This window comes from Calypte anna, chromosome 12 (assembly GCF_003957555.1).
Source record: "Calypte anna isolate BGI_N300 chromosome 12, bCalAnn1_v1.p, whole genome shotgun sequence".
In the NCBI taxonomy this organism is placed as follows: Eukaryota; Metazoa; Chordata; class Aves; order Apodiformes; family Trochilidae; genus Calypte; species Calypte anna.
The window spans coordinates 8,875,714-8,937,673 of record NC_044258.1 but is presented as its reverse complement, the minus strand read 5'-3'; the positions used below and the strand labels follow the sequence as shown (position 1 = coordinate 8,937,673).

The following is a 61,960-nucleotide window of genomic DNA, read 5'->3' as shown; positions in this document are numbered from 1 at the left end:
ATCTTGCAAGAATGAGGATAGAAAGAGAGCCTATGAAAACTTCTTAAAGTGCTTATAAGCAGTCCTCAAGAGCTGATGGGAAAAGAAATGGAATTTTGAGTTCCTCCTGGTGTTTTCAATTGGAACGAGCCTTTCAAGTGAGTTTAATGAAACTATGAAACCTGTGGTTCATGCCAAACGTAAAAGTGCTTTTACAGCCAGATTGACTCTGAGACATCTCAGGCTTAGAATGAGTCCTGATTATTTTTAAACTAAAGAAGATTCTTCTTAGAAGATAATGATGTTTTCTGTGGGTGGAATGTACATAACAATTAAATGTTATGGACATATTTTAAAATCTGACATAAATGCTTAGTAAGAGCAATACCATGGTGTCTCTTATAGCAGTCTGGAAACAGTTTTTGTTATTACAGTAGCAACTGTAAAACAAGGTCTCCATTTTGCTAGATATCATGTAAACATTATAATAAATGTTTTTTCTCTAAAGAATGTACTTAAACGTTTCTTAAATAATACTAAATTAATTTCTCAAGGTAAATTCTGACTTCTTGAAGCTCTTAAATTCCCCTCATGACAGATTTCCTAATTCCTGAGTTCTGCAACATGTCTTGAAATGGGATACTAAATATAACAGAATTTATATTAAGCACTCCATATAATATGATCCTAACATGATTTGAGATAATATTCTAACACTCTGTAAATCACACATTTAAAAATATTTATTACACTGGTTTTGATTCAGAAATTGTACACTGGTGCTGTCTCTCTGCATTGCAGTTATATGTAAAGCTTTTCAGATAGAGTTAAAATTAGCATCCTTAAAAAACTCCTAATACACAAGGAGAAAACAGTTTCAATCTGTCTCTGTGCTGGCAGGCTCTCCAACAAGATTTTGAAAGTCTTTTTCAAGAACTATTCCAAGTTTTCAGTGGTTCACAACCTTAAATATCCTTTAAAGAAGTAGCCTAAGTTTCAATAATCACTATGTCCTCTCAGAAACTTCCAGTCCAAAGCAAATCAGTAGCCTTGTGGAAAAGTCATAAAATGAGAGCAGTTACATCTGTTTTCCCAGATTAGATTGCATGCCCTGACTGGCAGCATACTTGAAGATGGGAGAAGGGAATCACAGAGCTTTCTGAGGGTGCTCGGTTGTGCAGTGATCGGTGCAGTTTGGTGTGACACTTGCTTCAGGGCTACCACAGTCATATAAGTAATACAAGAATTATTCTCTTCTCAATGTCTTCAGAAATGTGTGGCAATCTTTCACATTCTGGGAAGCATCATCTTATAGCTCTCCAAAGCATTACCACTGGGGTAGATGACAAATTCAATGTAGTTTGTACTATGGGAGATAGGATGGGCAAATGTGGAAGACTTGCAGAACATTTGCTACCAGTGAGCACCTCTCCCAGCTCTTAAAAGAAGTGAGGTCAAGCCTCTGGATCTCTCCTTGGTTATAACCATGGAATTGGGAACTGTCACGGCCAGACCAGCTCTTAACACATGCTAGTTAGGTGGAGGTCAGTGTTCAAGCCTGTGAAGCAGGATGCAGTTGCTTAAGTCTTGCCTATCGAGATTGCTGAAGGATCAGAAGTTTTTTTCATCAGTTATATTGAACTGCCAGGGGTAGAATCAAACTTTGCACTTTCTTGACACATTTTGGCACGCAAAACTTGGGCGCTCGACCTAGCTCACTTTTGGGCGTTGACTCTGGGCTCATCCTAAAACATTCTGTGCTGAGTTCTTGCCATTATGCCTCAACTGAAGAACTCTGATTTAGCACATCTTATAATTTCTAAAGTACCGTTTTTCTGTGAACTAAATATTTAAAAGTTCTACCTTGGGGCTACCCACAGTTTTCTGGTATCTACATTGGGAGATAGTTGTCCACCTTTGAGTTTAAAGCCTATTGCTGCTGGCCAAGACTGAGGCTTACACAGGGAGAAGATGGACTGTGTTTCAGTCAGTCACAAAGCCCCCCAAACCTACCTGTTACTTTAAAAACACATTAATGATGTCTTTACCACATAGGTGTCATTCACTTCTTAGCAATTTTCCAAGCAACTTTCCATGTTTAAAATAGTATTTGAAGCAATCCCTGAGGAAAAGCCACAAAGGAGATAGGACAACACATATCACTCAGTTTCTGACATTTGCAGTACACTGCATGACAGGAAGTGAGAGCAAAGTGAGAGGCTGCGTGGGGAGGAGTTCCTGCCGAAAAGGAGAGACAGAAGGACTACTTTTGTAGCAAAGACTTTTCTCTGTCACGCTGAAGATAATAAACCTCCTAAAATCTGAGTACAGTACAAATTACCTCATGGTGTGGTGTTGCCTTTTTGTGCATCATCAGGTAAGTGTAAATTTGTGATTGCCTTTTTGTTGTTTGTGTGGGTGGCACTGTAGCAAGTTGAAATTGCATAGATACTGCTCTCAAGCATGACAGGATTTAAAACTGGGTATTAATGGAATGAAAATGTTGCACAGTGAGGAATGTTTCCGTCTCTAAGGCAAGAAATTGATTGAAGAGTTTAGATAATACATCTTGTATTAGATAATACACTCTGATGTTCCCAATGGGATGGATGACAGTTTACTTTCCTCTCTATGTTGTCCGTTCATTGCTGCAGGATTGTGGGTTTGTTTTTGTTTTTGGTTTTTAATCCTGCATGTAGAAATATCTCTGCTTCTGATTCCTAATGTGAAAATTAGGATTCTGACTGATGCTGAGGTTTAAATGAGAACATTAACAGCTACATGCATAAGTCTGTCCATTGTCAAGGTGAAAGCTGTGACAACCTTTTTACAGTGTATTTACAGTGCATAATGGTTCTGTTCTGCAGTGTGTTTATGTGCTATCACCTGAAAAACAGAGTGAAGTTTTAGACATTGCAGCTTGGGGAGATTTGGATGGAAAAGTAGAAAGATTGATAACATATAAATAAAATAAAGCCTATGAAGAAAGTTTAAAAAACATAGTCCGTGTTGTGTGTAGAAAAAGAAGACTTTATATGAGCTGTAAGTCTGTGAGAGCCATTATGAAGCTACTTGTTCTCTGTGTTTGCCAAGGGCAGTACAGGAATAAGTGAGTTTATTTCATAGCTAGGGAGAATCAGGTTAAATGTTTTGTGGGCGAATATGTACTGGTTATAATGTTAATTAAGCAGTAGAACAGAGTCAGAACAGAACATACAATTATAGGAGAAAGGTCGTAGTGTTAAATTGGTGTAGTTGTTTTGGATGTACTTAATACACATACCTGCTATGCTATTTTAGAAATAATTCACTTGAAAATGTATAGCAAAATAAATTAATAAATGCCCCTGATTTCATGGGACACCAGGGAGATGCATGTTCATGATGTAAAATCACACAGACATTTAGTGTCTACTCGTGCTGCTGACATCACATTGATATGTTTTGAGTTGTGTGCAAATTCTGTCTCCTTTTCCATATACTTTGTCCAAAATGACTGAAGTTTTTATCCCTTTGTCAGTTTTGGTTGAAACTAGGAAACAACTTTTATGACAAGAATAAAGAGTCACAGGGATATCCACCAATATCCCATAAACCTTGTTTCCTGAGAAATGGAGCTGAAGCATACACACACACACACACATATATATATATAACTGAAAAATAGATACAGCAACATGTAATTTTAGTGAAAGCAGTATTTTATCTGCAGAAAGATACATTTTGGGTGCAGCCATTTTATCTATTCTATGTAATGCTGAAGAAGGGCACTTGAGGCACCTAGATCAAAGCCAGGAACCTGTCCCTGGTTTTAAAAGTACAACAGCATAATGATGCTGAATTCTGGAGCCTGAGGAAAGCATACTAACAGTAGGGTATTAGAACAATTAGGGATTAGTCCAATTTATGCAAATATAAAACAACTGAATGCCATGGAGAGATCTAGTTTATGGGAATAGTTTAATTTTGTTTTCTGTGGTTCCCTTGCTGTGCACAGCATCAGAAATTGAAGCTCTGTTTTACAATAAGAAGCTCTGTTAGATTCCTAACAGTCTGAAAAACAATAAAACGTTCAGATTATTATTATTATTATAATATAATATCCTAACCCAGTTTTCAAGTGAGAAAATGTAATTGTGATTTTTTTTTTTCAAAGGAAAAAGTCTTACCTCTCATATATACAGATGTATCAGTTTTGGAACCAGATGTGGTGGCTGACAGCTGTGACTAAATGGTCAGCTGCAGCAGGTACAGGTCACTGCTGCCCAGTGAGAGGAAGTCCCCATGCCTTCAAGTGCACAAAACCTTTAAGGGTAGAGTTAGAGCATTAATGTAGCCCAGCTTTGACTCTTCTTGCTTTTACAAGACCTATAATAAACTCCCTCAACAGAAACATACAAGGCTAGGAAGTGCAGCTTCATCACATCAGCTTGTCAAAAGCAGAGAAATGCAGGGATTATTAGCATGCTGACTGATTATGTTTCTTGGGAGCACAAAGAATTGGATCTGGCAGATCCCAGCTGAAAACTGTTGGTGATCTCAACAGTGCAAATAGTTTTTTAAATGGCATCTTATTTTAACCTGTGTGCTAGATGATTTTAGAACCCATAGATATTGATTGTGTTAATTAAAAGCATAATTTATGTAGGAGTCTTCACATTCTGACAAGAAAGGATCATATAATAGAGATTGCTTTTCAGTCATGTAACAAAGAACTACTACGGAGAAAGAAACAACAGTATAATTTATCTGATTTTGATTTAGTCTTTGTAATAAAATGTGAAAAAGTTTCAGAGCATACTTTCAGCATTCTAATGACTGATACTTTCCTTGTCTTCTGAAAAGGGGAAGGAAGAAGGTTAAATAAAGATAGAATAAATACCAGTACTCAAACAAAGCTCTGCTGATCCTTGTCCTTACAGCATCCCGTACATGCACACCCATTTCCTGTTGTTAATGTTAAACACATTGAATATAACTTTCATTTCATTGTTCACTTCAGTGTTCATTTTATATTACATAGACCGGAAAATCTCGAGTCCATCACAATAAGCACTGCAGAATTTAAGCTTGATCTCTGTGTTCAGAGGAAGGTGAAAAGGAGCTGACATTTTGTTTGGCAGAGATGTGAGACTCCTCAGAAGTGCTCAGATACCCGAGTTTCAGTGGCAAGGTCTTAAGTGCCATAAAGGACCTTGATTCCATTTCAGAATTTTCTGCTGTGCTGTAACAAACTTAGAGCAGAGTCTGTTTTTCCGTTTCTTTGTTTTGCTTGTGACATTAAGAAAACCCAACTTGTGTTGCTAACAGCAATGTACTAAGAGCCTGCCAGCTGAACACGTGCAGACTGGGAAGCAGAATCAGCAAAGCTTTGTACCAGATGCTGTGCAAAGTGTACAGTCTCTGACTGTTTCTCACTGAAAGGGAATAAAGCTTTTGTTTAAATTGAGTCACTCTTGAGAAAAAGAAACCTGTGACATCGTTGTTATTCTGAACAGTAGAGGGCAGCGGAAATCAGTTTTGTTGTAAAACTCAGGAATTTAGAGTTTTCTTCAGGTCCTAGCGAGTTCTTTCTGCTAATGTAACATGAAGAAGTGATAGTAGAGTGCAGGGTAACAAGTTCTGTTATTTTTTTTTAATTTCATACTAGAGTTCTGTATTCTGAAGTTATGTTCCCAAATGTATGAAGCATCATTTAGCTAAAAAAAAAGAAAAAAACCACCATACTTCTGAAAAATTCTTTGAGTCTGTTGTCTTCCCATGCCTTCCAGCTCTTAGAATTGTCAGTGGAACAACTATAGAAGTGGAAGAGAAGCAGGGAGGAGCACTGGCACTAACATGAAAGTGGGTGGTAGGCTATGGTCAAGTGGAAAGAGGCCTGGCCTTAAAAGATGACAGAATATTAATCCTACTCTGAATTAGATTAAACTAGAGGTTGATTTATCACTGGGTTGTGAGACTTGAATTTGTTAGCTCTGAATCAAATATAGGAGGAATGCCATATTCAGCAGGGAATTTCAGATGTTTTTCACTGGTTATTGCAGGCAGAGATGCTGATGTGATTAGTATGACATGGTCTCCTTCTGTATGGACTTCTTTCTAGAACTGTGCATTGTATCAGCCAGGCCAAAGTTCTGTTTTATCTTAGATACTTGAATGTCAGTGCAGCACTAGTGTGATAAGATGGAAAATGGGTAACCCTGTGTGAGTCTTTTTCTTGTTTCAGTACCACGAGCATTCAGGTTTGAGGCAGGGTAATGTGACACTGCTGCTTCCTCTTCACTTCTGAAGCCTGCTCTGCAATGTTATATCCCACCACCTGTGGCAGGAAATGTTAAATTAGAGATAATTCAGCTAACCTTAAGATAGAAGGTTATTAATCTTTTGCCTAGTAATTTTACATGCACTTCAAGCTGGATCCAAGGCATATTTTGTTAACTGAGTGATAGCAACAGGTGAGAAAAATCCTGAAGTGTTCAGTCAGAATTTCCTCCTGTTGGATTAGAAAGACCCAACTGAAGTACTTTAAATTTTCTGTTTCCTGGCTATGTCATCTTTGAAACTTTGGGAAACATTTTAAGTTAGTCTGGAGTTTTGAATTATTGCCTACTTCCCCCTAGTCAGTTTGTCATTATTACTTTCCTCCTACCTCCCTTCTGGCATACCTTTTTAACATCTGTTTTGTACTGTTTGTGCCTCATGACTGGACTCTGTCCTGACTCTGAATCCTCCATACTCTGTGATCTAACTGGGAGCTTGATACTTTGCTTGGTGCCTTTGCCTTTACCTGAATGTGACCTGAAATGGAAACAATGAAAACTTGAAGGAGAATTTGGAAGTAAAAACAGGTGGAGGTTTTGGAGTCATTAAAGGAATAAATTTGGTCCTGGCAAGTGGTATTTTTCAGGGCATTTAATGGAGTGATCAACATGTTATTGTTAAGTACAGAACTACTGATAAGCTGCAAAGGAAAAAATTGTCGTGTCTCAATATTGGTTTGAATTTACCAACTCTTGTACATGTTAACTATTTAAGAATTAGAAGGGTGCTTAGAATTGCTACTATATTCGAATGTGGACATGGGAGTTTTGCTGATAAAAATTATTTTTATATAGTGAGAATTTATAAGCTAAACGGATGTTTTGAAGGATTGTTGTATAAAAACACTGGGTAGAAATTCACATGAAAGTCTGGGTTATTTTGGGACTTGATGTCTCAATTGACATTTATTCTGCTTTGTTCCCAGCTGCTTAAACAGTGACTACAATTCCTAGTGCAGAGGTTCATCATCAGTCTTTTGGTGCAAAGGTTCCATGTAGACTGAGTGAGCTCTCAGCTGGCTAAAGAGATACTGATTGTTTTATAAAAATAAAAAAACCCAACATGTAGTAGAAGTGTTTTTCTTGCAGACATACTCTGCCCTTCAGACCGTGGTTTGAACCTTTTTTTGGCTATGGTGTTTGACATTTTGTTAAGTATTTGGGCTGGTTTATCCTCTCCTTGGCTGTACCTCATCTCCTCATAGTCTTTTCCCTTGGTTGCTGTTGTTTTTTAACTCAGTCTGATAGAAATACATGTAAGGTGTGTTGTTATAGATAAGTGTGCATTTCTGCCTACTTATATTTATTCAAATCATAGTAGAACTCTTTTGTAAAGTTACTTTTTCCAATTAGCAGTGTTTCAGTGTACCCAGATATATATTCTGGAAAGACTAAGTTTTAAGCTATTTTAATATGAAAACAAATTGAAATACAGAATGACTAAATGGTTTTATAATTTTTCTGAATTTTTTTTTTTTTTTTGGTCTGGGGGCGTGGAGCCTATTTTGGTAAAATGAATGGATTCTTATTTGTTATATGGATTTCTGTATGAAAAAAGGGCTAAAAAATAAGTTGTTTTGTGCTTGCTTTTGAAAGAAGTCTGTCTATGACTTAGAAAGTTTAAGATATGTGCCTGTGCAAAACCATTATTTTGAACTACTATTTGTTTTCATGCCAGTCTGTGTGCAGGCCCATTTCTAAGCAATTAGAATGGATAGATAATTTAGCAAAAGTCAGCGATTTTTCTGAAAAGCATTTCCTTCCCTGTGCACAAGAAGTTTTTCTTAAATCAAGCTATTTTTGTGCATCTTTGCATTTCATCTCCCTGGTTGTAAAGCATAAGTCTCTGGTATTGATAACTGTAATGATCATAGAGAGAGGATGCTAAACCATTGCTCTAATTCTTTTAATTAAATCACAGTTTTAATATATAATTGGATATCTGACTTTCTCATCTCCTGTGACATGATAATTATTGAGAACAACTCTTTCCTGTTGTATTAAGACCAGGAAGTGTTCTGTCTCTATGGATGTAATCACCTCTTTTTAGACAACAGTATCACAAACAGGGATCAAGTTTCAGACTTGTTACACACCCAGTCATTGTGGTCTAGGGGCTTGTATTTTTCATTATGATTGCTGTTGTTGTTATTATTATTTTTTTTAATTAAAAATAAAAAAAATCCTTAAAGACCTTTTGTGAAAGAAATACACAGAAAACCACTGAGGACTTTGTATTACTTGATGTGCCATGTGCTTTAAAGTTTGGAATGGAAAGTAACACTTAAGGGGTGATTTTCTGGAGCATAAGAGATTCAGAGTTCACCTGAATTGTGCTGTGGAAGCCGAGTCAGGACTTTTAACTCCTTTGGGAAAAAGATCCTTGAGAAGAGAAGGAATTAATTTAATGAACATCTTATGCTCCCTGCACAATATCCACTGCAACCTTTGTTTCTAATCCACTTATTATGGGCAAAGAAATTTATCTGGTAGCTCAGTTATTGGATTTTTTTTTTTTTTTTTGCCATGGTGTTTCCCCTCCTCTCCTCATTTATACATTGATAATAATCCTTGAAACTCTTTGAAAATCTAAACATTAATCTTGCCTGCAGTAGTTGACGATATTTGTATGAAATTATTTAGCATAGCTGCTGAGACACTTGCAGAGAACACAAGCAGTATAATATTTGCAAACTTCCATTTAACAAGAGTAGTATAGTATACATGCTGATAGATTTTGTATGTGTTACTTTTCAGAATGTAGAACATCTAAAATAAAGTGAAGAGTGATCCTTTGATTAGCACAGTAAGGCAGAGCAAGGGAACTACTTTGCAAAGGCTGTCCCAGACTCATTCAGTATGTGTTTGCTTTTCTTACAATTTATCTGTCTTTTCACCACTTTTGCTTTGTACATCACTGGTGATTCTAATTTGTTCCTAAAGCATTGAGAGTTAATTAAATCAGCGAAGAGGTTGTCTCTAAATAAGAAAGGAGCATGTTAGTATTTACTACTTGCTACATTTTATGCTGTGCTTTACCTTGCCTTGGGCACTGGTCCTTATGGGTGCTGGTTTGTCATTGGTACCTCTGTGTTTTGGACCCACGGACCCCCACTGAAATGGAGTAGTCAGAAGCCCACATGTAGCTGCTGCTGTTGTGTAACTTTTCTTCTACAGTAACAGGATGTCCCGTCTCCTTCCAATTCACTTTAATCCTGTAGCCTTGCTAGCATGATTGTACTTCATATTATGTAATTTACAGTCTCATTCCCCTTTCATTAGAGTTGGCCTGTGTTGGAAATGCCACATTCTGTGTTAATCTGTAGCCATGTGACCACCAGTAAGAGTCTTTCAATCAAGTTACTTAATGAAGGAGTTACCTGTTTGTTGTGTGTGTTCATTTGTCACAGTCCATTAACAATGACATTGCATCTATTCCAGTATAGAAAAAATTTGCTATAGTTCCAAAACGCATAGTATTTATTTCATAGAGAGACTTTTTTTTTAATTTGATTTGTATATAGAGTTTATTGGGAACCCAGACTGTTGTCAAGCACCTAACTTAACCTTTTCTTTTTGTGATGACCTTTTGTTGTATTATTCTTTTGGAATTTGCTCTTTTTTTCTAATATTTTGCAGATTGAGCCTTAGCCTTACACTATTTTTGTACTTGTTCTGTTATGTCATTTTATAAATCACAGAATGGTTTGGGTTGGAAGGGACTAGTTCCAACCTTTCAGCATGGGCAGGGACACCTCCCACAAGACCAGAGGTGTGGCAAACACAGCTTGCCTGGACAACCTCCACTCTCACACTAAAGAATTTCCTAATACTTAATCGATATCTGCCCTCTTCCAGCTTGAAACCATTGCCCCTACTCCCCATACCCTTGTGGAAAGTCTCTCCTCAGCTTTCCTGTGGGCCCCCTTCAGATACTGGAAGGTGGTCCTACTATAAGGTCTCCCTGGAGCCTTCTCTTCTCCAGGCTGAGCAACCCCAACTCTCTCAGAAGGGCTCCATAGGAGAGGTGCTTCAGCCATCTGGTCATCTTCATGGCCCTGCTCTGGACTCACTCCAACAGCTCAATGTTCTTCTTATGTTGGGGATTCCAGAAATAGACACAGTATTCCAGGTGGGGTCTCACAAGGGTGGAATAGAGGGGGAGAATCAACTCTCTCAACCTGCTGCCCAACTTTCTTTTGATGCAGCACAGGATATGGTTGGCTTTCTGGGCTGAAGCACACATTGCTGGCTCATGTTGAGCTTCTCATCAGTCAGCAGCCCCAAGTCCTTCTCTTCAGGGATTTTCTAAATCCATTCTCTGCCCAGCTTCTAGCCCATTTTTAGCCTTTGTGGCTAAAAAGCTGTACTGTAATAGTAAGAAGGATTTGATTGAGGGCAAAGAATTCCTTTTCAAAAAAGGCTTCACATTGTGTAATGTGAAGAACTCATGATCCAGCTTCTGCTTCTTAATAATAATGATGTTAAAATGCAGCTGTTCTTGACTTTAGAATTATCAGTAGGAAAAATGTCAGCTGAGTTACTTCTTAAAAAATAACAAAAAAACACCAGTCATAGGTCTGCTGAAAACTAATGAGGAATAACAATGAGTTTCAACACCTAAAGCTTAATTTTAAGACTGCATTAAATAAAACCTTCTGGGTGTTATGTTTAATATTCTTTATCTTTGTTCATCAAGGAAAGTTCTGAGTTGAAGCATGTATGCTTAACCTAGGAGATGCAATGGTTATTTTACTGTCTTGATGGAATAATACCTCCTGGATTCAAAAGAGCAAGGGGCATGGGTACTAGGAAGGGGAACACAGTTTTTATACTTATGTAGTTATTAATAATTAAAAAATTCTGACACTTTGTCCTGCTTCTGCAGTTTAGCTGAACTTTTGTCATCTCATAAGTCAGGAGCTCTGTATGGCATCTGCATGAGGTTTTCTTGTTTAAGTTGCTCATCTTTAACTTCTGTAGACTGAATTCCAGCTTTTATTATCAGTGAATGCTTATCTCTAGTTGACAGTAGAAGACAACACAGCTGAATAAATAAGGATCATGTAATCTGTGACTTGTTTCCTAAATCTTCCTGTCCTGGTAGTAAAGGTAGAGCTCTGTTAAATGAAATTTCATACCTCTTTTTTGAAAGACATTAAGATTAATCTTGTGGTGAACCTGTGAAATTACATGAAGGATGATTTACGATTTTCCAAGACAAAACTTGAATATAGAGAATTAAACCACTGACATGGATATTGAAATCCAAATATGTTAAGTAATTCTTGCAGTGCATTTCACCTATTATCCTTGCTATGTAATATTGACTGTCTGGGAATAGTACTTGATTCCTGAATGCATGTTTTGAAAAATCTAAGCAAACTTCAACACAAAATATGATTTACTTCTTCTAACAGTCTCATTGACATGACAAAAGTTCATATCAAGTGCCAAGGTATTCAATAATTGATAATATTCAATAATTTATATTCAGTAATTACATATGATAATAGATAGAAATAAGTTTCTTAATTGAAGTGAACCTGACTATCTTTGAGCAGAAAAAGGAACAGCATATGATTTATTAATATGCTAGTATTAAAGTAGCTTTTCAACTTGTGAAAAAAGAGTTTATAGTGTGAAAAAATAGTTCACTATCTACATATACGTATTTATATGACTTCAAGGTCAAGTAGGTGGTGGTTAGTAGTGCTCAACAAAACTGAGCTTTTCTTTTTTTATTTACAGAAAAAACGAAAACAGAGCACTCAAGATGAAGATACAATCAGTATCTGCAGCCTGGATACAAGTGTGAGTAGTTTAATTTTCCTTTTTGCCTTTCCTCTTCACCTCTTTGAACTAAAGTATGGCTATTATGGGCACTCTGAAACTAACATTCATCTTTACAGTTGTACTGTTTTTGTACATAGCATGAATAACTTGTTATGCTTATTACTAGAAAATTAAAATGCAGTAAAATGTTTAAAGAGAAAATTTAAAAGTCAGAGTCACAGTCTATTGTGATTCACAGAATCTCCTATTAGTAAGTAATTATCAGACTTAAATGGCATTGTGAATGCAGCACTTAGAACCTGACCCTTTATCCCACTGCACAGCTGTATGAGAAATTTTATGTTAGTTATGGCAGTGGTGGTTAGTGCTGGTGTTGTGAAACTGTGTAGTATGATATTAATACAAGTGAGTAATCTATGTTTGTCCCTGCTGAAGTGATACCCACATCTCGTACAGCTGTGCTACTCTGTCATACACTTCAGATGTGAAGACAACATGAGAAAACAGGTTTTATAAAAGCTGCACAATTTACTATGAGTGTACAAATGTCCTGTAAAAAGACTGGTTTTGACTTGTGAATTTTTAATTGTTCTTGTAAGTAAAGTTGAGACAACTTGTTTGATTATTTTTAAAAAAATGAATACAGTAACTGATGTCTGCTTACTTGAAAAAATAATTTGCAAGGAGCAAACTCTTTCTGTTCATTTTGGTGGATGTTGAATCACGAAGTATTAATAAGTGTAATTATGAAGAAAAATGCAATGCATGCTGTTTTTTATGTAAAGTTGTGACATAAATGTACACTTGCATTTATCATTTCAAATCCATGAAAACATTTTTTCCAGAATGCAGTGGCTAAGAATATAAAAATTTGAACACGTGTTCCCTATTATAGATTTAGATTCTTACAGGGGGTAATTACATATTATTAAATTTTTACAGATAATAAATCTCCTCAGGGTCTGTAATAAAATTTGTTTTCTTTTATTAGAGTATGTATTTAACAAATAAGTGTATGAGACTTTCCTGTTCAGCATACTTCCTGGTTTACATAATTAGATGAATGACTCCGGCTCTTCCAGCTCACTCAGCTGCTGATGTGCAAGCTGCAGTAGCTGCTGCTCTGGCTTCACAGGCATCACCTCAGGGATGTGTCCCTTCTTTGTACTTGCCAACAGAAAGATCTGGCTGTCTTCTACTCTGAAGTTTCCCATTCATGTAAATGTGTCTGCTCACCACCTTTGTCAAGGAGAGGCTGGGGGTTGGCAAAGAAAGAGTATATTAACTATTTAAAGACTGGATACATTGGAAAGTACATACATATAGATCTCCCACCAATTAACATCATAATTCCTACAGTCTTTTTATAAACAAGAGACTTTAATTTTTTTTATGACTGACCATTGCACAAACACACCTGTCTATCCTAGGGGAGTCATAAAGACAGAATTTTCTTTCACAGGAAATGTTGGTTGGAGCTCTGCTGATTCAGGACAAGGATTGGTAACCTAAGCATGCTAAATGATGTTTTCTATTTGCTTAGTGATCTGGACTGATGCTTCAGGAGTTGATAAACTGGCTTATTAAACTTAGCTGATCCACCTTGGCTAATTTTATTGCCATCTTAAAGAAATGGATTTGTAAATCCCCTCAGTGTCAAATAATTTGTGATAACTTGTGACAGATGTGGCCAGCAGACTGTGAAGGAATGAATATATGAGGCCACTGGAGTCTGTATTTAAAGGAAAATGCACTGCTTAACTAACGTGTATGTTCATTTTGGTCCCCAGCAGAAGGGTTGCCTTGTATTCAGTCTATAGGGTTATCTCAGCCTGTAGTGTGCTTCATGCTTGTGCTTTTGAAATGGTATCTTATAGACTGATTTGCATATGCATGTTGATTCACAGAAATTATGCAATGAACATGGCTTAGACAAACTTCAGATTTTATATATTTTCTCTTATAGTTTGGAGAACTGTAGCAAAGCATCAGAGACAGATTGCAGTATCTTACAGGGCTAAGTACTTTTTTGGTGTTTAAAACACCCACTATAGCTCTATACTTCTTTGTAGTCCTCCTTATGCAGACACTATGTCTCTCCTTACCTCAATTCTGAGCTCTTTACTAAACTATTTTCTGCCTGTGCTTTCATTCCTTATTGCTGCTGCCACTTTTGTCTTTTCTGGTATTTAAACTTTGAAGCTTGGGTCTCCCATCTGTGCAACCTTCTTCTGAGCTTGGTGGAGTGCAGGAGAAGGGCAATGGCTTGTGCTCCTCAGCCAGGCTCAGGAGGCCAGTTCTTTAGCTGTGTTTGGGCCTTTTTTGGAAACAGGCTTTTCATTTAGTATCTGTAGGCCAAGTGCTCTTTGAGAATGTTGGGTTGTTAAACATAGTACTAAGCAAGGTGGTGATGGACACTGTTACCTGGAGATTTTTCTGTGCAGCACTCAGCAACATAGGTAAAAGCAACATATTTTTAATGGCTATTGCAAAATAGGTAACTATAAAGTAGTTGAAATCTTGTAATGGTGATGCATGATACCATGTGCCTCATGAGTCTTATCAAATCGTAAGAAACTCATAAGATATCCAGAGCAAAAAGCTGACAAGACCTAATATAAAACTTGCACTTTTCAGAATGAAATTACATGTACGTAAGCAAAATCCTGTTCAGAAGAGGAAACAAGGCACTGATGTGCAGTTCTCAGCAGTCAGTTGTTTGCAAAATTTGTTCCAAAGTCATAGAAGTTGCTTTTTTTTTCTTTTTATATTTAGGAGAAGGAACAGACAACAAATACATGATTAGCTAGAAACACTTCATAAAGAAGATAAAATTCCATATGCAAAGCCTCAGAAGAGTTATTTGGCTTTGGTATCTAGTTGTTACTGCTGAAAATAAAGGTTTCCAAATGGTCATTTACCAGTGCATTCTAAACTGGAGAAGCCTTACTGCTCATCTGTCTACTTTCAAGTTAATAAAATACAAACAAAAAGTTACTCAGACTTAAGCTACATTTGCATACACTAGATCAGAGTTCATTAATTTTGATTACTTTTAGTGCTGAGTGAACATTTGTTATGTATTTGAGAGTCAATATAACCAAAACATTCTCTGACCTAATTAAACTTCATTATAAACTCAATAATATTTGATTACTAAGGTATGGCAAGCTAGCTTTGAAAAGCTTAGAGAGGATTACTTCAACATCAGCTTATCAGAGTTGAGATAATGAAAATATATATTGTATCTGGGTCTTTTTATTTCTATAAACTGTGGTCTGTTGCATGTTCATAGTATAAAAAGCTGCCTGCTTGCCCAGTAAAATTGTATACACTATGTTTGAATTATGCATGACTTTTAATGCCACTCTGTCCCATAGACAGTCAGTGCTCCATCTGGATTCAGACTTCATTATAAAGTGACTGTTCTTAATCCATTATTAATCCATCATAGCATTGTTATAGATCAGACACTGTCTGCTGTTGAGTATTATTGGAAGTAGTACAATGTCACTTACCTTAAGGCTATGTTTCATAATTCTCTTCCTATTTTTCATTGAACAAGGCCTACAAGTGCTCTATTGGAAAAATGTATTACTGGTGGTTCTACTACGTTCTCCCCCCTCACATTCTGGAATGATCTTGGACTTCCTGTGTAGTGGAGCAGCACAATTACTCTTTATTTCCTTGAACATATTCTCAGAATTTGGCTAAATGCTTCCAATTACTCTGGTGAAGATGTCCAAATTCATTATGTATTTGCTATCTTCATCATAAATCTGTCTAAGGAAACTGTCTTAAAATAGTCATGCAGCTGAGAACTGAGGAAAAAAATGTATGAATTCACTCTGCTATTAGAAATTAAAGCTGATCTATAGATACTTTAAATGAAGTACAGTTGTTAAAACCAACTTTTTTTAAGGTTTATCTCAAATTATAAAAATATTTAGCTGTGACTCCCTTACTGTGACTGTTTGTCTGCTCCTATTTAAATTCCTGTGCAAGACAGAATGGGAATACTGTATCCTTTCTTACAGTAGAATAGGGAAGTTGTTGCTTTTAATGTTTTTACAGAAACCTCAAGCAGAAGGGAAGACCTTAAAGGGTTTCCTTTATCAAGGTAGCTAAGCCTATAGTTTGGCTGACTTTTCAAGTGTTTGAATAATGTCATCTGGAATAACTGCTGGAAGTCAGAGGAACTACTTAAATGCTTGAAGATAAATAAGCCTGCACTTCAATGAATTGCACTATGATCTGTAGAATTTAAATTGAATACATCTTGTAAAATCTTCGAAAGATTAGAAGATGCATTATTAAGAGAAGAGATACATCTGAACTAAAGAAAGGATGTACACTTCCTTTTTATCATCAAGCCTTAAATGGGCAGAGTTAGACTAAACAAGTTTATGTCCTGCTAAGACATGTACTTAACTGTAGGGGGAAAACAGTGACACAAGTTCAAGAGCTGAGGGTGTTTGATAAGTGCATAAAGATAAAATAAACAGTAAAAATGGAATAGAAATGCTTGAGTGGAGAAAAAATACAATAAATTCACTTTATTGTGTATGCCCTTTCCTCTGCTTTGAGAAACTCTTTCTTTGTATAATTCTTGGCATCCTGCAGTCTTCAAGGAGGAAGATTTTGTGGGCAACTCACCGGGTCCTAGAAAGCAATTTTTCTTCTAATATTTGGGTTTGGTTTTCTTCTGACGAGGCATGCTTAGTGTTACTGTTCCTAAACAGAAAATATTAATAACTCTGGAGCAAGAAAGACATTGAGAAACCCCTTAAAGGAATTCAGAGATGCTTTTCAGTTATTACAAAGCTATTGCTGATATTTTTGTCAGCTGTTTTAGTTGTTGGTCAGACCTTAAATTGTGATAAAGTCTTGGGAGCTGGGGAGGATTTGTGATACAAAACTGGAAACAGATTATACTAATTCTTAGATTTAGTGGGTTTTGGTGAGATTAACCTTGGTCATGCAAATTTTTGGCCCCTGACTATAATGACAAAATAGAAGAAAATAGAATAAGGTTTTGCCTACAAATCAGAAGTGTTTCATTCAAAAGATCCATTCAGTCTGTATGCTTTGCTCCAAACTGTAGTAAGTTACCTGACTGAAAAATAGATCGGAAAAAGAGAAGGATATCTTTAAGAAAGACAAAATGTTTATGGCATCTGCACTTAACACTAACTCTCCTTTCAGTCAAAAGCATTGTACACAAGTCTGTGTTAGACTGAAAGCAGTTATTGGGTAGTAATAGTGGGATATGTCAGGTTCTGTTCAGTCTGGCTGCCTGGTTTGTAACTGAGGGTCCTACATGAGCCTTCCTGCTTGGTACTGAGCTTTGAAGCAGAATGTTAGGCTGCTCCCCTCTTTGCCACATCTCCATAAGCTGCAGTCTAACACTTAATTACAGCCCTAATTTTGTATACAGTACAATAAAAGTAAGTTTTTGATTTCTTTCCTCTTATTTCCTCTCATGTTATGTTTAGAACAGTGACTCTATATGCAGATGGTGATTATAAGTGCAGTATTTTCCACTTACTGTTCATATCTCATTTCGGTATAGTAATTTGATAAGTTGAATATTATTTCCTTGAATGGTTGTGTTTTTCTTTGATACTTTTCCATAATGGAAAACAGCAGTTGAAGTTTTAATTCAATTACTTTTGGGTTACAGAATCATACTTGATTTATGCATATTTTCAAGTCAGGACCTTTTGTGAACAGAAATTATCCAGATGTTATTGGCAGCCAAAAAGTTGGATATCCATTAATAAATGTGTGTGGTGATTGGCTTGATAAAGGTTTATAGAGAAGATGTAATTATGTTTTCATAATTAAATTGGATCAAGAAACGACTTACTGTGCTTTGGCTTTTTTTTTTTTTTAGGCCAAAATAAAAACCTGATATTCTATAGTGATAAGTAATATATAATAATACAATATTTTTTTAAGGTTAAATTGTATACATCATCACTGGTAACTGTATTTTATATTAAATCTATAATACAGACCACACAGACAATTTGTCAGAAAAATTCTGTAACCAAAGTGCTGTGTGTGCTCTTTATCAGACAGCTGAGTTTTCTGAAGTTTTGTTACCCTTCTGATTAAAACAGTCTAAAGCTTGTAATTATTCCACTGAAGAGGGAAAGCATGGCCCATCCATCTTCAGATAACTGCTGGGAGTGTTTGAAATTGTGACACAGTCCAGTGCTTACTGAGGTCTTGAGCTGAAGTCAAGTCAGGGCCTTATAGAATTAACGTGCCTGCATATTTTAAAGTCCATAAGTTTCTATGATGCCAGCCACGTTCTGGCAAGGCCTCTGGAACTGTAATAGGAAATGAAGTTTGTGTCTAACTACCCTGCTATGCCTCGATAACATCAGAGGCTTAGGAGAGGACTCGTGGGGGCATTTGTTTCCTCCATCTCTCGCAGGGGCTGCATGAAATGATAATTAAGTTTTTCACTTCAGATATTTCTGCAAGTTTTTTTAGTAGCCTCTGCTGCTTCTGCAGGCAGTCTCGTCTAGAGCTGCTCTGTGTCATTTGTTAGTAAGGTTTTCCTAGTCACAAACAAATTTAACATGTTGCCTTACACCATACATGGTATCTTAGATTAGTGTAAGATTATAAAATGCACTGAACAGATGTGTACAGGGGATCCTATGCTACATTTCTCACTTAGTTATTGCCTGCTGATAAGACAGTTATTGCACATGATGGCTTTTGCTGAGCAAGGGTTAAAGATTATAATTTTATTAAAGACTATAATTTTAATGATGTAAAATGCAGCAGTAGTTAATCTTGTGGTTTAGCAAATTGGAGGACATACTATGTTGTCATTAAGTACTAGATTGTGTTTGCCTGTATCATCTGAAGAAACCTATTGTACTCACTTGTGTTTTTGTTGTTTGCTTTTTAAAAAAAAAAACTGTATTTTAGCAGGAAAATAATTATCAGGCAACTTAATGAACAAGAACTTGGCAACAAGAACAACAATACCAAGTCTCACAGCTATAAATCTTACTAGTATTCTTTCAGTAGTAGTATTAGTATAAAATATTTTCTATGAGGTACTTTCTTCTTTTGGCTGGTAAGAGTAAAAGTAAGGTTGGAAAAAACCCAAACAGTTTCACACAGATATTTGAGGTTACATGCATGGTCTACTTGGCTGGTATTTATTCCAGCATGAGCCTTAAGTGTAACCTTCTGTGAACCATCCAACCTCTCTCTTGATCAGATTCTTTCTGCAGAGTACAATTATGCTTCCTTGTTTTCCTAAGCTGCTTTGTGACCAAAGTTTGTAAATTTTTAGAGGGCTCTTCTGCACTGCCCTGGTTGATGACTGCAACTGGAAGGGGTGTATAACCAAGGTCACTTCAGTGCAGAGGGATGTATAGCATGTGAATCTTAGAGTTTATTGGGACAGAGAAGTGTAACATGGTTTTTCATAGAAGTTTCACTATTTATTTCTAGGGGCATCTTTCAGTGCCATGGTAATCTTAGAATATTATCTCTGCATAGCAGTGATTTCCGATTTTTTTTGGTAGCTGTTTGGTCCCCTTATCTCTTGGGGAAATTTGGTTTTTAATACTTCTAATGTTCCTTTTTAATTGTAGCTGTGCAGTCTGAACAGCTGGAGGGTATCTGCTTACAGCTGCTGACTGATTTGGTTGTGCAACTGCACCCTGGTCCCTACACTGTGGTGTGAAAAACAGCAGCAGCAAGAAGGGGGAAAAGCCCCCAGCAGATAGAAGCCAGCCAAGGGTTTGGAAATGGTCTGAATATTTTCCAAAAAATAGTAAGCTATTTTTTACAAGTGTGTTAATGAGTTTCTCAATAGAATATTAGTTTGTCACCTCTAATGATCAACTGAACCGGCAAGCTTCACACAAGCAGTCTTCATTCACTAAATACTAAATTTGCAGGGTTCAATCCAAATCTGCTGCCATATTTGAGGATTTTTAAATTTACTTCTGTGTACTTGCTACTGTGTTATCTTCTGAATCATTATTTAATTGGATTAAAAGGTCTATTTTTTAAATTCATCTGTTAATTCTTAAGGCTGATACTTTTCCTAGCCAATACTTTTCACTGCTGTTCTTAAAGAAATCAATACTGCAGGAATTTGCTTTAGGAAATGCTGAGACCTTCAGGTGATATTTTTGTGGATAGAAGATATTATTGAAACTGTACATATTTGCATGGTACTGGTGTTAGAGGTTGCCCTTTGAGTTTTGTTTGTCCTTAAGAGCTTATTCCCTTCATGGAGGAGAGATTCACTTGATTTATCTGAGTAATCTGGCTGCTTTAGTGGACATCTGATAGAACTGGAAGCTGAACTGCAATCTTTTTAAAGCTCTCCTTCCCAGAATGCAGGCTTTGCACTGTTTAGAAGTGCAGGCAATTTTTTTTTATTTTAAAAAGATGCTTAGTGTCATGATGGATACATATATCTGCATAGAATTGGCATGGAATTGTCAAAGGTGCCAAAGCATTTAATTTCCAAAATTGACTGTAGGTAACTTAACACATTTAAATATCTGCTTCTGTGTACTTAATGGTTCTACTCAATTTTATCTCACTGTGAGAATGTAATTGATTTTTTAATTTGATTTTATAAAAATGTAATTCAGAAGATGGCAGTATTCTGTTTTTTCTTTAGCATATTGACTGAAACCACTGAATTTATATGTATTTTCTCGTAAAACTGTTATGGTTTTAAATTACCCTTCTGTACTTCATTATGTTTGTGAAGAAATGTGAGCATTTATAACCAACTTTTAAAATATTTTCATGGCACAAACGTGATGCTGTAGCGTATTACAGCATAAATGATTACTTCAGTGATAAACTGTAATACAGAATTAAGATGGTGTTTTGAATTTAAGTTTATTCTATAGCAGCTGTTGTATTGGAATGTATGTTGGATACATTGTTATACATTCTATGCATGGTGTTATTTCTGGGAGAGTTGTTTTCATATTCTGTTGTTCCTTGGTTACATCTGGAGCATGTTAATTATCCTCCTTTAGGGACTTTTTTCTGTAATATCATCACTTAGAATAGTGCAGTGACCTCCTGTGTATGATGTGAAATTTGCTCCAAATTCAAGCAGCTTGTGTGTTTAGACGTTTGAAGCCATTTTTATTATTAGAGTAGACCCTCTTGCCAGGATAAGCACCTTTAATGCCCTTTTCTGCTCCCATGCAATTTTAAACAATATATAGATGATAAATTTGCTGCCTGTGTGTATGTGGAATTGGCCAAAGAGCTGATGCGGGGGCTGGGTTTGTGCCTCTCTGGAGTTCTGAGATTATTTGTGGTTATGGCACACATTTCTCGTGTGAACTTCATGTCTCACCCATTCTGTGGCTTGCTGTCACTGGTTATAAAATGCTGATGAGCTTATTTTTCTCTAGTGTTACTAAGAAAATTCATCATGTTTAAGGGATGATACAAAATATTAGTAAAATGGAAACAATTTTTCTGATGATTGTTTGTTATGTGGTTATAATTGGGACTTAGCTTGCTTTGCTTGCAGGATTTCAGGACCTGCTGTGGTTGAGATGGTCTTTTGATGGAGGGGGCGTAGCTGTGAAAGAAGCAGATGACAAGCAGTCCTAAGAAGTACTTCAGTACAAATTTTTAAATATCGATTTAAATTGACTGCATGAAGTCAATGCAATGGCATTCTGTTACATAGAAACAATGAAAAAAATTAAAGGAAAAAAGGGAAAAAAAATTGCAAATATTGATCTCTGTCTGCCAGGAGATTTTCTAGCCAGTACCTGCATCAAGTTCTCACCTGATTTTTTTTTTTTTTTTCTGCATACAGGTTTTAAAATACCATGTTATCCTGGGCACATTATTTTATATTAACAGAAGTTCCAAATTACACTAACTGGCCAAAGAGACACCTTAGGGTAATTAGATCTCTTTTCTTGCCATCCATTGTTCCTCTACCTTGTATTTTTAAATTGTTTTTTTTTTTATTATTTAATATTTTTAAGGGGGTTGAGAATGGGGAAGGAAGGAAGGAAGGAAGGAAGGAAGGAAGGAAGGAAGGAAGGAAGGAAGGAAGGAAGGAAGGAAGGAAGGAAGGAAGGAAGGAAGGAAGGAAGGAAGGAAGGAAGGAAGGAAGGAAGGAAGGAAGGAAGGAAGGAAGGAAGGAAGGAAGGAAGGAAGGAAGGAAGGAAGGAAGGAAGGAAGGAAGGAAGGAAGGAAGGAAGGAAGGAAGGAAGGAAGGACCAATAAAATGGGATAATGTCTGAATCCTGGGTGTTGAATGGGATTAGCTGCATAACTGGCAGCTCTTGGCCTAACTAACTTGGGAAGTTAAGATGTTAAGCCTCAAGGAAAATAATCTTCTCAGGGCTTCTTGGTTGAGAGACATTTCTTTCCTGTGTCTGAGAATAGGAAGAGTAAATGTTCCCTTCCATTAAACTGTATCCAAAATGCTTTCTTTACTAGCAATAGTGTAGCTATACTCTAATTCTTACTGTTGCCACCTGACTTCCAGTGGTCTTTATTTACATTAGCAGCAAACATTAATAGTGTCAAGATAATTTTTCATTGGTTCAGGAATGATGTATCTCTTGATATGTATCTTTACACAAGATGGTGTATCTTGACACATTTGTCACTTTGACTGTTCTTTGTGGTGTTCACTTTTTAAAGTAGGCTAAAAACCCTTTACAAGTGAGAAATACAATGAGGACATCTTAGAAACCAGTTCTTAACATGAAACAGACCACAGAGTTCTAAATATAAAAGTGCTGTGTGGATTTACCAGTAAAACTCTTCTCCTCTGGTTTCCTCTTAGCTTTGTTTAAGAAGCAAAGAATTGGTGCAAAGAGCAAAGTTTAGTTGTTTTTTTTTAAATCTGATTTGTGAGGTCAATCCAAAACGTAAATCTGCATGCAAGTGAGAAAGGAATAATTAATAGAGCTGCTGTAAAACAGTTCCTGTGGTACATGTAGGTACTGCTACACAGGTAATGAAGCTATACTGTGGTTTTTTTTTTATAGCTTGTGTAACTTCACACTTCTTAAAACTAAGAAAAAAAAGAGTGAGTTAAAATTTCCCAATGGGTAAAGAAATAGGAAACATAAGTGGGAAGAAATAGTTAATGGCAACATTCATCTTTATTCTGTTAAAGGATTGTCAGAAAAACTAAAATGTTACAGCATACAGCTCTGCCATGTGGAAGCTTCTGTATGGAACACTTAGATCTAATCCTTGGGGATTATAAAAACTAATGAAGGAACCAGTTATTGGTTTTTAGGTTACTGCCATTTCCTAACATGGAAAAGGTTTGAGCCAAACAGGCTTGCCCTTGTGATTTTGGAGAGGCATCACCTGGAAAATACTTGAATGGTTTCTTTCTCCTTAATAGAATTATGATTAATAAGTACTTGAAGTGGTGTGTATTTATAGCAAAACTGAATCAATGACAGCTCTATAAAGCTCTACATCAGTGCAAGCTCCCCTGTAAGCAGCAGTCCCAGGCACTCTCACGTTCTGGTAGCTACTTATGTGATATAGCCATGAATTTACAGAAGTAATTTGTGCTGATTTTTTATGTATACCATCTGTGAAGGAGGTATCTGCTACTTTGCAGATACTCTGTAAGAGCAGTTAAAGCAAAACCCAACCCTGTGTTTTAGTGAGGAAGCTTTTTTCTTTTTTTTTTTTTCTTTTTTTTTTTCTTTTTTTTTAATAGAAATTTTCTCACAAGATCTACTGTTACTTAACAACAAAAAGAAATGGAAGAAATTGCTCCAAAAATAACTTGATATTTTTTTAGCCTATACCCCTCCAAAGATTGTTTCTTAAAAACAGTGGTTAAATATCTGGCCTCATCTTTGGCAAGGTGTCTTGTGCTGAGCACTTAAGAACTGATGAAGAGGAAAGGCTACAGAAATGACATTCCTGTCATGATTCAGTGAGTACATGGAGCTGACAGCTTTCCTGACCCTGGCTTTCCAGCTGAATTAGTAGCTGAAATGTTGATTCTGTGTACTGAGAAGTTCCAGCTGACACTGTGACAGCCACATGAATCATATTATTTTAGACAGATTATTTAAAATAATTCTAAAACCAAAAAAGCTAAAAATGTCAGAAACTGTTGTATATACAGGCAGGATAGCTATTCTTACTCTACCTCTTCATTCAGGTGATAGCTTAGCAGCTGATAGACCCAAATGGTAGCAGGAGCTGTGAGAGGCACCATTCTCCATTTGTTAATTTGCATTTGGCTTTACTGTTTCACCTTTCTGCATTTTGTAACAATAAAAGAGAACTGCAGAAAGCAGCACTGTTTTTTCTATACTACATGCCATGTTGATTTTATACTGCATCCAACTATGTGCTGGTCCCACTTCATTAATTAATTCCAGGCTGCCAATTAGAGGAGGCAGCTGAAATAGGAACCTTCTCTCAATGTTGACACATCCCCTCCCCCAGTCAGGTGTGATATGCTAAAGCTATACAGGACTCAGCTGGAACTGGAAGAAGTAACACTTAGATTTAATTAAGACAAGGTGCCTTTAAAGTTTCTTCCCCCATCCCCCTCATCCTCCAGTTATTTCCTGATACATTTTTGGGGCCAACTTTAGCAAGTTTAGGAAGGAAGAGGTTTAAAAAACAGATGCAGGCTTCCTGAAAAGGCCCGTTAAAAACTTCCACCCTGGTTTCCAAACAACATAATAATCCTTCTCCTATAAGAGCTGAATACAGTAGAAAAGAAGCTGTAGTTTTAGATATTGGAATTAATTTACATATGGAAAAAAATTTAATAAAATCATATCAGGATCTTAAAAACTTTAAGCAAGTGTATTAACTCTTAGGAGTGATTCTTTAGTAGTAGATTTTTTTTTGTTTTTTTTTTCCACTGGTGAATAATGAAGAAGTATTGAATTTCATCCTTTTTTTTTTTTTTTTTAATTTCATGTGGATTTCATGTCAATTACGTCTTCTGGTATTGGTCACCTCACAAGCACAACTGTTAGAAATTACTAGAGGAAAAGTTCTGTAACAGTGGTCCTGAGATTAGGTATGGAAGATAAAACTGTCTTTGAGATCACCATGATGTTTCTTGTGACTATAGGAAACTTAGAAAAACAATTCTAATTACAAGCCTGAAGCTGTCAATAAGTACATCAGTTGCTTATTACTGTTGTCTACGATCCCTAAAATCTGGGGATTACCAGTGTAGAATCTGCTTACCTTCATTTCCAAAGAATGTCTGACTCTTGAGCCTACTTGTTAGCAAAATGCACTGACAGAGGTATCTCTGCAAGGTTGGGTAGGTCACAGTCAGATGGTAAAACTGGATATATACTTTATCCTTCTGTAAGGTTAGATACAGAGTGAGAAACATTGCCAAGTGTTTCTTATGCTGATTTTTTCAGCATAGTGTTTGGTGTTATTTTCCTGATGAGTTGGACATCAAATCCGGACATGGCATCAGGAAGGATTCATCTGGCCTAAAGATTTCCCTCTTTCTTTTTTCTCTTTTTGCAAGAAATATGTCGTTTTGTAGCAATTTGTTAATTTGGTTCCTCTCTGTTACCATTGCTTTTGAATACTGGCAATATCTCACTCCAAACTGTTTCCTCATAGTCTGGATGCAAATGTGAAATTGGCTGACATAATTTCTTGATTGTATTATACCTTCATAGATCAGAAGCTGATTAGTTTAGAGGATTTTGCAACTCAAATGTTGCAGATGTTGAAAAAGAATGTGAGAGCAGGCAGGGATTAAAAAAACCCAGCAAACCCCATCACCACAAACAAACCTGCATCCCCTCCACCTCCTGAGCTGTTGTTATCTTGAGGAAATAATATGTGAATCATAATTGTGTTGTAGCTATACTGCTGATATCTAAATGAATAACTTGGGGGCAGGGGAGAAGAGAGTGAAGTGCTTGTAGGGTAGGTAGCAGTTGTGAATCAAGTGTACTGCTGTAAGCCACAGGACTACACCATACAGAAGATCTATTGCCTGCTTATTCTATCTTTCCCATATGTGCAAGTAATATCAGACAGGTGATTTAGTTTCATAGAGATCAGGGAGGCTGCTCGTGTTCAAAAAGGTCTTTTGTAGCTTCTTATTTCAGCTGTTTGACTTATTCATGTGATGTGGTTAATATATCCTGCAATGACACATTTTAATGCACATCTGCTGTTGCATAGCACGTACTAAAGTAAATGTAACTTCCTGAACTAACAAAATAGATGGATTCTTATTGTGGTAGAACTGCAATCATTTTGGGAGGATAGATATCCTTTCTCTTAATACAAATACCAGATTTAGAGGAAGCAGTTATGAACAGAGGCAACAGAAGCAGGTAGTCTCTAGATGTTTGTACAAAAACAAGCCAAACAAATTCCAGAGAACAGTATGTAATAACATACCTGTTTTTCTATTCCAGATATGAAGTGCATTCCGATCTTTATTATACAGCTATGCTTTTAGGAAGCTGTTCTTTCAGCCTTTCAATTTTGATTCATCACTGCAATGACTTGGACATCTCACAGGGCCTAACCACGTAGGGTTTTTCTTTGTGGCTTATCACTGCAACTCCCTTGAGTTGTCTTGAATATCCAGTCTGTTCTCTCCTTCTTTGTCCTGTTACTTTTCAAGGGGCAAATGGAGGAGTCAGTTTAAGGAGAGCTTGCAAAATGTACTGAGAACACCTGTGCCAGACAATGTACTTAAAGTACATCATCGGGATTAATATTTTTTCTTTGACTTCATTGCAATATGTTCACATACCAGCACTCTGCTCTTGTTATTTTTCCTAATTGTTTGCTACTTTGATTATTCTTTCCTATTCATTACTTATCTGGAATAAGGTTAGTATACAGGCACTGGAATGTATCATGCTTCTAATTGTTAATTATTGCTGGAAGTAAAAATTAAGATCCTGTATCCTGCAGCCTGGGTAAACATGTTTTTTACTCCCATTGCATCTTTTACTTCCCTTTTCCTCTTTCAACTGTGACAGAATATTTTTTTCTTCAACCTACATTAGCAGTTCTGGATGGTTGCAAGTTTATTTTTAGCTTCTTTGTTTTTTATTTCCCTCCTCCCATGTGCAGAGATTTTGTTATATATATAATTTTTTTGTTTGTTTTTTTTTTTCCTAGGAGGGATTTATCTCACTGCTAAGTCAGTAATATGGCTTCCTTTGATAGCTTCTTCTGGTATCAGTATCTCTAAATTAGCCTAAGTTGCTGAAACTCAAATTAAATTACTCATACCAGTGCAGTGTGTTTCTGAAACAGGTGATCGGAGTTTTGGCACAACTTCCTTTGATTTCAGTGTGTCAAGGGTTTATCTTTCATGGTTTGCCCCTCTCTTTAGGTCTAAAAGACGTAACAAAACCAAAATAAAAGCTTTTTTTCTCATACACTCTTTATATTGTCTTCTGGCGAATTTTTCAGTTGTTTCTTAGCTTTTAAAATAATGGCTACTATTTTATCTGTGCTGGTTGGAGTTACTTTATAAGACTTTTTCCATTATTTACTATCTCTGCTATTTTTGGGGCAAAGTTAACTTGTGGTCATTAGAGACCTGTCTGAAATTCACAGTTGCTGGGAAATGGAACACTGAAATGATGTAAAAGTAGGATGTAGTTGGTTTGGGGTTTTTTTGCCAGCTAGCAATTTATGGTTAACACCTTGAGCAGAGAGGTGGCAGCCTTCCTAAATGATAGCTAGCATTCTTCAACCAAGAAAGAAGTAATCAGAAAAACTGTTTCTTATTCACATCCTGTGATATAACTAAGACTTATTATAGGAACTTCTGTACCATAGAATGTTACTTTATTGTATTTACACTTGGGAAGATAGTTACTTTGTAACTCTAAATAAAAATTTTTTGTAACCCGAAGTAAAACATTCCTGGGAATGTCCTCTCAGTTCCCTGATTCTTGATCAATGAGCATGAACAAAGAAAATCTGTCCCAGTGTGAGTTGTTGGTGCTGCATCCCTTTCCAGCTGTCTATTTAAGATTAGTCCCATTGTTGCTAATGCCAGTGATAGATGGTAAGAGATCTGCAACATCCTTGGTACTGGGAATAGATTACTTCAATCATTTGTTGATGCATTACTGCTATTTGCAAGGACACTTCTTTTTGAAGCTATACCATGGTTCCCCTCCATCCCCCCCATAGGAAGAGGATGTGGGTAAGAGAAAGATGATTCAAAATTTTGTATTCATTCTTGATGCTTTTTTTGGTTTTGTTTTATGTTATTTATTTATTTACAGTATCTCATAGCATGTGCTACTGGGACAGCAGTTCTAAAATAATGAGTGGACAAGGAAAGTGGAACATTACAGTTTGGGTAATCACTGAGTTAATTTGTATTTTAAGACACTGTGTGACCTGCAAAACTTTATTCAGGAGTTTTTGTGGTGGTTTTCTGCACTAGGTTGTCAGCATTGCAGTGTGAAAGAAGGCATCTCAGTTTGTCCTGTAGTTGAGATATCACTTATTGTATGTGAAGCCATTTACTGGCCTCACATTTTTGGTTGGCTATCATCATTCTTTCTTGTAGGTGCCTTGTAATCTGTGTCAAAGAATTGTAAGTTTCTAGACTTGGGGTTTAAAGTGATGGTGGCATCTCCTTGGCAACGATCTTGAAAAGGGGGCAATTATATACCTCTCACTCAAGAGGATGTGAAATCTGTCTCAAGTTTTGTGTTCTGAATATATAAGAATCACAAGTCTTGTCTTAATTTCAAGATATTCAAATTAGTATAACTTATTAGAAGATGACAATGCACCGTTGTTATGAAAACAAGCAGGTCTGTTTTTAAAAACAAATAAATAAAGCTTCTGATGCATAATTTTTATCCAAAAAATCTTTATTCTTTGGGTATGAATTAATGAAACAACTTAAGCTGAGCTAACAGTTTATAACTCTTAGAAGAAAATGGGCCTTTTCCCTGTCCTGTCTTTATTCGTACCTTTGCTCATTGCCACCATTTACCTTCAGTGTGTTCTGGTGCTTTTTTCCTGGCAGAATAATCTATTCAGCTCACAAATCCAGCTGAGTCAGCTTTAAAAATGAGTTATTTTTGTCTTCCTGAAGGAAGCTCATGGAGTACTTCTGTGTCAGTGCAAATGCAGTAATTAGAGGACATCTTTTAAGTGCACAGTACTCTCTGTAGTGATCAAAAGTTACACGAATTTAGCAAAATGAAACCAAACACACCTTGGCAGCTGATTCCATCTGTTTGTCTCCCAGTGCAGAATTGTTCCTCAGGCTACATTTATATCAAGAAACTTCAACAATGTATGCATGTCTTACTTTGAAAACCTGCAGAGTGTTTCACAAGCTGGATGTGTGTTTATACAATAAAACATTCATGATGATTTGTATGAGAATCATGTCTATCAGCTCAACGTGAATGTACTTCAGGATAAATGTGATGCTTTGAAACACCACGGTTCACAAGGGAAGACAATGGAATCTATCATGTTTATTAATTGTATTTGACAGAACTGAGGGCAACAATTCAGGGCATCTTGGCTGCAAATCCCAAAGCCCAGCCCATGATAACTGTAAGGAAATGTAATTTTTTACTTCAACTATACTGCCTACAATGCACAAATAAGAGCTGTATTAAAGGTAGTCTTCAAATGGAGAATCTAGACAGAATAGAAATTTGGGATTTGGTTTTGTTATGTTAGATGATCCCCAGGGGTATGTTTCTTTGTTCTGCTCTGATCTGTCCAGGATTAGGACTCTACCTGGAAAAATTACAGCAGTGGGTTTTGGGAGAGCGTTTTTAATGGTATTCACTTATCCTGTAATCATATCTTTATTGGAATTCTCACCACCAGTGTTTAATCAAGTGTTCTCTTTCCAAAATTTATTGCCTAGTAAATTTTAACTCCCATTACCATGTGTACAAGCCATATTTGCATTGAGGAAATTGCAGTTTCATGAACAGCTGTGTAACTGCCTGGTGAATACCCTTTATCTAACAGTTCTAGCTACCCACTCATCACTGTCAGTTTCTGCATTCCAGCTCCCAAGCAGATTTAAATTTACAGTGCTTGGTTGAAATGACTGCTTGAAAAGTTTTCATTGGGCTGTTTGCATGTTATTCTGGTGTTTGGTTTTGTTTAATTTGGTTTGTTTTTCTCAAAGAACTCCTTGAAGATGTACGGGGAGTATGTTCAAGAGAGGCTTCAGAGATACTCAGGAAGTGCAGAGTTGTGTATCTGTAGCATTACCTTGGCTAACTTTCGTGGTCGTGTCAGAGCAGTATGAATAATAGCTTTCCTTGAATATTTCTGGCAAATTTTTACCTCTTCTAGGCAGTGGCTGAGTTTTTTTGATGCTTTTGGTTTGGTTTGGTTTTGTTGTGAAACTACATCTATGGGATGGCATATATGAGATAAGCAAACCCTGAATATTCAGGTGCAAACTAGGGAGATTTTTGATTTTTCCTTGAAGTATGCATGCAGTGTTTCTACTTAATTCCAGGTTTTTATGGTAGGTAAAATTTCCAGAAACATTATACCAAGTACTCTTTTTGCACTCTAGCTAAAATTGTAAAGGAGAGTCTTGTCCTCTCCAAAACACTTTACTTTAAATCTTTTACTCCTTCCATAAACCTGGAGTAACTTAGCTAGACAGCAGAGCTACTTCAGAGGATGACTCAGACTACTGGATAACTTCATATTCTTAGAGTAATTCATCTGTTATGGAAGCAAAGCAATGAACTGTTTATTGTTCTTAATGCATTTTCCTTAAAATCATCTCGGAATATAGCATGTCTGAAGATGATAGTGATAACATAGCTGGTCTAGTTGGTTTCTTGGGTTTTTTAAGCATTACATCTTTTCTTAAATTCTTGTCTTGTTACTGGAAACTTAGGCATATATTTCACCAGGAAAGTATCTGTGTGCAAAAGTGTGTATTTCTAGGCCATCAGAATGGACAGATCAAAAGAAAAAGCTCCCATAAATATGAATCACAAGAGAAGTACAGAAGTAGTGTTGGGTGGGTTTTTTTTCTAGCTTCTAATTAAAGAAAATAAATGAATAGACTGAATTGTTGCAACTAACTCTAGGCTGCTGCTTGGGCATCTCAGACACAGAATGTGTGAGGGAAGGGTGAGGGAAGAAAAGCAGGCAGGCAGATGTTGGGAGTCTCTTGATTCCTGACATGTCAGTATTTTACCAAACATTACTTGTATGTGCCTGATTTTATTTTTTTAACAGCCTTGCAAAATTTTGAATTTAAACAGGGAAAGCAGTCACATTAGCATATCAGGAGGAAGAAGGTAATCTAGATCTGGGTGCAGACAACTCAAAATAATTGAGTTTAATCACAAACTCTGCATTTCTGCCCAAAAACAGTTTAAATGTGTTGGCAAAGGTCATGTTAAAATAAAACTTGAAACAACAAAAACACCAACCCAAATCTTTAAACATTCTGTTTGTGAATTTTCTTCCTTAGGCAGAGTTCAGCTTTAATTGATGATTTTCTGTTCCACTGAACTCTCTAAAGCCCATGACTTCAGTGGTTGAAGATTCTTCACTCCAATGGGCTTTTCCTAATTTAAATGTTTAAATTAAATGTTTCAGTTCCTATTGCTGATGCTTAGCATAATGACTTTGCTGTTCTTTAGAAGAAAATGTGTTCTTTTTTATATTCTTTTGTTGTCATATTTTGGATCCTTTGAGAAATCTTTAATCAACTGCATTTTAATTTTAAAATTACTCTGTTCAAAGCTACTTGAATCTCAAAGAATAGAACAAGCTCAAGAGTAATTATAGTCACATGTGAAGATATTTTTAAGGTTCAAAACCTAGATATTCCAAGGGGTTTTGCCATGCAGACAGATGCTTTTTCAAGATTTACTTCAGTATTAGTTTTTGAATGTGTGAGGAAACTTAACTAAAGGGATTGGTGTGAGCAAGGCAGTCACGGAAAGACTGTGTCAGTGAACCTCAGTCCTGGATGAGGTCACTGGTGGCAGCACCTCTCTTGTGCAGGGCTTTCCAGAGTTACCAAATAGTTTACTTTTCCCTGATAGGAAAGTAACTGTCAGATTAAATTGCACCTTTGGCCTAACTGATTAAAAATGGAAAAAAACAAGCCCACAAAAAAACCTGTTCTAGAAATGGTAAAATTGATACACTGATCTGCTGTGCAATCTGTTGTGCAAACCAACATCCAACATCATTACTTCTTAACTATTACTTTATTTTTTTAAAGTTGCTTGCATTTCAGATTTTTATAGTAGTAGTGTAGATTTGTAGTCTGAGTATAGTTCTTGAAATGAGTGTACTCACTGGCTCCAGTCTTCCAAGAGTCCTTAGTGCTATCACTGAAACCTTTATTTCTCTAACTATTTAGCTGGAGCTTGTGAGGGAGTCTTTTAGCTACAAGTTTATGACCTGATGTTTGGCTCTGCTTGGGTATGCAGGCAGGCACACACAATACAGTGACTATTGCAGGCAGTTGTTTCACCATCTAAATTAATGTACAAGTGAAATGTAAACCAGTACTAAGTTTGCAGGACCTTTCAAAATAGGCTTCAAGTGTTCTTTGATACTCAATCCAGATGGAACTCAATACCATGAATTAAGTGACATAGTTTTGATTACAAATGCACATAGCATTCTACAGACAAATTCAGTCCTCTGCAAGAGACAGTTTGAAATTGTACCACTATGCTATTCCATCAGATAATTAATACTTATAAAGGCATGTGCTATTCATTAATTGACTTGAGGTGCTAATTTCAGCTGTAAAACTCTTAGACAAATATTCAAGGAGTCTAATGACTCCATTTTTAGATGTTCAAAGAAATCTGTCTGGTAGTGTGAGATGCTCTTACTTAGATGAAAGTCCTGCCTATTTTTAAGAATCCTGTTTCTCTAAAGGCAGATTTTTCTCTTCTTTCTCAAGAATGCTTAGTCAGGCTGAAGTGCACTGGCCTGATTAATGGAGAAACGCCAGAACCAATCTCGACATATTTTGGGTATTTTTGCATGTCTAAACCAAAGTTCATTATATCAGTCTCCAAGCCAGTGCACTCTTGTCCTGTTTCTGAAGTGCACTTCATGCTGTGAAGCATGTTACAGGATTAGAATGCTTTGAGGAAGAGCTCTAAAGGCATTTTGTCTGATATAAGTGAAGCTGATTTTTAAAATGGTGTTAGAGCACACATTGATAAACAAACATAAACAGATGGCTTTTGAAGTCAAGGCTTCTTGGGTGTATGTGGTTACACAGCAGCTGCAGTGTTCTCAGGAGGTTCCTTGACCATTTCATACAACCTGTGTAAGGTTGTTTTGATGTGTTTGAAATGTGAGGAGAAACCGTCCAATATCATTGATTATTCTCAAAGGTATGTCCACTGAGCATCACACTAAAGAAAAGTTGCAAAAATGAACACACTTCCATGTGATTGAAATAATTGTAGCTTCAGAAATTCTCAAGTGACATAGAGGGTCTTCATATAAAATGCTTTTTATATTTTAATTATATTTTTATATTTTATAATTACAAAATTCCTTTTATGTTTTTGAAATATGGAAAGGAAGGAGGCTGTAGCAAAGATTTGCTGTAGCAAATCTTCAGTGGCAGTCAGCAAGAGCTGCTTAGGGAAGAGTACAAAAAAGAAACAGTCTGTCATGTTTCCCCAAAATACTGATCCAGTATCCAGGAACTTGTGTCTGTGAAGATTTCATAGTAGCAGCATCTTGTGACAAATGGTTCCACTGTATAGAACACAAACATTGTATATAATGTGAAGGATTAACTCCTTTTTCTTTGCTCTGAATCTGACACCATATGGTTTAATCTCATGCAGTTTTTTTTTCTCTCTGGTTGAATGAAGTGAAAAATCATTCCCTGTTTTCCATCTCTGACACTCATGGTTTGTAGATCTTTATCACACCCGTTCTGATTTCTCTGAAACGTGCTGTCTTGTCTGCTTAACTGTTCTCTACATGGAAGCTGCTCATTGGGTCTTCATCACTCTTCTGCTTTCAGAGAACCTTGTCCCATCCTACTGTGATGGAGATGGGGTGAGAGTGATCCTGCATGTAACACTCCGAATGTTCAAATGTCACTTTTTCTCTAGAACTGCACATCTAGAAGTACTGCTAACTTTGTTCTGGAAACTTAACAGGAATTGTGGGATAGGGAAACTAGGGGGGTTCTTTTATTTTATGAGCAGTCTACTATAAAATACAGAGAGGTCTGTGTAGCAGGATAGCATCCCTGCCTCTACAGCAGTTGCTTCTGGAAAGACCTAGGAGAATAACTGAGAGACATTGCATGTTTGGGATATTGGTAAAGTCAAAGGAAAACCTCCAAATAAGGATTGTCTCTGCCATTTGATTAAGTTTATTCCAAAGAAATAATCTGATTATCAACCTTTAGGAAAATAAATGTTGGTAAAGCAACATCCATCATACAATCTACCATGAAAAACACTTTATTCTTTCAAACTCTTATTCTTGGTTGTGCTGCTTTCCTTTGGCTGAAAATACCTTTCCTTTCCTTCCTCTTGCTGTTGAGCTTCCTCCTAAGTTTCCTTTTCCTTGCCTCCCTCTGTCAGATCAATCCTGTATTGCAGACAGGGCCCCCAACACTTCCTCTCTCTCCAGGAAATTTTCACAACCTTTGTCCTAAGGTAGACATCAAACAGGCCCGGCCGGGCTGCACAGACACTGAAATGCCCACAGGTGATTTTTCCCCTTTCTCAGCGAGTTCCGAAGAGTGGCACAGACAGGGAAGCTCATGGACTAAACAATAGCAACACAAGCAGAACTTGGGAAATACAAGAAACAAACTCCTCTTTGCCAGACAGAAGAAAGCACAATGTGGGTGGACAAAAAAAACCCAACAACCCACAATCCTCAAAAAAATCCCCAAAAAACCAACCAAACCAACCAAAAAAAACCAAAAACAAAAAACCAAAAAAACAAACAGCAAAAAGGAAAACATTGGTGCATACTTATTGTGGCAGCATAAGATGATGCACCATTCCTTCTTTGCACTGCACTCAGAAGGGAGATGCCACTGCCCTGCACCTCTCTCGGATATGGCTGTCTGAAGAGCCCCACAGTCACTGCACCGCAGTTACCCCGTGAAAAGCAAACAGGAACACTGGGTTCAATGTTCCGTGTGTGAAACACCTGCGGTTACCGCTGCGTGGGGAGCAGCTGCCGGGTAGGCGGGCAGCATCCCGCGGGGGCTCCGCCTGGGGGCGGTTCCGGCTCCGGCTGGGCCGGCCTGGGTTCGGTGCCCCTCCCGCTTTTGCTCCACTCGTTCGCAGGAGCTCTTGCGGGACATGCACTCCGGAGCCTAAGGCAGAGCGCCTCGGTTACAGCGCTGCCGAGTGCCTGGGAGGGGAGGTTCGGCTTCGTCTTCCCTTTTTGTGCTCGGACAGAATCAGCTGTGACCCCCGAAACCGCTGCTCCGGCAGCCACGATGGTGGCCAAGGATTATCCTTTCTACCTGTCTGTCAAGAGGGCAAATTGTGCCTTGGAAGTGCAGACAGTGAGTAGCCCAGCTAAAGAGACGGAGGTACTTAACCTACTCCTGTCCAGTTGCAACTTTCTTTTTCTTTATAGTGGGGTCTGTATGGCTTTGGGGAAGAGTAAAATACGTGGCTTATTTTGGCATCCTTACTGCGATCTCTAGATGTTGAACTTTCATTTGTAATAAGGCAAGGAACGAAGAATCTAGGTTTTTTGTCATCTGACACTCTAAGGAGTTAAAATTAATCTTTTTAAGTAGCTAATTGAGGAAGTTTAAAGTAGTTTTAACATATTTTATTCCAGTGCTAGTCATCATTTATAAATTGTTAAACTTACACTTGAAGTGGCAGAAAATCTAGAAAATGGTGTCTTAAAGCATTATCCATCTTTTCTTTATTAGTCATAAGCCAAAAATTAATTGGTAATATTGTAAACCAAAAACTGCCCTATCAACAGGTTGACTACTCAGTTTCTCAAAAAGTGAGAAATCCATCCAAGTAATGTTAAAAATGTTATTCATAACCCAAATTCAACATACTCATTTCCAAGTTCTGATACACAGAATGTTTCAGGAGCAAATGTTTGTGTAAGACTTAACTATTCAATACATTAGGTTAATGTTGCTTTGTGTCTTGTTTGCAAAGAAAACAGTGACTTTAAGGATTCTGTCTAGCTGCACTGGAGGAAGAACAACATTTCCTGCTGGAACTTTTTATCACTTAAATATTTAGCTTATTCATTATTTCTGTTTACTGAGTAACTCGAAGGCAGCATACTAAATTGGGTGCATTAAATACAACTACGTCAATGATTAATAATCTCTAGCAGTTGAAGGAATCTAAAGTAGAAGTAATATAAGCCAAGTGAGCCTACTTAATAATGATTTTTAAGCTGAGAACAAGTACAAGGTGCTGTAGTGTTGTATTCTTGCTTCCTTGCTCCTAGGTGTACTTTTTATATAAAGGTATTTATTAATTGCAATTAATGCAAGTGGAATTTTTTCAGCTGTGTGGTTTTGAAAACTAACACTGAGTGTACGTGCATATGTACACATCCATCTATTGAAAATGCAAGTTGTTTATACCAAATGGTTCTCTTGATAGTACTTACTCATTTTACCAAGTATAATATTAAATAAATGTTTAGCCTTTACTGGATGAATGTGGATTTGTAGAAAAATAGAACTGTCAAATCTGAAGAGTTGGAATGTTGCTCTCTTTCAGTCGGGAAGGGCAGCTTAATTATAATCAAATTTCAAAGAAAAAGTCTCAATGAAAGCTGAGAGCATAGGAAGTATCTAGTAACAGGTGTGATCAATCAAAATTACAATGTGCAAACAGTTGGTTTGGATTTATAATCTTTCAGTTAGTATTTAAATGAATAATAACACGCACCCTATGCTTTCAGGGTGTTTCAGAGATTCCAACACTGTGAAAAATAAATTTCTCAACATTCTTCTGTTTGTCTTAAGTAGGTATGAAAAGACCACCTGCTTCTCCAAAAATTTGTTTAATGAAGCAGAAATGAAAACTACTCTTTGGGAAAGGCTCTATCAAGATAGATGTATGCAGCCTGTTACTATGGAGTCTATCAGTATAGAGGAGAGGAAATCCCCGTTTCATCTCAAGCTCTAATATTAATGTTCTTCCACTCTTTAGTATTTACAACTCTGAATACAGCTACTGAGCGCCTTCTACCACAATTTTGTGTTACTGCACTAAAATTTACTTTGCTGCATGGGAGTTATGAATTTCTGGCTTTGAAAACCTGAATTTCATTTCAATTGCTAACATGTTAGGTTGGTTGATTTATTTAATAACCTAAATGAACATAAATATTTATGTTTGCAATGGAACAGATTTTGTGCTATATAGATGTTGTATTTTGGTATTAAATCAGAAAGCATAATTATAAAATGCTTCCTCTGACTTAATACAACAATAATCTTTTAGTCTTTATATTGGACAAATACAAAAATATAGTCTGGAAGATCAAGTACTTACGTGGGATGAAATTCACCAGAAATCTTGAGCATATACTGTGCTGTTGAAATGTCCCCAGATTTCCAGCTTGAGGTCTCCAGATAACAGTGTGAAGCTTATGGGCAGTAAATCAATTCTTCCTTATTCTTGGGCTTCACTTGAAGCTGGCAGAGCGGAAGTGGAAAACTAGGGATGTTTTTGAGAAACAAGGCAGTAGCACAAAAAAGATCAGATGTTTTGCAGTTTGCAGTTCTTTCTTTAAGCTGTACCAGCTTCCCTGGAGTAATCTCCGTAGAAGTAGCCCAGTCACAGAACCATGACAAATGAAATGTCCAAAATGTATACAAACAACAGAAATCTAGCTTCTGAGAAAAGGCAAGGTACCAGTTCTGATGGTTCTTTCTAAAGGTGTTCTGAGGGCAACAAAACACTGCAGTGCCTGAGGAATGAGTTAATTTAGGAAACAGTATAAGGCTTTTACATATATCATTGCATACCCCAAATAATATGCTGTAGTGCAATTCTGTGTCTAAACAGTATAGAGGTGTTGGGCTTTTTCCATCTTTTTCATAGTTCAAAAGCAGAGACAGTAAAACTTGAAATGTGCTTGCTTTAAGATGTAATAAAGCCCCACATCTTCCCAATGGTACATACCATTTTCTCTGTGCCTGGGGTTAAAGCAAACCCACTCAAGAGGAAACAAGGTGAAGCACAGCCAGTGGATGGGTGACAGATACGAAGGAGCTTTCACAATCACAGATGGATGCTTAGTAGTCATAGGAAGGAACACATGAATTCCTCAGAGAAAGGGTGCTCTGTTCTGCTGTACAGGATCTAATCCAACGTCTGGGTTTAGGCTGTAAAAGCTGCAACTTTGGCACAGAATTCCTTTTCATCTGCGGTATGTTGTGTGTCTGCTTACAGCTCCTTTGCTGTAGAAATCTTAGTCATATGAATCAGATCTGTCTTTTGTTGTCTAGTGATACCCTCACTGTTTTGATGTGCAGGCTACCTTCGGCTCAGGACCGTGTTTAATTTGGTGTGAGGAGTGCAGGAAAATTGACCTGAAGGGTAACCCAAAGGCCTTTGGGGCATGGCACATCATTAACATGAGAACCAGGAATGGAGCCAGAGGGAGAGGGGCCAAAAGATTGAGATAAACTGCAAGTCATTAATTTTCTTTCATCTTCATGAATGTATGTGCTTCATTTTTAATGAAATATTAGCAAACCACAGTTTCGATGTGTTTGAGGTAAGCTCATGGGCAGTGTAACTGCAGAGAGCTAAACATGGAAGCATATCAGCCCCCCCAAACTGCTGATCTGTTCTGCTTAATGGCAATTTGAAACAAACAGCTTGCCTTTATTTTTCCACTCAGTAAATTGCTGCATGATGTCTGCTTGTTAATTGACAGTCCAGCTTCATATCCAGTTTATTCCAGAATGAAAAAGGTCTTTCTTGGGTAGTCTGTACAGGCAGCTTCTAATGTAATGAAAGGAAATGCAGAATTTAATCAACTCTGCATTAGTTGTCTGGGTTTTTCAGAGTTTCTGTTACTTGTGTTAATTCACCACAGTGTCAGTTTTTTCTGTTAATTTGCCTTCATTTCCTAACTGCTGGTACACATACTGATTTCTGGATATTGTAGATGTATGGTCAGTCAAGATAGCTGAATTCAACTTGTCCTTATGCCACTAACTCTTCATTGCTTCCATCTTGCATATCGTAAATGAAATCTGAGGTTTTAAGAGTAGTGATTAATGAGGACAGGCTCTTTGCAGCAAGGAGCTGATGGCTGATAAACACATGATGCTATAGCATGTTGCACACTTCAGATGATTTTCTTCAACTGAGAATCACAGAATTGTCACAGTTGGAAAAGACCTCTAAGATACCCAAGTCCAACCATCAAAAACCAGGCCTACTGCTGTCCTGAGGGACCGTACGTGATATTTTTGTGTCTCCAGGGATGGTGACTCCACCACCTCCTTGGGCAAGCTTGTTCCAGTGCCTTACTATTCTTTCAGTAAATAAATTCTTCTTTAGATCTAGTTTAAACCTCCCAGGGGCAACTTCAGGCCACTTCCTCTACTCCTATCATTATTTATTTTAGAGAAGAGGCCAACACCCACCTCACTACAGCCTCTTTCCAGGTAGTTGTAGAGAGTGATAAGGTCTCCCCTCAGCCTTCTCTTCAGTTGTCTGTGTGTCTTTTCATTCTACCCTTGCTATCATTTCAGGTTTTCTTTCTAACACTGTGATTAGAACAAAATGTCCCTCAATTTTGCTTTATTTGCTTGCTGGTTTTGCAAAGACTGGCAAAGGGGGAATAGCAGACCTCCTCCTGCTGCCATCCAAGAGTGCAGGTGGTGGATTCATGTAAATGGATTCGTGTGAATGATTACAGTTAAATTTGTGAAACTCTGAACTATACTTGGAATTGCTTTAGAGCCACCTACTTTGTTCTTCTTGACCATCAGTCTCAGCTCTAGAAGAGTGAATGTTCTAGAATTTCTCAATCGAAATATCTCCAAGACACCATGAAGCAATGGCTCTCTGCTGTTTCAAGTATTTAAAAAGTACAGTCTTTATTAGTGCCAGTAATAATTGAGAATGTTGATCTAGTTGATCAGGGTCTCTCTGAAGGTGAAAAAAACTGAGAAGTCTGGCTTAATTTATTTTTAGTTTAAGTGTTTGCTGTATTAAGAGACTCTGTTGTAAGGTTGTTTTTTCTGTTTTAACCTTTTTTATGTTTTGTTTTTTTTATCCTGCTGAAGGTTAAATACTGATAACATCCTGTGGAAAAGAGCTTGAATACGGTGGTTATTGGGTTGGGGGTTTTTTTGTTGTTTTTGTTTGGTTTTTTTTAAACTCCATGTTTTGGGGGCATTTATTACAAGTGTTTAATCTTAGGCCAATTTAACAAGTAGCAGACTAATAAAAATAATAATGTTGGGCTTCCTGCCATGACAAATGTTGACTTACCCTTATAAAGTTGACTGAAGACTAATAACCTTTAAAGTATAGGAGTATGGAAATCTAGCCTGTTATATGAAGTCTGAAACAGAGTGGTTCTCTTTTAGTTTGCTGGCACTGCTTGTGAATTATGTTTGAAACAGAGGTTACTGTACTGTTTCAGTTTATAGTGCCTTCCATTTCTTACACTTTTAACTCTTATCAGACTAATTTAAACTCAAATATGTTGCACTGATGAATGTTCCCATAGCAGAGAATGAATGCTTTGTATATCTATTTGTCTTGATGACAAATAGAAAGTAGATCAAATGGAGTAAAAAATAGCCAGCATATTTTTTATAATCTCAAAAAAGTTATCAACCCCAAATCCAGAATTATTACTGTAAATAATAATCTCAGATCTTGTTGAATTCTAATAAGTTAGGGTGTTTTTAAAAAGCATTGCCAATTTCAGAAGTTTTATATGTGGACTGAGAGGTTAGTTTGCCTTTGAAGGTAAATGAGGTAAAATCTAATATTCTAAAATGCCAGATGTTCCTGTACCAGTTTTCACACTACACTTATTTTCTGGGTTGCCTTATAAAACTCTAAGTTTCTTTGTCGAGTTTGTTTTAAATACAGTCAGAAAAATCACCACAATCACATGGGCTGAAGACACAACTGTAATGACCCCTCAGGGAAATATTTTTCCTTGTTTGTCAAATTCAGCACCGGTTCTCTACCATGGAGACTGTTGTTGAGATTGCTGATAAGAGATGATAGATTTGGGTGGAAAAACAATCATACCAGCAGTGACTATAGATTTGCTTTTGCTATTCACTGGGAGGAAATCAGTGGCCAAGCAGCTCAGGAGCAGAGAGTGAAAGAATTTTGAAGTGAGGTATTGAAGCAAATTAAGACCTTTCATATGGCACTTTGACTACTCAGTGCTCTTCAGGATGTGTTATCCAGGTCATTGGTTCTGCTGTTCTGCAGTCAATATAAAGGGACCTGGCCTAGTTCTTTTTCTTTTCTTTTCTTTTTTTAGAGAATTAAACCGAATCTTTTGTTAGAGACATTTATCCATCAAAGTGTGATAAAAGCTGTGGGTGGCCTTGTTGAATGACAATGTATAGAAAACTAATCAATACCATTAACTGGATTTAACTCACTCTGACATTGCTTTGAACTTGGGGAAAATTCCATTCTCTAAATACACTGTGAAAGAGTTGTATTTTATACATCAAGAGCATGAGAAGGGTTAGCTTCTTCCTCTAAATAGCCTCGAAGCTTTTTGTAACTGTGCAGTGTGTTACTGGATACAATATATCCAATTATTATGTGCCAGTTTCACTCATGAAGAATTATAAATCAGATCAATTTAGCTGTCAGTACATTGCAGCTAATGTAAGGGCATAATTCTTCAAAAGATCTTCTGCTTTAACTTGCTTCTGTGGCTGTTGAATGCTCGGCTTGCCCCAGGATTGAGTGCTGTGTGCTAGGATTCAGGCTTTTAAGCAGTAATCCAAGAGCCAAAAATAATGACACAGAAGTTACCTTTTTGCCAAGGTGTTGTGGTTTTGAAATGACTGTTCTTAGCCCTTGAACAGCAGAAGACTTAATTTTTGGAGGGTTACATGTTAAAAGCTTGAGCTTTTCTTTACTCAGCAGTCTAATCCACTAGTTCAGAGTTCCATAGAAGATTCTAGAAATGCAATTGTACATATATATATATGAATATATACAGAATAAATTGGCATGAAGAAGCAACCTAGAACACTGTCCTTTATTACAGATGAGAAGAATGATGAGGCAGGGCGTCTTAGAAACCTCTTATGTGGTAGTTTCCTGTGATAATCAGTGATTATGCCATTGCCATTACTCTAATCTTTCTTCCTACAGATTCCTCAGAAAAGAGTGTGATAACTTCCTCTCTTAGTAGCTGTTTGAAATGTCCTCTGTCTGGTTTACACAACAATGCTGATTTTGGACACAGAGTTTCTTTTATCAATTTGTTCACAATTTCAAGAGTTCTTTTTGAGACTCCATATATACACAGTATTTCCAAGTTTAATTTTTTGCTCTCTGAATTCAGATGTTACCAGTCATCTTGAATTCAAACATACAGCTTCCCCCAAAAGCCATCTGCTCTTTGTTCTAGCCTAGTCAGGTATTAATTTGACTTCACTGTTCAGCCTTTGAAGCTCCTGCACTCATGTTTCCCTCAGCTTTATTTAGCCTTTTATCAAATTTAAAGTCCTGTCATATTAACATTACTTCTTCACATATAGCAGCTCCACGTTTTGGAGACTCTGCCAAACTCTAGTCTGGATCTTTTGTTTTCTGTCTTATTTCCCGTATTGCTTTGGCAGCCTTTGTGACTCAGAAAATGCAGTCTAGCATTTTGTTTTATTTCAGATCTCTGAGATTATTTTTTTTAAATAACAGTAATAAAAACTTTAAAAAGGTCATGCAAAATATTATTATTCCTGAATTTTTTGTGTCATAACTTGGCCCAGTTCCCAGGCTGGACAGGTGATGGTTGTTGCAAGTGAATCCAGCCACTAAATCCCAGCTCTAAATCCCCTCTGCTTTTAAGTTCCCTGAACTGGTAGAGGCAGCAGGAATGATGCCTTAGAGTAGCTCTGAGTCTTCTGAGCACCTTCAGAGGTACAGACCTGGAATGTTCATTCTGCTTGTACATTATGTCCTTGCTGGGGCCTCCTAATCCAGGACAGACACTCGAACTGCACAGTTTTGCATTCCTATGTACTTAGATTCATACCCCAAAGATTTTGTAATTGGAAGACCCCTGGCTAACTTGAAAATCAGAGGTTTTTCCAGAGGCAAATATAGTACAATAATGAATAGCTGTACTAGGAGTTTCTAGTGTCAAGCAGTATATTCTTTTTAAAAAGAAAAAAAGAGGAAAGAAAAAGAGGCTGAGGAAGCATCTGGAGTGCAAGTCCCTCATCTTACACCAATGTGCAAGTGCAGATTATGGTCAGTATCACTGGGGGAAGCAGAACAGTTCACACACTCTCCTTTTTCTGTTTGATCTGCTGATTGTGAAGAACAGAGCCTCTGGTGAAAAATACAGCCATCTGTTTAAAACTTACTTTTTTATACAACTGACTGGGGTTTTTTTGCCTGTCCAGATCATTGGCCTCAATAGTTTGTTCAGCTTCTCTGTGGTGCTGAATTGGAGAGGCAACATCACTTGAGAATTAGGGTACTGATGAAAGAGGAGGTGTAGGCAGAATGTCATGGAACAGAAATACTGTAACCCTGCAATTGCAGAGTGTCTGACTGTTTCAATATTACTGTCTTATAGTTTTAGAGTTGCTCCAGTTGTGCTATATTTTCATTACCTGTACAAAGTACTATTCCACAGTATGAGGTGACTCACTGCTGACTGCTCTTGTTAGACTCTCTGAGGTAGGTGACACCTGGAACACCAAGGTTTGATGAGCTTCCACTTTCAGCTCTGGCTGTCTTAACCTAACAGGATGTGTCTAGTGTGGGGTAAAAACTGCATTAGAAGTATTCAGAAAGCTTTCACCATAGTAAAGAACTCCTAATGAACAGTATTTAGTCTCAGTCCTAATTGATAAAGGTATAAACTTTTAGACTTCTGCAATTACCCATTCATTATCTTAAATAATCATATTGGAGAGAATCCTGTATTAATGCTCATTGCTTTTCATGAGATCAAACTCCTGATTTGAACTAGATATTTTAGCTGCTGTGACTTCTCATCAGATTTTTCAGTTTGAGGCCAGAATGTGATTCACTACGCGAGAAAGAACGGGATGTTGAGGCAGGAGCTTGAGAGACCTCTCCTAGGCATACCTTCAAAACATGCAAGCTGACTTTCCGTAAGGTACTGGAAGTGCTGACCTCTGGTGGCTTACAATAAGAAGTTTTGGAAGAGCCTAATGTTTTTTGATGGTGGAGGGTATTCCATTGTGTGCCCCCTGGAACTGAAAGCATCCTTGGCGACGAGACGACACAAGTTTTGTGCTGTCTCTGTGAGCTCTGCACACTCAAATGAATTGCTGTAGAGATGCATTAATATGCAGATGTACTTTTGTTATTCCATTTCCTGTCAGTAGCCTCCTCAGAACATTATCCAAGGGCTCCTGGGCTTAGTTTTGTTACAAATTAAGAGTTAAAGACTGCAAAATTGTGACTAGATCACAGTGTATGTGGAAAATGTCTGTAAGATTATGGGCAGTGTTTTAAGTTTCAAGCAAGGCACAGCTATGGTGTTGTACAGATCAAATTTGTGCTTTTTTTTGCATGAGTTTTTTTCTTTGGGCTGAAGAACAGATACATAGCAGCAAGACCTAAGACAATAGGAAGGGTACAGCATTAAAGAAGGAGAAATCTTTACTATTAATCTCCCTCTCCCAGGGATTTTGCTTTTGAGGTGATGTTTATGCCTGGTAATAATTGCTGCTGAGGTAGAGCTGCCAGCAAAAGCTGTGCTGCTGGCATAGCACTGCCTGACTGCATGGGACTTCATGCCCTTTCACTGCAGTGCAGCACAATTCTTAACAAGCAGGCTCAGCCGTGGGATATTATTTGTGCACTAGGACTGGAATTCTGAATAAGAATAAAAACCAAACAGCTGATGGCTGAGCCACCAGTTAGAGAAAAATTACAGTAGAATCTCAGATCTCTCATCTGTATTTGGAGGTGGGGGTGGGGATGGTGATGCTGTAGATAAGTCTGCTAGTGGTGCTGCAGTGACGTAAAAAAAAAAAAACAACCTCCTTAAAAACCTGTGTCAAAGACATGGTTGCTGAAAAGGAAGGAATATGCATAATAGTGCAATGGTGAAGATAAGGATGTAACTTGACTTAAGCTGCTAAAATTCTTTAATGCTAGGTTTAGTGTGTGATGGAATACATTATTTTTGCTAAGGGTTAAACACTTTGTCCCTCATCTCGGCAGCATTTATGGATTTCCAGGTCTGCCTGCTGAGAAGTAAATTAAATATGTAGCTGCTTCTCACCTTTCCTTGGTTGCTGCACTAATGGAAGAGAATTCTTGTTGCCAGCAATACAGATGATGATCATCACTGCTGAGATTTATCATTTTTTGGTATCGGGAAGGATGATGAATCTGCATTATTTCCAGATGGATTTGGATTTCTGAACAAAAGGAAAATAGGCATGCTTCATTTTCTTAAAGCTATATCTAGGAAACTGGAGGCATAAGAAGCCTACACAAACTTTATAAGCATGGCTGAAAAAGAAAGATGAACTGCTTTAGGATATCCTTGAAATATGATGTTGGATGGTTTTTTTAACTTCACTTGGAAGGTTTGGCTCTTTTTTCTGTCAAAAGTTGCCTTTTGCATGTGCTGTTCAAGATCCATTAAATGTCAGATGGAGGTTAGAAAGCCAAGGGTAACTGTTCTATTTTTATGTATTTATAATAACTTTTTTCATGTGTTATGATTTCTATTTTTTTTTCTAAGTCTGCTGGACAGCTGATATGTTATATTGACATGGTTATGTATTATTATAAGTGCTGCTAAAACTATATATAGAAGGAAAAATACTTAATTGAATGCTTTATGATAATTTTTGTTTAATTTTCCTTTATATTTTATGCAAAAAATAAATGTTAAAATGTTATCAGTGTGTTTGCCTGTAAATGTGAGTCTTTCAATAGGAACATGCACTCAAAGGACAATTAGTTTGATATTTCTGTCTACTTTATATTTTCTGGCATAAAATACCTTTTACTGAATAGCATCACGTACTGACAGAGCCAGAGGCAAAGAAACAAAAGGAACTGGTTTTATTTGAAAGTATTCCTTTAAATGACAAGGTCATCATAACATGCACTAGCTGCAGAACACTGCTGAAAAATTCTCTTTTAAGAATGATGTAATATTAGTAATATTTAGTATTTAGTCTTCCTTTAACCTTCCTACCCCTGTTCCTAGCCATGCCAGCTTCTTAATTTTTTTTGTTTTTCAGCTGTTTCCAGGATCTGTATGAACCAGCCAAAAATTATCTGTCATTGTCAGCATTTAAAACTGCTATTGTTTGTTAACTACACTAATTATATACCAGGCTTACAATCTTGCTTGTTACAAACGTTTTCTTAGGAAAACCAGAAAAAAATATTAGCACTGTTTATCTGCTTATGCTCACACTCCCCTTTTTTTATTCCCTTTCCCATGTCCTCCTCCCCCTGCTACAGGAGCCCAGTACCAAACGGGTCAAGCCTCTTTCCAGAGTTACATCTCTAGCAAATCTCATTCCTCCGGTCCGGGCCACACCACTGAAGCGGTTCAGTCAGACACTTCAGGTAACTGCAGTGAATGCATCGCTGCACTGAACTGCATTGCAGCAAGGGGAATGCATCCACAGGCACAATTTCTCCTGGGGTTAGCAAGGGAACCTGAACTGCACATGTGTGCATGCACATCCCCACCCAACAGGCTGAGGCAACTTGTGCCTACAAAGTCAGTCAGCTTAAAGACTCAGAACTCTCACTTCAAAAAACCACTTCTCTGTCTGGGTAACTAATGTTTATAATTACCAGTCAGAGAAGTAATGCACCTGGTGCATATACAAGTTGTTATACTAAACGATTACGATTGCTTTTTAAATTTGATGAACAGCATGTTCCATGACATTTTCTATTAATCTTGGCTGGTTTCTTTGAAACTGTTATTTTTAGTACAGTTAGTCATGCAGGACTGCTGACTTTCCTTCTGTGTAGCGATCTTTGACCTTACCTAAACAAAAGGCTGGAAAAAATAATTTTTAGAAGCTGATGATGAAAATTAATAAGGGGCAAAAAATTTAAATGCAGCTTAGAAATGAAATAATTTTGTAATTGCAAATTATGTATTATAGATTAAGAGTATAATATTTAACATTTAATATATCTATAAACTAAGAAAACTTTAATTTTTAAGTATGTGTGCCTTCAGACCTAGGGACTACAAAATGTTTCAATGAGGGACAAACATTTGGGGTAGCAATGCTGCTGTGGGTCTGGCTAGAAGGCCAGACTGTGTGCTCTTTAAAATGGTTTATGGAAGCAAGCCTGTATGAAATTAAAAAAAAATAAATTCTCAACAGTAATGTCTTTGATAAGAGAAAAACTAAAAAAGTCTTGAATGTATTAAAAACATTATTTAATCAAAATCAGCTTGTTTAGAGCATTACTTGAAGTTACCTATTAGTCTCAAGGAGGAAAGAAATAAAATATTAGAGCAACAATTCTTATGAAAAATAAATAAAAGCCACGGGGAAAAAAACCACCAACATTTTCCTATAGTGCTTGTTATCTAGAAAACAAATATTAAAGGGTTTTTTTAACGTTATTGGTATTCCTCTGTTCAGTTATTGCAGTTTTGAAAGTTCAGACATCTGCATACAAAAGCCGCATGTGTGGGATTGGCGCAAAGGCAAAATGGCTGAGCTCTCAGCCTGGGCTTCATCCAAAAGGTGTCTGATAGCATGACTAGACCAGAGATGCCTGCATTCCCTGGGGTGTATAAATCTCCTCCATAGTCTGCCTTTGGGAAAAAATTGGCCTGACTCTGAAAGGACTACATTAGTTCCAGTTGTGAGCAGTGTGGAAAGTGAATTAATTTTTTGGCTAAACTGCTCCTGAGCACGGTGCTTCCCCCTTCACAGCCTTAGACAGCTGTTGTCTTCATTTAAGTGCTTGCACTATTGTTCTGCTGTGAATGCCTTTGGGATTGCTTTGTCCAGTTTAATATTCTAATAAAGAGAATTTGATTCAGGCTTTCTGAAACAAGCTATACTTTCATGCATGTAGTAGCAGCTTCCTAAGGTGACAGCTTTATAAATGTGTTTCAGGGAAAATTTTGACAAAAAGAGAAAACAGTGGCTTTGGTGCAAGTCCTGTTGTTACAAGCATTTCTGTCTTGCTCTACGCATACTGATTATAGGAATATATTTTCATTAACTGTCTGCTTCTAAGCAGATTAAACAGTAATGTTATTCATGCCATCTCCTCTAAGTAACTATGTGCTTGAAGGAGGTGTGATGTGACATCAACCTGTATTTTCTCCACATCTTAGGTCTGAACCATTTCCAAGTGATGAATGTTGGTGATGTCTCTCAAAACTCCCTTCATGGCTGGCTGTAAATTGACTACTTACCTGATTTTGTCAGCCACAATAGAACAGGGGTTCTGTGGGGAAAGCCTGACCTTCTTGTGAATTTAGAACCATTTCAGGAAGCATGCATAGCTTTTTTTACTTTGTTACGTATTGACATAGATGTCAATGTGCCTTGTGGAAGAGTATAGAACAGGAATTTTTTTTCATGGTATAATACTGATAAAAAGAAAAAAGTGTTGATTTTTATGACTGGATAAACCTTTATCTATCTTTATTGTTCCATTATCTCAGTCAAACCCATGTTTCTTCATGAATTACTATGGAATGTTCCCTATCTGTAAAATGAAGAAAGCTACTGACATTACTGCAGTATCCAAAACAACTTCTTGCCCTGGAAAAAAAAAACAAAACAAAGTCAACAGAGCCTACATCCAAAAAGACTACCCCAGCATCATCAGTAAAAGGAATTAGAACATTCTAAATTTCGTTCATGACATTTCAAACAAACCTTGTTGTATATTCTTTCTGAATGGAAGATACAGAGGAAGTTTTATTGTGCATAATTTTCCTTACCTTTGTACCTGTAACTTCCACTTTATCTTAATAGGCTTCCCGCATGCAGGTTGAAGAGAAATACCTCTGTGAGATCTGCCTTATGTCTTCCAAGAAACATTTTTAGCAAGTTTTCATGTTTTGCATATTCTATTGATAACAGAGAAGTTAGTTTTTGATTATTTGTAGTCAGTCACAAAGAGCACTGTAGACTAACTGACTAAACTAATGCTGTTAGCTTCATCTCTGAGAGTGTCTATCTGTAGGATACTAAATGCTAAGCAGGTATTCTTAATTTTTTTATCCACCTGGAAAACTACTTTATTTTGTAGCTGTATTTCCAGTCTCCATCAAGCTAGAGTAATGATTTTGTTGATCTGCCTGTTTTATTCTTGGTCTTACTTGTCTTACTCTCAGCTGTGCTGTTTGGCTTAAAAAAATCAAAATAGGATCTCAGTGCCCTTTGCCCAGTACATGAAGCTGCTTTACTGCAGCTGAATTGAAGGTTTGTTGACTACATGGATTAACCTCAGTACACATAGACCCTATTGTAGTAACAGTCCTGTAGCAGTGAAAGCTATTGCAGACAGATAAATACTATAAACCAAATCAGAGGCTGTGGATGGATTCTTCCCCAGGTTTTAGGAATCGTATGAACATCTGATTAATCCAGATGGGCATACTTTTTAACCAGTATGCTTGGCATGGTTATTTTTTAAGGAAGACAGAAAACAGGAAAATATTTTTAGGTCTGGAGAAGGAGAAATGCTATTTTGACATTACTACAATTCCTTCACAGAATTCCAACATGACTGATTTTTTTGTTTTTTCACCCTTCATGACAAGTAACAACCAAAGATACCATCAAAATAACTTTAAACTTGTTTTTAAAAAATTCTGATAGAACTTCAGGTTGGGGCTCTATTCCAGTAACCTGAAAATGGATCTGTAATTTTGCAAGAAAATGGGTCAAGCAGTACAACTGAGGTAGTTAAACCGATGTATATTTATCTTAAAATACCAGAGTTTTATAAAAGACATTTAATTTTTATTTCTTTAATTAGGCTTGTATATCAGATTTACATCTCATTTCTAGTCCTGTCACGGTGTTGATTATTTAGTTATACTGAACTGACAGGTGATAAAGTATTAAATTTAGCATTAAATAGGATTTCCCTTATGATGGATTGGTTTATCTCTTTATAGTTCTACAAGCAAATTTCTGCAACATACATGCAAAGGAGAAAATCAGACACCAGTGAGATTGAATTCCACACTGAAGTATGTGATTCTCAGCCTAACTAGATTTCAGCATACCAGCACACCAGTCAGTGTTATTTCCCTTTGCAAAAGAGGGAAACATGCCATACAAAGAAGGCACTCACTCTTGAAGTGAAATTCGTCCTCAAAACATTTATGTCTAATAAATATCCTCAATCCCTTATTAATATTAAGCAAGGTATCACTTTTATGGTTAATTAAAAGGCTTATCTGTGAGATAAATCAATTAAATGTATACTGTGTCCAAGTAGCAAAGATACTAAGCAAGGAAGAAGGATTTTGAGGGGTTTGTTTTTCTTTTGAGTTTCAGCCTTTTTGTGCCCCTTCTGCCCAACAGTGCCAGGCTGTAGATAATAGCATCAAGCATTCTCAAGCAGGATGAAGAAACATGGCTATCACTGCATGTGAAAATTTACTTTTCTCAAAACACTTGTATGTAATTTTAGTTTGCTATTATGTGTGCATGCAATTTTATAACATGGCACATGACTTTTTGTTAAAAAGTTTCAAGATCAAGGTATTTAAAAATCAGTCTGTCTGGTGCTTTTCATTATGAGCACTTTTTTTCATTCAACATAAAATTTTCCTTTAAGAAAACATTACCACAAACAGAGGAGCTATATGCTGGAAGAAGCATAGGGGAATGCATGGAAAGGGGCATTTCCACCTTGAGTCATGGAATGACAACTGTTCCCTTGGCTGCATTCTCATGGCTGGTGATTTGTAGATGTATCTGCCTCTTTTCCCAATATTTCCATTTGCATGTGAAAATAACAGATTTCATGATACATCATTATAACCAGTGTCAATTAAGCATGTAATTTCATGTGTGTTTCTTTATCTTCTTAACTCTTGAAGGAAGACTAACACCTGACTTGCAAAGTTTTGGAAGGTTGGTATATGTAAGTGTGCGTGTGTGTGTGTGTTTATTTTTAGGGGTTCTGTCAGTTCCAAGTAGAGTGAAACAGGCACACTGTTTGCATTACACGGGCTCTTCAGAAGAGAATTTCAAATATTGAGCTCTGTATATGCTGCTTTCAACCTGGAAATGAAAGGAATTTTTGTTTTAAATATTCCTACCTAAGGCAATTGAACAACAATTGTGTTATGTAAGGCAGGTTTTAAATAACAACAAAAATGAAGAGTATTTCAACAATGTGAAATACTCAAATCATTTCATAGGAAGGACCTTAAAAAAAAGCTTCTAATTTTAATGAAATGAGAAAGGAATCTTCAAAACAGAACAGCTCCATCTGTAGCCTGAACTCTTTCTGGAGTCTACAGGCAAATAGAACTCTCAAGTCTCACTTAAAATTGGACTTGTTTTTATTAACTTCTAAGACCAGACCACGTATTAGATACAAGAAGCTGGTACACATCATTAGAACTTAGAGGCTCCAAAATTTTAAAGAAAGATTCTACAATGTTAGAACAATTTGCTTATCTGCTGCCACTGACTGTTTAAAATATTTCTTCAATTCCAAGAAATAATAGGAGGCAAGTAGTGAGAAAAGACCTGTCGTGTTGCTGGTCATAAACAATAAAATCTGAATATTGACACTTTTCCTTAAAGATTGTGTGATCTTTTCAGTCAGACACCCACTTCATCTGTGTCAATTAGTTTCTTGATCTTAACTGTACAGCTGAGAGGCAGTGTGTTACTAGCTCAAAGGGTTTCTTCATGTATCAAAACCAGCCTGGTTAGTTAGAGCATAATACCATTAAATATTTAATCCTGCTATGGACATATCTGGAATTACTATACCTATCAAATGTTTCATGATTTTGGCAGTTTACCAAACTAAATAAAATAATTACCATCAGGTAGCAAGACACTTACAAGGTAAGAGGAAAGGTTTTGAATGGTTTATGAACCTGATTTCTACCCAAATAAGAAAACATTTTTTTCTTAAACCATAAAGTGTTTGATGGCATGCACCTTTTCATCAGATATCCTTGAGGTAGGACGTCTTTGAATGATCCTGCCTCTCAAAGATAAACAAAATCCAACAATTCTCTTTGACTTTCAGTTAGTACATAAATTAATTTATCTACCAGATTTTGCTCTCCTAGCTTTCCACAGTTTATCAATTGAGTCTTTCTTCTGAAATTAACAACAAAAAAGAGTATTTGTAGTTTTATATCTCTAATTTGCATTATTTCTAATTTTTTAATTATTAGAGATCTAATGAGGCAGATACCTGTAATGCATGAATAAATCCTGTCTGTTTACTAAACTGAAACTTTGTATTTGATGGGTTATGTAGCATACCATTATGTCTTTAGATCCTTCTTGTTGCATGGCCTATGGATGCACTGTATAGTTTAAATGTGTTGGGAACCAGACATAGACAAGGAATTGAAGTACTGGCCTTCCGTAAAGATGCATTAAAATACTTTCTCTTACATTTCCAGTACATTGCTATTAGTCACAGTAAAAACTAATTAGATCATGTTTATTTGTTGTATTAAGGTCTGTATGTAAATTAGGAAAAAATGTGTAACGTGCAATTGTTCTAACAGTAAAAACTCCACCTGTATTTTCCCAGCGTTCCATCAGTTTCCGTAGCGACAGTCGCCCGGATCTGTTCAGTCCACGGCCATGGTCTCGAAATGTGCCCCCTGCTAACACCAAGCGGAGAGACAGCAAGTTATGGAGTGAGACCTTTGATGTTTGTGTCAATCACGTGCTGACATCTAAAGAAATAAAGCGTCAAGAGGTATAGTTGGGTTTTATTGTTTGTTTGTTTTAACAGAAATTTAATTTTCAAACATCATCTTTAAAGAGCTCGAGTTGAGGAATGCAAGTTGGAGCAGGTCCAGAGGAAGGTCACAAAGATGATCAGATGGCTGGAGCACCTCTGCTATGGAGATGAGATGAGCTGAGAGAGTTGGAGTTGTTCAGCCTGGAGAAGTCTCCAGGGAGATCTTAAAGCAACCTTCCTGTACCTGAAGAGGCCACAGGAAAGCTGGGGATGAACTTTTGACAAGGGTGTGTAGTGACAGGACATGGGGTAACGGTTTTAAACTGGGAGATTTAGATTGGATATTACAAAGAAATTCTTGACAGTCAGAGACACTGGAACAGGTTGCCCAGGGAAGCTGTGCATGTTGCCTCCCTGGTAGTGTTCAAGGTCACGTTTGGATGGGGCTGGGAGCAATCTGGTCTAGTGGGAGGTGTCCCTACCCATTTCAGGAACCAGATGATCTTTAAGGCCCTTTCCAACCCAAACCAGTCTGGGATTCAGTGATTCCATGATACACTGTACAGTGGTTGGCTGTGTACACATGTTCTGTATGACAGCTTTTGTAGTGATGGCTGAGATTTTGACATTTCATTATGTCATTCTACTAATCTCTCAGAGAATACTTCAGGGACTGAGTCATAAAGAATTAATAGGAACGACATAAGAATTCATAGGAAATAACTATTTTAAAATGAGACCTTCGAAGGCAGCCTGTTGAAAAATGCACTGCAGAAACTGTACGTATAGTGTAGCCATCATTGCTATTTTGAGGCAGAAGCCAGGACCATTCACATAGCCCAAATAAATGAGCTGCGTTCCAGGAAGTTTTGCCAGAGGGTTCTGGTTCATGCTGGTTCTTATATTGCCTCAGCACAGTATCTGAACCACTTCCATTCAGTTCCCTTGTGCTATGACAAGCCTTCCCTGTATGTATATTATCAAGCCAGGAGAATCTGCACTAGCTGAAGATGTTCTTCCATTCTTTAAGCAGTTTGAGAGCCTTGACTGTAAATTTAGTAATTTTAAACAGACAGATATATTCTTAACTTCTACTGTACCCCAGTTTACAATGAAATGATGCAATAAGTAGATACAATCGTATTTCAATAAGCCAGGATATTAGGGTGATGGGTTTTTTTAATCTCTCAGCTTTAAAGCATCAAATCTACTTCCAGAAAAGTAACTAGTGTCAGCAGACAGTTAAGTAGAGCTCAGCCTACAAAAAATGAACTGGTACCAAAATCAAAGTGTTCACTATCAAAGAAATGTTCTACAGAAGTTCTGTCTTTTACTTACTAGACTACTTGCAACTTTTACCACTGTATGTGTTAAAATGTAACACAGCTAACTCCCATGCAAATAGCTGTATAAATGGTTAAACTATAGTTGAGTGAAAATGTCAATGAAGATAGCTCCCCCATCTGGAAACACATCTGTTTGAAAAGAGTTAGTTCTGTGGCTGTTTCAGATAAGCATTTTATGAGCAATCTGATACAGCTCTGATTAAAAAAATACTTCATGTGATTCTGGAGCTATGGAATAAAGCCTTATTTTATTTCTGCAATTATATTTGGCAGATAAATTCTGCTATATGGTATTAAGAGTGCTATTCAGATTATAACATCAACTCAGCAAGTTGCAATGTAATTTAATTAAAGTAATTAAAAATATTTTATAATACTTGTGTGTCTTTTTACAGGCTATCTTTGAACTTTCCCAGGGAGAAGAAGACTTGATTGAAGATCTGAAGCTAGCAAAAAAGGTATGTTTTTAAAAAAAAACCCAAACCACAGCAAACAGTATTCATTGGTTCATATAACTTAAACTAATCCTTGTTTTTTATAATTGCTAATACAGTAAGAGAGGAAAAACCACAAAATGTATTCCTGTTTCCCCATTCTTTCTAAGGCAGTTAAATATTCTGCATTTTTCTTTGTCTTAGTTTAAGCTATAGTTACAAAACTTTAAAATATTTTCAGCTCTTACTTACAGTGAGCTTTAAATGCTATCACTAATTTTTCACCTACCAATGATATGTTAACCACAGAGCTCCCCCCCTTCTTTTCTCAGGCTTATCATGACCCAATGCTTAAACTTGCCATAATGACAGAGCAAGAGTTGAACCAAATTTTTGGAACGTTGGACTCTCTAATTCCTCTACATGAAGGTAACAGAGGAAGATTATTTGAGTTTTACTATTGCACATAGCATTATACTAATCAGGTTCATAAAGTGAAGTTTCTGTTCTTCTTTTAATCATTATTAGAGCTTCTTAGGCGACTTCAAGAAGTCAGGAAACCTGATGGATCAACAGAACACGTTGGCCATATTCTTGTGGGTTGGGTAAGGAAGAGTTTTTAACAAATTTTGGGACTTTAGTTTAGAGTTGCAGCATAGTTTTTTTCCAGAAAATTTCCTTTCCATATCTAGCATGATGTGTCAAAATATATTCTCAAAGCATTCTTAAAAGGCAACTATATAGAGACATAAAGGAATATTTTACCTTTTCAGGGATTTTTGACTGAAAGAGTTAGACTGGAATGTTGTTTCTAAAGATTTTTCTATTCAGGAGACAAGCAGTACTTAATAGACTTTAAATGAAAATCAAGAGTCAGAGTAGAGTTTGTCAGATGTAAATAATTTAAGAACCTGCCCCCATTTATATTCTGGTTTCCTAGGGAAATGAAGCTTGAACATTCACATACTATAAGGGCAGTTGCTGAAGTTATTTGTGAATGTCAGTCTGTTCCAGTCAAAGTAACAGGTAGTTTTTAGCTCTGTCAAAGATACTGATTTTCTAGAAGGCTGCTAACATAAAGCAGGCAAGGATACAAGTGAGATGCTATTGCTTTCTGCAAGTCACTCCACAGAAGAAAAATTTGCAAAGTTCACTTTCACTAGCATTCAACAACATAAACACTGCAAATAGCTTTTGTTAGTTCTGATGATAACATGATACTAAAAAGAGATTTTTAAAAAAAGATTTAGATGTGTAAAAAATTTATTTGTAAGTGTAAATAATGAAATTTAACAGGAAAAGAAGGGCTTGAAATATTTAAGGGAGAAGGTAATAACATTTAGCTCTGTGTCACACAGTGGCCTATTGTAAACGAGAAATATCACTATTAGTATGTAATGCAGTTAGTTAATGATGAGATTGTCACAAATTACCTCTGTTTTTCTTTGCACAAAATAATTTTAAATTTATTTATTTTTTGGTGTGTTTGAATGCCAGTGAACTTCTTTTGGTCCAAATATGTCCAAGTCTAATTTCCTTTTTTGAAGATTTTACGTATAATTTTGTGCTAATATAGCAAGTTTTGTAAAAATATATATTTATATATATATATGTATATCTAGTTCTATCAATGTACAAGGTAGGGTTTTTTCAGATTTAAGGCATGGTTCTGTCATTTTAGTTTGTTCTAGGTTCTTGAGGGCAGTATAAAAGTTTAACTATAGAAGTTTGCTTATCTATAAAAGGTCAGGTTTGGAAGTACTCATTCCTGGGCTTTTATTTCCATTCATAACTAAAATCAGATTTCTGTGTTTAAGTATTGCCTGAACTAAGCATTGGTCAGTCTTCAGTCATGAGTATTTTTAGTGGTTTTGGAATACTGGAGTTCTCTAGGAAATGAGAGATGGGCTAGTGCTTCTAAATGATTTAAATGATGAACAGGTTTGTCAGATGACCCTTATAAATCTTATCTATGTTGGAAACATTATCAGTAAATTGTGAATAAATCTCCAGCTAACAGATTCTTAGTATGAGTTCTGACATCCTGAATCCCTGAAAACATTTTATGAAGCAAACTGCTTTGTTTTAGCTGCAGAGTAATTTATTCCTTTCTTCAGCTTCCATGTCTAAACTCCTATGATAGCTACTGCAGCAATCAAGTAGCAGCCAAAGCCTTATTGGATCACAAGAAACAAGATCACAGAGTGCAAGATTTCCTGCAGCGCTGCTTAGAGTCTCCTTTTAGTCGCAAACTGGACCTTTGGAATTTCCTTGACATCCCAAGAAGCCGTTTGGTTAAATACCCATTACTACTCAGAGAGATTTTGAGACACACACCAAATGACCATCCAGATCAGCAGCACCTTGAAGAAGCTGTGAGTTACTGTTGGATTGGGGTTTTTTAGGAGGTTATAGCACTTTCAGCTTACAAGGGAATTAAAGACACTACAGAAAGTATGGAAAAGCTAATACTTATACAAAGAGATGAAACTTATATCTATCCCTGCTCCCTGAATTAAAACCTATTTCAGTAGCAGAGTGATAAAAAAAAAAAAGGGGGGGAGGGGGAAGAGAGGTGTTTTCCACAGCTATTACTTGGTCCTTGCCCATTTTGTATTTGCCTTTCAATGTCACTTTTCATCCAAGATGAGTAGTGTAGAGATTTCTTTTCACATTTTAAATCAAAGTGACAAGTTTTATTTTTAGACAAAGAAAAATCTTAAATATCCCAAAGAATTCTGCTTATTTCTAGGGTTTGTCTTTTTTGATAATGTCTGTTAGTATATATTTTAAAATATTTTAAGTGCTTTCTTCCAGTATTTGTATTTGGTAATTGTTTATAAAATATAATCAGGATTTTTTTCTTGGTTCATCAATAGCCTTATATGGCTTTGCAGTATTCTGCTTCAGAAAAACACTGTTTATCTTTGATGTATTTAATAAATTGTGTTTTTGCCAAGTTAAATTAGGAAAGTGAAATTGCTCTATGTGATTGGCTCTTAACACTTTTTCATGCTTAGGAAGCACATTTCTTTTCCTGCCTGGCAATCCGCTAAAAGCACACTGGACCAAGTTGATCCATGATAAATCTCCTGGGATAAGGAGAGTCTCAAATTACTTTTTGGGTCATGTATGTCTCAGTCCAGTCCCCTGCTCCACCTCCAGTTATTTAACTGGAATTTGATCAGTTTGAGCATCCTGTGATGCCTATTAGAGTTGTCAAAAATCAACAGAACTTCACATCTCTGTGCCCAATTAAGGAGACATATTTTAAGTTTCAGATTAATTGATCTCAAGGTTCTTAAAGACTTTGGAGTGCAAGGCAGTTCAAGATAAGGGAGCACATTTTGATAGAAAAAGCAGAACTTTCTTTGTAATGTCTTTCTTAAGTCAAAAGGCAAGATAATTATTTTAATTGTAAAACTGTAAGTATATGTAAGCAGGGGACTTGTAAAATAAAATTTATTTACATTATTTCTAGAGGGATACTTTCATAATGAAAAAAGGTTGAGCATTTAGTGTTTTGGGCTAGACATGTGTTTTGCAGGATGACGATCTTGATAGATGATCTGTTTCTTGTTCTCTGATCCCATACAACAGTTTTCAGAGATTATCTATTTTAAGTCGGTATTTTTAGAGGACGCTATTTGTCCTGTGTCATTTACTGGCACATTTCAGCTGGCAAAAATAGATCTCTGATTATATTTCTCTAGATCTGTTTATCTCCTGCCTATTTAGTTTTGATATAAAGAGAAAAATACAAGATTTTTAAGCTGTTGTTAGAAACAGCGATAAAGCCAAAGCAAAGTGTTGTACACTGTAGTCTGCTTAATTCTGTTGCTTACAGTAATACTCTTACAGACTGGTCTGCAAAAAGTTAATGAAAGATTTACTGTAAATTAAAATGTATGTTCTTGTAGATGCCATTCCAACTATTAGGACATAGCTCTGAATATTGGACTGTCTCATTAAAGTTCATGCGTTCTCATTGTTTTTCTTTAGATAAATATAATTCAGGGCATAGTGGCTGAAATCAACATCAAGACTGGTGAATCTGAATGCCAGTATTACAAAGAGAGACTTATTTATCTTGAAGAAGGCCAACGGGATTCATTGATTGACAATTCACGTGTTGTGTGCTGTCATGGTGAACTGAAGAACAACAGGGGAGTGGTAAGGAATAAATATTTTGTCATAGTTAGCTTTTAAAGATATATCTTCTTTTTCCATAACACCTGAAAGAGCTGTGACTCTATGTGCAGAAAGATGGTAACAGGTTACTTGTGCCACCTAGGAGCAAATGCAGTTTTCTGAGCTTCAAAGAGCTGTGGTCAAACTAATGTGAGCAGCATGTGAATTGTAAATACATTTTTCATAATTGTTCATTGAAAATACTTGGATGAATAAGATTGCCAGTTTCTTAGTAACCACAGGCAGTACAGGACTATTGAAGTGGGTGTCAGAAAGGAGAATGCATATAAGCATACTGCTGTAAAGAGAGGTTTGAAATGCCATGAACAGTTCAAAGCTTCAACATGAAAAGATTAATTAGGATAGTGACATAAAAAACTGAGGAAAGGAAAATAATTTCAGAAATTTTAAAATTGTCTTTATATACTTACGTGCTGTGTCATCATAAGACTTAAATACTGGGAAGAGAGGAATCCTTATTTTACCTGTTGAAAACATAAGCTTATAGCATACGAGAGTTCAAATACATTTGGTTTCATGGTGTTTAAAAAGGGACTAATGGTATATTATTTATTAATTTTTAACAGAAACTGCATGTCTTCCTCTTTGAAGAAGTGCTGGTGATTACTCGAGCCATCACCCATAATGAGCAGCTCTGCTACCAGCTCTATCGGCAGCCAATCCCAGTGAGGGAACTTGTGCTTGAAGACTTGCAAGATGGAGAGGTGCGACTGGGTGGATCTATACGTGGTGCATTCAGCAACAATGAGAGAAGTATGGCTATACCTTTTCTTTATTTGGTCATATGGGATGATAATAACCTTAAGACACCTGCCAATGAGGCATCAGAATGTTTTCTCTAATATTTACATTATCTATATCCAATGTACTGATTTTTATTTCAAACTGGTTTATTGTGCTGTCACTTGGTGATTTTAGACTGATTCTCAGTGTTCATGGTATTGATAATGAGCTTTCTCTACACACCTGCTTCTTTAGGAGTGAATATGGAGAATGAAGGGGCAAACCCACAAAATTATAAGCAAGTGTATTTTGAAATCTTAAGTTTTAGCTGTTATGAATTTTCTTGTATTGTGGAGGCACTTACTGTTATCCCATAACTCTGTCAGCTGATAGACTTGTCTCTTGCATTAATGTGCATAGTAGCAGAGTTTCTGTCCTTCTACTTAAGCATATTAAAAAGACATTTGTTTCTATTACAAGGGTTCTTTGAACCTCACTTATCTGGTGAAAACTTGAGGGGTTTTTGTATGTATTTGCTTTATTTGTGAAGTGAGTGGAAACACTGGGGCAATCTCTGGTTGACACAAGGCACAGTAATCAGTGAAGCTTCTGGAAATCTGCTTTCCAGAGAAGGTATTGAAGTGTGGTAGGAGCCTTAATCCATCTGATTCACTGAAAAGTTTATGGATAGCTCGTGCATAGCAGAACCAAGACTGTTTAATCCAACAATAAGGAATTATCAGGAGTACTTTTGGTGTTCTGTGTTCTTGCCCTGCAAAACAAGGAAATACCAAGACTTTTCCTTGGTCTGACATAGTATTGGGAAGAAAACACCTAGGTCAAAGATTTTGTATTGTTTTAATATATTCCTTGATGATAAAATCCATTCAGCCAAAGCATTCAGTGTTTTCATATGTATTGTTTCTTTCAGTCAAAAACTTCTTTAGAGTCAGCTTCAAAAATGGATCTCAAAGCCAGACTCACTCACTCCAAGCCAATGACTCCTTCAACAAACAGCAGTGGCTTAACTGTATCCGCCAGGCCAAAGAAAAGGTTACCTGTGCAGGCAAAGCAGGCGTGCTCAACTCAGAAGCTCATTTTCTTTTGTCACCAAATGGAAGCAAAAGACCCCAGGGGGAAACCACACTCGAGCAAATGGACCAATCAGACTGTGAGTCAGACTGTAGTATGGACACCAGCGAGATCAGCATCGACTGTGAACGTATGGAACAGACGAACTCTTGTGAGAATGAAAAGCAAATAGAAACTAATGTTTGACAAAAACTTTCAGTTTTACAGTTCATGGAAGAAAATCTCTCTCTTACCTGTACAGTGTTTGCATTCCACACATGGAACCATTTGGAGAAGCACTTTTAAAATATTTTTGTGACAATGTCAATGCAGTCCTTGTATTCATACCTATGAGTGTAGTACTGTAACTGCCAATCTGTATGGGCTGGAATCTCTTGCAAATCATGCCCTGTGATTATAGTCCATAAACATCTAAGTTGGATGAAAGAGGTACTTGACCAGTTATTCTCAATGTCCTGCTGTAAATAGAATATCTAAACTACTGTTTATAAGTGCATTACATAAAGAATCTTTGAATCATTTTTAAAGTACTTTATTTGCCCTTTAATGGGACAGATGAAGATGTGGACTTAGTTGTGGTTTCAGGATGGGGGAATCAAGATAATTCACTTTCATAAAGTCTTGGAAGGAAAAAATGGTTTCTTGGAAAAAAAGAAAAATATCTTGCAAGTCCTGTAACCAGTGACTTTTTAGGTATTAATATTTTGAAAAGGAAGTACTGTCCTAAAATCAAGCAATTGAACTTACTAAAATCTTGTCAGTTACAGCGGTCAGCACAGCACTGTGGTTTATGCTATGGTTTATTTATCAAAGCATGTAATGCTAAAAATAATCACTGTAAAAAAACATCAACAACCAAACCCAACCTAACCTCTACAGCCAGCACTGAATTAAATGAAATGCTGAGAATACTGGGT

The 61,960-nt window shown here is 36.7% G+C and overlaps 1 protein-coding gene across 3 annotated transcripts; it reads left to right on the top strand.

Annotated features, from left to right (window-relative positions):
* Window positions 1–2,315: 2,315 nt before the first annotated feature.
* Window positions 2,316–61,662, top strand: ARHGEF3 (Rho guanine nucleotide exchange factor 3). 3 transcript variants are annotated; one of them, XM_030458701.1, is made up of 11 exons: window positions 2,316–2,356; window positions 12,051–12,113; window positions 46,796–46,903; window positions 53,081–53,251; window positions 54,978–55,040; window positions 55,349–55,445; window positions 55,545–55,621; window positions 57,134–57,391; window positions 59,019–59,189; window positions 59,795–59,981; window positions 60,883–61,662. In XM_030458701.1, the coding sequence occupies exons 1-11, from the start codon at window positions 2,324–2,326 to the stop codon at window positions 61,227–61,229; spliced, it is 1,575 nt and encodes a 524-aa protein (XP_030314561.1). In that variant the 5' UTR covers window positions 2,316–2,323; the 3' UTR covers window positions 61,230–61,662. The 3 variants fall into 3 exon arrangements, with proteins under 3 accessions (XP_030314561.1, XP_030314560.1, XP_030314559.1); XM_030458700.1 differs by lacking the exons at window positions 2,316–2,356; window positions 12,051–12,113 and adding an exon at window positions 35,441–35,655 and having other exon boundaries at window positions 60,883–61,658; XM_030458699.1 differs by lacking the exons at window positions 2,316–2,356; window positions 12,051–12,113 and adding an exon at window positions 35,441–35,682 and having other exon boundaries at window positions 60,883–61,653.
* The last annotated feature ends 298 nt before the right edge of the window (window positions 61,663–61,960 follow it).

What these genes read in the sequence shown, in the direction of transcription:
- ARHGEF3 (XM_030458701.1), top strand. Translation starts at nt 2,324, where the DNA reads ATGGTGTGGTGTTGCCTTTTTGTGCATCATCAG. An exon ending in AAGAAATAAAGCGTCAAGAG is followed by an intron (nt 53,252 to 54,977) that starts GTATAGTTGGGT and finishes GTCTTTTTACAG; the next exon opens with GCTATCTTTGAACTTTCCCA. An exon ending in ATCTGAAGCTAGCAAAAAAG is followed by an intron (nt 55,041 to 55,348) that starts GTATGTTTTTAA and finishes TTCTTTTCTCAG; the next exon opens with GCTTATCATGACCCAATGCT.